This window comes from Camarhynchus parvulus, chromosome 21 (genome assembly GCF_901933205.1).
Source record: "Camarhynchus parvulus chromosome 21, STF_HiC, whole genome shotgun sequence".
Taxonomy (NCBI): Eukaryota; Metazoa; Chordata; class Aves; order Passeriformes; family Thraupidae; genus Camarhynchus; species Camarhynchus parvulus.
In genome coordinates this window covers 1,969,466-2,040,990 of record NC_044591.1, presented here as the reverse complement: position 1 = coordinate 2,040,990, position 71,525 = coordinate 1,969,466, and the positions used below count along the sequence as shown (strand labels likewise).

The 71,525-nt window shown below is 47.9% G+C and overlaps 1 protein-coding gene and 1 non-coding gene across 2 annotated transcripts; one reads left to right on the top strand and one right to left on the bottom strand.

The window, feature by feature from the left end:
* Positions 1–22,908: 22,908 nt before the first annotated feature.
* LACTBL1 (lactamase beta like 1) lies at positions 22,909–36,827 on the top strand. Its single transcript, XM_030963970.1, has 7 exons — positions 22,909–22,965; positions 24,106–24,132; positions 24,776–24,868; positions 27,813–27,970; positions 29,745–29,992; positions 33,040–33,145; positions 35,849–36,827. Exons 1-7 carry the CDS (start codon positions 22,927–22,929, stop codon positions 36,825–36,827), a joined length of 1,650 nt encoding a protein of 549 aa, XP_030819830.1. The 5' UTR covers positions 22,909–22,926.
* Positions 29,233–29,306, bottom strand: TRNAN-GUU. The gene has a single exon. It is a non-coding gene; the product is annotated as a tRNA-Asn (tRNA).
* Positions 36,828–71,525: the final 34,698 nt, after the last annotated feature.

Below are 71,525 nucleotides of genomic sequence, written 5' to 3'. Positions count from 1 at the left end.
TGCTTTGCTGACACACTAAAGCAGGCAGAGGAACACAATTTTCCTTTAAAGAGGACATGCTGGGTTCTCTGTCTTACGTGCCATAACCAGTAATGAAAGTCGAGCACATCCCCTGCACACTCCCAGGCTTGTTTAACCCTTCTTGCTGCACTGCCTGCTGCGAGGTGCACAAGGCAAGGCAGCAAACTGCTGCAAACCTGAGCAAATCTGCAGGTGAAATGAGAAAAAGAAGGCCAAATCCAAAAAAGTCTGATTCCAGAGAAGCAGGAGGAATGCCTTTTGAGGGGTGAGTAGGGCTTTTCTTCTTGGCTGGAGATCATATTTACAGTTTGCCCTCCTAGAGTTTTAAAAACAGCAGAGTAAATTGCTAATTAAAAGATACAGCTCGACAAACTAACTCTAAACGTCAGTTATCTATTGTTTGTAGCTAAAACTTGAGTATTTAACAATAGCATCAGTAGATAACTGATCCATCAGGATCATCCCCACTCCACCCTCAGCTTCTTCAAGAGCCTGAGCTCCCCTTGCTCAGAACTCCCCTGGCTCAGAAGGAAATCCTGGCTCAGAGGGCCTCACCTCTTTCTGCTGGCATTTATTTACATGCCAAGGTTGGAGCAATCTTCAGGTTTTCCTCAGGAGTTTGATTACACAACTCGGGTACTTGATTAGATTGGTGGTTTACAGTTAATAGTGAGCACAGCTACAAATAATGAAATATTTCACCTTACTTTAAAAAAAAAAACAAAACAAAAAAAACAACATCTCCTGACATGGCAATAATGTTCTGTAAGGGGGGGAAATGAGAGAACATCCCCATCTCTGTCCCACTGACTCCAAACAGTCCTGTCCTGGTCGCTGGAGGAGATTTTCCCTCTCATGGGTTGTCATGAACAAGCTGTGTCCAGGTGCTTGGAAAGGCTCCTGCCTTTTCCCTGCTGCCCATCCATCAGTGTAAGGACATCCTGCCCTGCACTGAGATGGCAAACTGCAAGAGCCCAAATGAGGGATGCAGGACTCCAGGTGGCTCCCCAAAATGTAGTTTATTGTATCCAAGATGTTGCAGCAGTCCAGGGTTGTGTGTGACAGAGCTGTGCCCACAGCTGGCAGCTCCAGCTGCAGGCAGGCCTGGAGACCCTTTGGTTCAGGTTACAATGCATTCTAGACTTTTCTTTGCTGAGCATCTTAGTACAGTAGAACCAATCTATACCTTAACTTTTATCTATAGCCTATCATAACTACTATAATTACCATATGCATGTTACTGTTCTCCAATCACTAAAAGTCAGTACATTACAGTTTAAGCCAGAAGTTGTTTTTCAGTTTTCTTTCAGTGGAAAATTCTGAGACCTTTTTCTACTTGCCACATTTGCTGACTTGTTTGCCTGTGCAATCTTCCTGCTTGGTAAAAACATCTTCTTTTTTGAGGTGCGTTTATCCTTTTCTCTAAGTCATAAAAACCCCTTCTAACTAACACACCCTTTGCCTCCTTGGTTATCCAGTAAGACTGGCTCAGCAATTCTTTTTTTCCATATCAAAACTTGCTTCCATCTCTATTCCTTCATCAGACTCTACTTTCAAAAATCTTTCTGCTAAGCACAGAGAGACTTTCTTGTCAAACTTTCATCCTTCCCAACAGCAAACAACGGGGATAATGCCTCACCAGAGAGAGCAGATCCACATGGGAGTGCATTCCAGCTTCCCAAACCCTGGCCAGGCACGGCTGGGCAAAGCCCATCCCCCAGACCTGGGTCACTCTGGAGGGAAGGGCTGGGGGTGCCTGGCAGACCCATCTCCTGCCAGGACAAGCAATCCCAAGGGCAGAGAGCCCAGAGCCACAGGCCATGTTCCAGTGCTCCCAGGAGGGGAAGAGTCAGACTCCAGCCAGGAAGGGCATCCAGCAGGTGGGGACTCAGTTAAGTGGAAGGGAAGCAGTGGAATGGAAGGAACTGGAGTAACTTGAAGGTGGTAGAACAGAAGACTAATGTGAGGAGAGACATGGAATCATGGAATATATAATAATGGAATATCCTGAGCTGGAAAGGACCCACAAGGACCATCCAGTCCAACCCCTGGCTGTGCACAGACATCCCAACAATCCCACCCTGGGCATCCCTGGGAGCTCTGTCCCAGTGCTCCTGGAGCTCTGGTAGGCTCGGGGCTGTGCCCATTCCCTGGGGAGCCTGGGCAGTGCCTGCACCCTCTGGGAAAGAACCTTTCCCTGATCTCCAGCCTAAACCCCCCTGACACAACCTGGACACCACTGAGTTAAAAATCTTGGGTTAAAGACTGTGCCATGGACAATCCCTAAGGAAGGGCAGTGGGCACAGTCAGACTGGAGTTTGATTAACCTCAGGGGACAATCTGAGCACCCCAGGCCTGGCAGCGCCCTGGGCGAGTTCAGTAACTCCATGGGCTCTCTGGGTGACAATTCAGGTGCAGCCTCATTATGGTTGTAGCAATACCAGAGATGAGGAAGCAGCTGGCACAGGAATGGCAGAACTCTAGCCCAGAAGAACCTCAACAAACTTCAGATCTGGGCCAAGGGGAACCTCTCAAACTACCCCGGGCCAGGGCAGGGTAACCCTGGTCAGCAGTGCAGCCTGAGAGGGAATGGATCAGCCTGCTGGGAAGGACCAGGAGGACAGATGGAACATGAGTCAACAGTGCACTCTCATGGCAAATCAGGGAAACCACAAACTGGGCTTCACGAGGACTGGGACCAGAAGGGAGGAGTTCCAGTTCCTCTCCTCAGTGCTGGGATCCCCTGTTCTTGTCCATCCTCCAAGCCCCCTTCTCCACCCAGAACAAGAGGGTGTGACAGGAACACACAGGAGATGTGGCAGGGGATGGCTGAGCTGCCAGGGGATGGCTGAGCTGCCAGGGGATGGCTGAGCTGCCAGGGCTCTGACTCGTGGCCCTGCACAGATGGAAGGAGTTGGTTTGTGCTGTCACACAAAGCTGATGCTGAGGTGCTGGAGATCACAGACCACGAACTGTTGGAGGGCACTTACAGAATGACACCAAGGAGACAACAAGGTGGGATATGAGGGAAAAATGCCAACAAAGCATTAGCTCCCACTCCATCAGGTCCTAGAGTGAAATGAGAAAAAGAAGGCCAAATCCAAAAAAGTATGATTCCAGAGAAGAAGGAGGAATGCCTTTTGAGGAGTCAGTAGGGCTTTTTTTCTTGGCTGGAGATCACATTTACAGTTTGCCCTCCTAGAGTTTTAAAAACAGCAGAGTAAATTGCTAATTAAAAGATACAGGCACAGGAATGGCAGAACTCTAGCCCAGAAGAACCTCAACAAACTTCAGATCTGGGCCAAGGGGAACCTCTCAAACGTTTCCCAAAATATCTGCTGTTCCCCAGAGTCCCAGCGCTCCCTGCAGAATGACAATTCCCAGACCATGGTCTTCCATCCAACTCCCTCATCTGCACAGCAAAGAGCTATCAGGATAATTGTCCCTCAACATTTAATTGTGTGGAATTCTGTTTACCTAAAACTTCTCACCAAGCAGATGTCACTATTGAGACCTGTTCCTCCAGGAAAGGAAATGAAAAGTGGAGCATATTAAGATCAGTCTGTGAACCATCAGTGTTGTGCAAATAGGACAGTTAAAGCTACAGTTTGGGATATTGCCTGCTTTGTGCACAACTGAGGGAACAATTTATGACAACAATTTTCATATAATGTAAAAAAAGAATAATAGGTCACTATAGTAGCTGAGGGTGGAAGGGAGGTGGGAAAAGCAATAGAAATGGAAGAAAATGAATTAACCAGTAGCTGATTTTTTTCACATTTGTGTATCTGCAAAAAAGAAAACTAAAGTAGAAAATTTGACTCATTCAGAGCAGACAATGTTTTGCTTGTTCTTAAAGGCATCTCAGGGAATGAATGCAAACTGAGAGGGAGATGTATGCAAATTCATGCAAATTCATCTGCAAATCAGCACATACCATCAGTCTCTTGGCACATTCCCAGCTCTCTGTGCTGGAGCCGGAGGGACTGAGGAGGGACTGAGGAGGGACTGAGGAGGATGAGGGGCAGTGGAAGTGTTGTGGTCCCTCCCAGCAGGACCCAGAGCCCTGGGATGGGCTTGGCTGCACTGGGGCTGTTTTCCTGCTGCCCTCTTCTCCCTCCTGCACTATCAGCACCTCCTCCCTCTGTCCAGGGACACAGGGGAAAGCTGGGGCACAGGAACAAGGCAGGGACTGACACCTGCAGTTCAATTTGCTGGCCATCATCTTTCTTCCTCCATTAATTTTACCTCTGAGTGAACAGAAATCTTCTGTATTTTGGCTTCTCCAAGCCCTGCTCAGAAGTGTCTGTGTTTTTATTCTCACACTCATGTTTCCTTGTACTTTAGACTTCTCTGCATTTAAGGATTCACCTCTTCTGTTTGCCAGCATCATTCCTCCCACCCACGCAAAGAAATGCTCATAGTTGTTTATTCTTTGCTTTTCTTTCCAGATCACTTTTTAAAAAATATTCTGTCAGAATGAAACATTTATGAGTGTTCTTCATTATGGGCTTCATCCTTATCTCCTGAGACCAGTGGTCCTTACTGACATCCAAACAGTAGGACTAAATTATTTCGCTTTCTTCCAAAGGAAAATAGCAATTTATTGTGAGCTTTTGGGGTATTTTGTAGGGGATTTTTTTTCTTCCTTCTGCTTTGTTGAAACAGCTTTGTATAAATTGTTCTGGGAAAGTAAAGTATTAAAATGTATTAAGTTACTCATCATTTCCCAATACATCAAATCCACCAAGACACATGTTTTGGGCAGTGTCTGTCAGTACCAACACCAGCTTTGAAGACTGTCTGAACATCTTCCCAATCCTTTCTACCATCCCACCCTTACCTGTGGTGCTCCTCACCTGCAGAATTTTGTCTATTAGGACAGGAAAAGGGACTGGAAGTAGCACAGGGCAGAAACCAAGATTTATAGTTGCAGTCAAATGTTGGACTTGACAATCTTGGAGGTCTTTTCAAACCTTAATAATTCTGTGGTTCTATAAAATAATAAGAACATTTTTAGGGCTATATTTTTATATAGCCCCATATACCTATATTTTATATGTGTATTTTATATTTTTAGGACTATATTTTTAATAAATAGGCTGTCATGCATTTAGGAGCTCCACAAACAAAGGAATAACTGCAGCTGGGTTTATGTGTAGAATCAAATGTCAGAAGAGTTTGTCCAGAGAGACTGTGGAGTCTCTGTCCTTGGAGGTTTTGAGGCAGAACAGGAAAAGGCCCTGAGAAGTCCTTTCTGACTTCACATCTGACTCTGCTTTGAGCAGGAGGTTGGAGCAGAGACATCCTCAAGTCCCTCCAACAAATTACCCCATAAATTTGTGAATAGGATTTCCCCAGGCAAGCTGTACTCGAGCTTATGGAACGTGTGATTTGAAGGTGAATTCCCCACGGCTCAAAGCTTTAGTCCAACACTGTTCCTCTGCCACAAACCAATGGACAATCACCCTCAAAAATCCCAGTGGGCCCAAAAATCCCAATCCAGCCCAATGTTGTTAGGGAGACTTTGTTCTTTGGATAGCACAGCTTGAACCCCAGTCCTGTGTCCCCTGGCACACGAGGCTGCCCAGGGATGCCAAGGGAAGGTGCCAGCCAGGCTCTCCTGGTGGCTCACATGTGGCTTGGACCAAATTATTTTTAAGTCTGCTCCATCTTTGGAAATGCCTCTGAGCTCCCAAATCAAGAGCCAAATCCTCCCCATTCCTGCCCCATCCTGAGATATCGATACAGCCTGGAAGTGCATGGAAGGAGAGTCCAGATCCAACCCCCTGCATTGTGTGTCGTAGAGTCACAGACTGCTCTGGGCTGGAAAGAGCCCTGCTTCCAACCTGCATGGGCTGGGATGCCAACCACTGCATCAGGTCACCCAGATTTATGATCCAGGTACAGCTATTTCTGGATGATGGAGGGTCACAAATGTATCAGCAATTTTTAAATTAAAGGGTCCTATTCCTTCTCCTCCCCTTCTCCTGTACTGGTTTTGTTCAGAACTGCACAGCTTCCATTTAAACCTGCTGTTCAGCTTCTTTCATCTGGTAGTTTCTGGGATATTATTTCCAAACCCTGGAAGTGTCCAAGGCCAGGTTGGATGGGGCTTGGCACAGCCTGGTCTAGTGGAAATTGTCCTTGCCCTGGGCAGGGTGTGGATCCCTTTAGGATCCCTCCCAGCCCAAACAACTCTGATTTTAGGATTTGATGATATTTGAAGTTATCTCCCAACCCAGGCTGTGATTCAATGACCCCCAGTCAGGCTCTGTGGAAGCCCCAGCTCAAAGTGCTGCAGACAGCTGGGAAGGTCTGTCCTCCATGGCTGAGGATTAGCCTGTGACTGGGCTCCTCTTTATTCTGCACCCAGCTTCCTGCATTTCTGATATTTTTAACATGTGCAAACAATAAACAGCTTGGCATGGACAGGCTGGAGTTACACTTCCCCTGTTAGACAGGTGAAGCACAAGGAATCAGTAGGAGGCTCACAAACACTCCATATGCTGTTTCTGAGGGTTTGGACATGGTATCAACACCTTTACTGCCTTAGGAGAGAAAGGATAACCCTGCTGAGGCTGTGAGTTCCAGGACAGCCCAGTGTGGTCAGTGGCACCTTGTGACAGGCTGCAGAGGAGCCCAGCACTGCTCTAGGACCTCAGGAGTTGATCTTCACATCTCAGCACTCCAGCCACCCGGAGTTCATGGCTTGTTTCCTTCCCATATGCCGCAAGCAGAGCAAACTCAAGAGAAATGATAAAAAAAGAAATCAGTATGACCATATTTACCATAGATGAGAGAAAATGCAAGAGAAATTATTAAAAAAAATTGAGAGGGCCATATTTACCATAAATCAAGACAATTTCATTAGTCATAGAATTCCAGCATGGTTTGGGTTAGAAGGAATCTTAAAGCTCCTCTTGTTCCACCCCGCTTCCACTAGGGCAGGTTGCTCCACGCTCTCTCCAGCCTCACCTCAGAAACTTATGAATAGTGAAAGTTACTCTGAAGCTTAGGGAACAGCTCAAACAGAGCCAAGGCTGGCTCATAAGTGCTGGCTATTCCTGGCTATATTTTGGGAGCTGTGGGAAGCATCCCAGGGTCTCAGTCATGCTGCTTGACCAGCCTGCAGTGGAGCTGCTGCTCAGAGTTTTTCCCCATTTTTGTGTTTGTGCCCCCTCATCAGCAGCACGGGGATCTCTGGGCACCCAGCCTGCTCCTGCCCTGGCCCATGGGAAGCCTGTGTGCAGGCCTGTCCATGTCACTGTGCCCCATCTGTGCCACAGGGGAGCAGGGAGCCCTTCTCTCCTCCCTGCCTCAGTTTCACCCGTGTCCAGCAGGATGGACATGGAAAAGTGGTGTTCCCCCTCTTCCTGGCCTGGGAGGCAGGAACGCCTCTGCTTGCATGCAGGCCACCACCTGGACAGGACACTAAGATTTTCAGTCATGTCCCTGAAGGCCAGACCAATGGGACACAGAGGTCATTGGCTCTCTCATTCAGGAATCCATCTTCCTAAGGAACCTTCCAAAGAGCCAAAGTGACACAGCACAGTTCATTGAGTCATAGAATGTCCTGAGTTGGAAGAGATCCACAAGGATCATTGAGTCCCACTCCTGCCCTACAGGACAATCCCAGGAATCTCCCCATGCTGGCAGAAGAGCAGAAGACTTTGTGGGTTTCCAAGACCTTGCAGGAAAGAGCCTTAGGTAGCCTGCTGTGACCTCAGAGCAGACACTTGTCTGAGTTGTAGGTTGGACTAAATCACTTCCTGACCTCAGGACATCCTTCCACTCTGAAGGACATCCTAAGAAAAAAATAAATGAAAAATCCCAGACACAGCCCATGGAGGTGCAGTGTCTCCCCCAAGCTGTTCCAGGACATGAGTAAGTTCATTCCACCTTTTGAAGCAAAAGGAATTTTCTTCTCTGGACTTAAAAGACCATTCCTTTACTAATCTGACATCTGCAGCATTTGTCCAGAGCTACAGCTGTAAATCTGCTGTGACAGCTCAGCACAAGGGGGAGGTCTTGTCTTACCTTCCACTGCTCCAGAGGTGCTCAGCACACACCTCAGAGGTGCTGGGATTTCCTAGAGTGGGTCTGGTAGCTGAAACCCCTTGCAGAAAGGTGGACAGGCACAGGAGATACTGGGGGAACTGGGACTAGGGCCAAGGAAGAGTGTGGAAGGTGGGAAGACAAACAAGAGGAGGGGATGCCTCCCCTTGGTGGTGGCAGGAGCTGCTCCACTGCCTGAACTGCCCTTGTTTCATCTTCTTTCCTCTCTGCTTTGTGGGTTAACTCTTGGGATCTGGAGTGTGCCAGCTCCAGAGACAGTGGATCCCCCCAGCTGCACTGCTGGTCTGTTCTGGCCCTGGGACCCCCCAAACACCATCACTCCTCTGGCCCTGGGACCCCCCCAAACACCATCACTCCTCTGGTCCTGGGACCCCCCAAACACCATCACTCCTCTGGTCCTGGGACCCCCCCAAACACCATCACTCCTCTGGCCCTGCTTCCAGTACAAACTGGGCTGCTCTGCACTGTCCCCACACAGTCACTGGGGACCTTGTTTGTTCTCAACAGCAGACTTGAAAAAGCAGCTGCCTGTGCCAGCCCTGCTTCTCCAAAGGGCCTGCTGGAGACTGGGGGAAAGAGCAGCTGGATTGACCATCAGAACTCGGGGGATAAAGGCAAGTCGGCCTCTGTCAGTCACACTGAGAGGTTTCACTGTCCTGCCCCATGCAGCTCACTGAGCACCTGGCACCACAAGCCAGCTCCAGCTCTGGGCTCGTTCTGAGCCCTCAGCCTGCTTTTTTCCCCAGTGGGACAGCCCTGCCCTCATGTTCACCCATGATCTGCCATTGTTTTCTCCACTGCTCAATCCCCACCCTGGCCTCCCCTGCTGTCCTGTTGTGTCCCGTGTCCATACCCTAAAGTCATGTCCTTTACCCTCTGACAAAAAAAAGTCCAACTGCACACAGTGACACATGAAGAGCTGTGTTGTTCTCTGTTTACCTCCAGAAATGGAGAGATTTAGATCCCTGGGCTTAACTGGCACGTTGCTGTCGCAGAGCTCCCCCCACAGCTGCTGGGCTCTTTGCTGACCCAGGGGAGCACAGGGAGAGGCTTTGGGCTTTGCACCAAGCCCCAGAGCTGGGTTTGCACCCCTGTGGCCCACAGTAGTGTCTGGGATGTGTCCCTGTGTGCGTTTAGAGCAGTGACACCATCCTCCCAACCCGGCTGGTGCTGCCTCGTGGCGAGGCCCCCAGCACGTGAGGAGTTAATGAAAACTGCTGGATTAAAATCATTACATTGTCACTGGCAATCCCTGCTGTTAGCCACGGGAAGGGCCTCGTCTGCAGCTCCCTCACAATAAAATGAAGGGTAATTTCATCCAGTCACCTGCTGCTGACCTATTTAAAGTACCCGGAGCAGGGCAGAGCAGGTCGCTGCTGCTTCAGCCCTTGGCAGCCGGGTCACACTGCTGGTGACACGTCCTGGGGCCACCTCTGTGGGGGCACAGGGCACCCACAGCACCCTCTCAGTGTGGGCAGGGTGGTGCTGCTGGCATGGGCCCGGGCAGGCTCTGTGCTGGGGGCCAGAGGTGCCTGGGCAGGGAAGGGGCTGCACAAACACAGCTGAACCCGGCCCAGGGGCCACAGAGCCCATCCTGTGCACACAGGGCTGCCTGTGCCTGCCTCCTCTGACACTGCCCAAATCCCCCCAGCCCCTGGGGGCTGAGGGAGAGGAACCTTCCCTGTACTCATTGCCACTGGAGCTGCAGCTTTCCAAACAGGGCTTTTAAGACTCAAATTAACTCTTCTTTCTTGGTTGTGCAAATCAAATCTCTGCAGTAATGACCTGCACACTGGTGTATCTCTGGTTTGGAGGTCAGGCTGGGAGGCCCCCACACAGCAGCTCCAGCACCCTGGATGTGCCAGAGGATAGAGCTCTGCTGAGAAGAAGCACAGCTGTGCTGAGCCCCTACCTGGGGTCACGCTGGTCCCTAGCAGGGATTGCCTGCCTGGGCTGGGTGACTTCAGGGAGACACAGAGCTCAAGCCTTCAATCCACCCTATAGAGCATGTACAATTATATTATAAGGTTATCACATCTCTTATTCAGTCTTTTCCAGCTCTTGGAGTCCGTTGGTGACAATGGGAGAAGTGCTGCTTTCATTGAAAAAATTCAGAAAGCTCTTGCAGCCCCACTGGCACAGAAAAAAGCAGTGGATGTGATCCCAAGGGCTCCAAAAGGCAGCTGCAGGGACAAACATTCCTACAACCTTCATGGCCCTAAGCCAGTCATGGGCAGGCCTGAATCCACCAGTACCTTCTCTGCTGGTTGCCCTCAGCCCTCTCCAGAGTTTCTCTTATCCATGCACACCTTTCCCTCAGGCCCCCATCTCCCTCCCACCCTGGAGCCTCTCTCACCATTTTCTCTCCACCCAAGCAAACTGATATTCCCCTTTTCCCCACAGGCCACTCCATGGCTCCAAACTCTTCTGGTGTCACTGGAGACAGGGTGGGGGAAGGCAGCACAGGGGAGGCAGGAAAAAGGACTAATGGGGTGGGTGACACTGGGCATGTGCAGGGTGATGCCACCACCCATCACAGGGACATCTGGGACCACTTCCACTCTTAACTCATCCTGGCTGGAGATAGTCAGGGTCTTACCCTGATCATGTACAAAGCTCCAAGAAACCCACTGCTGGCCATGACAGGGGTGATGGAGCTGCTGGGTGGGTAGAAATCATGGACTTAATCAATTAAATAATTAATAATCCCAGTCATTAAGGTTGGGAAAGCTCTCTAAGATCTCCACGCTCAACCAGCGCTGCCAGGTCTGCTCCTAAACCACGTCCCCAAATGCCACATTGACAAGGTTTTGAACCCTTGCAGGGATGGCGACTCCACCTCTGCCCTGGGCAGCCTGTGCCAGTGCCTGAACACCCTTTCCATGAGGAATCTTACCTCCCATCCAACCTAAAGCTCCCATGGCACAACTTGAGGCCGTGTCCACTATTCCTGTCACTTGTTACCTGAGAGCAGAGCCCAACCCCCAGCTGGCTCCTCCCTCCTTAATGCATAAAAGGGCCTTTGTAGTGGCAAGCTGTGTATTCTCTTAAATTGATGGAGAAGGAAATGGTGAGAGCCAGTGGCACAAAGATCATGGGGACAGGGCTGAGTGGAGCTGCACCAGGGCTCCCTGATGGATCCAGGGGAACTCACTGGGATGGGTAGAGCTGGAGAACTGTACCCATGAGGGGAGAACCCACCACGCCTTCCACTGCCTGCAGGGCTGGAGAGAGGATGGAGCCAGATTTGGGTGTGCAGAGAAGAGACACTGGCAATGGGAAAAGGTTACCCAGAGCAGCTGTGGCTGCCCCTGGATCCCTGGCAGCCCAAGGCCAGGCTGGACAGGGCTTGGAGCAATGTAGGACAGTGGAAAGTACACCTGCCCACGGCAGGGAAAGATGAAATGAGCTTAAAGTCCCTTACAACCCAAACCAGTCTGGGATTTAGGGGTTCTGTATTACTGTACAATGGGACACACAGAAAACCTTCTTTGTCTTGGAAGTGGACAAGCACAAGCACAGATTGCCAAAAGTCTCTGCTGCAGACCATGTGAAGTGAGTCCTGTCCTTGAAAACAGGTTTTCCTTTTTTTCTTGTGAGGAATATTAATAACTTTCAATTTTTAAAACACATAAAGGTTTGTTGTAAAGGTTTCACATGGCTCCATGAAAAAGAATTTTTTTTTAAAAATTTACATATTCAAATATCAAATATTTAAATATTTTATATATGTATATAAAAATATATATAGTTAATATTTAAATTATCAAATATTTAAATATTTCAAATATTTTAAAACTCCCGTATTTTGAAACATTAAAAACTACTCTACTGGGCCAGGTCATGTCATTTTAACACTTTTGTGATTGTGTGTGTTTTCCTGCCCTACCTGCAAAGGGAAATCATCATTTCCAAGGGCCTTTGCTGGAGGCACAAGGTGGATTACCAGACCTGTGTCCTTCGTTTAGGAATAATAGCCATTAAACTCCTTGTTGCTATGGGGCTGCAATTTCCAGAGGCGATCCCCATTATCGGAGAGCTGGCTGCTGGCGAGCAGTTAATGAGAGAGCTTTGAAATGGCTCAGTGCAAGCCCAGCTCCCTGCAGGCTTCAGAGCAGCAATGAAAGAGGAGAGGGAGCCCAGGCTGGGCCCAGCTGTGAGAGCCCCGCTTGGGCTGGGGAGGCCTCGCTGCTGCTGCACAGACTGGAGCCAGCACAGGGGATTTGCCGCAGAGATTGATCATAGAATCATAGAATTCCGGAATGGTTTGGGTTGGAAGGCACCTTAAAGCTCATTCAGTGCGCCCCTGCCACGGCAGGGACACCTTCCACTGTCCCAGGCTGCTCCAGCCCCATCCAACCTGGCCTTGGGCCCTGCCAGGGATCCAGGGGCAGCCACAGCTGCTCTGGGCACCCTGTGCCAGGGCCTCAGCGCCTCACAGCCAGGAATTCCTTCCCAATACCCCATCTAACCCTGCCCTCTGGCAATAGGAAGCCATCCCCCCTTGTCCTGGCATTCCAGCCTTTGTCCCAAATCCTTCTCCACCCCTTGGAGACACTTTGGGCCCTGGAAGGGGCTCTGAGGCCTCCCTGGATCCCTCTCAGGTGAGCCCCCAGCTCTCCCAGCCCTCAGAGCTGCTCCGTGCTCCCAGTGCCCTGAGGCAGCCTGGGGTTTTTCAGTGGCACAAAGACTGAACTTTCTCCTGTGTGTAACAGGGATAATTAGGGAGGTTGTGCCTTCCAGGACAGGTCCATTTGCTGGAAGGGCTCTGAGGCCTCCCTGGATCCCTCTCCATGTGAGCGCCGCCAGCTCTCCCAGCCCTAGAGCAGCTCTGCACTCCCAGTGCCCTGAGGCAGCCTGGAATTTTTCAGTGGCACAAAGACTGAACTTTCTCCTGTGTGTAACAACCTGTGGATAATTAGGGAGGTTGTGGCATCCAGGTGCAGGTCCAGGAGCAGGGAGAATTTTTGTCTCAACATGTGGGCAAATTGAGAAAGATAAAAAATATGTGTTTTGTGTAAATGCATGAAATAAATGAAATGTATAGAAAGAAAATGTATGTAATGAAATGTATATAATGAAATGTATTCTTGTCAAGGAGCCAGAGGGCTCCATGCTTCCCGAGGGACCACGAGCTGGGAGCCAGGGATGGTGCTGTGGCCAGAGAGTCAGGGATTGCCCCAGCCCCATGGCACCTGAGCAGGGGAGCAGAGCAGCACCAGCCCCATGGGGAGGGGAAACCCAGAGCCTCCTTCATCAGGGGGGCTGGGGATGGTGAGGCAGATCCAGCATCAATTCACACACCAGGGTCAGGATCAGTGGAACCTACAGCCAAGGAATGGGCACGGCTGCACTGGGGGCCAGCAGAGTCACAGCAAATCCCAGGTGAGGATCAAAGGCTCAGGCTGGGGGTTAAACACAGCCCTTGGGCCAACAGGCAGGGAGGGGAGGGGGGGCTCCAGGTGAGGCTGGCCCGGGCCATTGGCACTCCCAAGGCCTTGGCAAATCCTCCTGGAAATGAAGCATATCCAATCCTTAGCTGGGAGCAGTGTTCCTTGTTTAGTTTGATTTTATCACCAATCTGTTTTCAAAAAAAAAACCCAAATCCCTAGGTCTTGGGGTCATGGCATATGAAAAAAAAAAGAGTAAAACCATTGTGCCTCTGTGTTACTTTGAAGAAACCTTTGAAAACATGTCCTGACTGCCTCCAATATGGAATATTTCCTCCCAGGCTTGTGACTCTTGTTTCTTGACTCCCTGAGCTGGGCAATGGCAGCACATGGCACTGCTGGCCACCCCTCCACTGCCATCTGAGCCACCCCACTGCCACTAATCCTGGACACAGGAATGTGCAGCTGGAGCCCCTCTGCAACTCCGCTCCATCTTTTGACTTTGAAAGCTCACTTCAACTACATAAAACCATCAATAAAATGAACCAGCTGGTACCAAGACACAAAGGCTGACAATGGTGCCTGCTAGGACACAAAGGACACCCAGTGGGACAACAAAGTCCTGGCTGGGCTCTGCAATGTGGGGCCGTGGGAGGGGGAGAGCCCCCCTCACCCCCGTCCTGGTTCAAAGGGCAGCGAGGAGAGAAGGGCAATTAGAGCTGGCAATTGCCTTCCCCCAGCACCCCCCGTGTCACTGAGACTGACAGCCCAGGGAGGAGGGGACAGTGCAGCCAGCCCTGTCCCTGGGACATGTCACTGCTCTCCTAGCATCCATCAGTGCCTGCACCCCTGAGAGCCTCCCTTGTTCATTTCCCAGTTTCTTTAACTGCTCAAGCATCTGGACCTGATTCATCTGCCCAGTCTGTTTCATTTGAGGTGCTTTTTATTCCTGCCAATAAAAAAATCTGACCACAAAATATCCCCCTCAGTCCCCTCTAGCCAGCAAAACCAGACCTTGCCATGTTCCCTGTGTGGGGACCTGCTCTGAGCCAGGGGCTGGGCAGCAGCTGGGGCCTTCCTGAAGAGCTGTAGGTGCCTCTTCTGGCAGGAAAATGGCAGGAATTCTTCAAGGCAGAGATACTGGAGAACAGGACTGGGGGAAAGCCAAAAGGGAGAGCTTTTCCTTATGTGATCATGGAATCACAGAATCCCAGGACAGTTTGGGGTAGAAAGGACCTTAAAGATCATCTCATTTCAACCCCTGCCATGGTTGTGGTGATGAGAGAACCTTGGGTGAGCAGAACTGCCACCCAGCTGCTCACTTCCCCAAAAATTGGAGGAAAAAGGGGGCAAGAAAACTCACAGGCTGGGATAAGATGGGGAATTCACCAATTACTGTCACAGGTTTAAACAGACACAATTTGGGGAAAAGTAATTTAATTTATTACCTTAAAATCTGGGTGGTGGGAAAGATCAAACCAGCATGTTTTCTCCTCAATCCTCAGTCCTTTCTCAGATTCAGTTTTTCTTCTTTGCTTCTCCAAACTCCCCTAATCAGCCCACTCCAAAAAAAGTGGTGCAAGGGACATTGAGGGCAGCAGGTCAAGGTCAGCACAGAGTGGTTTCTTCCTCTTGCTCCTTCCTCCTCACCTTTTCTGTGCTCCAGCCCAGGAACCCCACAGGCTGCAGCCCTTCAGGAAAACCTCCTGCAGTGTGGTCCCTCATGGGCTGTGTTTTCCTCAGGAACATCCATTTTCCCTGGAGTGGTTCCCCAAGGGATGCTGTGTGAGTGTCTGCCATGGCATGGTCCCATCCACAGCTGCAGGGAACATCTGCCCTGGTCTGAGTCCTTCTTGGGCTGCAGGGAAAATCTACAGCACCATGGAGCCCCTCCTGCTCCTCCTTGCTGCTCCTCTTTCACTTCTCACTGTGCTCTTTCCTTCCTCCCATCTGGCATCTCCTTCCCCTTCTGAAATGTTTCCACAGAGGCACCATCAGCTTCACTGGTGGCTCTGCCTTGGTGATGGAGCTGACTGGGACCAACCCCCTGAGGGGGCTCAGCTGGCTGGGACCCCCCCACTGCACACCTCAACCCCCCAAATCCTTCCTGTGAAAGCCCCTGTGGGATGGCTGCACCCCCAAATTCAGCCAGGGAAATGGGATGGGAGAGGAACTCAAGGAGAAGGAGGAGTTTCTGGAAAGCAGGAGAGGTGTGGGGGGGCCAGCAGGTGCTGCGGGAGGGAAGGGGCTCTGTGGGGAGGGAATTTCCCACACTGCTGATTTCCAAAGTCTCTGCATCAGTCACCTTAGTGCCAAAGGTTGTTTCTGGGCAGGGATGGAAAAATAATTCAGCTGGAGGGAGCCTGATGGGCATTGTGGCTCTCTGCTGCAGGACAAGCTATGTAAAACACCTGAGAATGCAGCTTTCCTTGGCTGGCAGTGGAGACAGATGCAGCCAGACCTGGAAGCTCAGGACCTGGGCAGATCTTTGTGTTGATCTGCAGCTGAGTGGGGGGAGAGGCCTGAACAGCCCCCAGCCAGCTGTTTGTTTGGGTCATTCCCCATCCCACGGACTCCTGCTCAGAGCTGTTCCACAGACTGACCTTTGCAGCCCTTTGGTGTTATGAAACACAAAATCCTTTGGCTGCAGTGCCTGCCTGATGTTCCCTCCTGGCTGTGGCTCCCTGGGTCACAGGGATGCCCTGGGAGCAGGAGGGAGAGGCTGCCCTGGAAACCACAACATCTTCTTACGCCCCTTCTGAGGTTTCTCTAAGCTGGGACCCAGTGGAAAACCATTTAGTGGAGGCCACTCTCAGGCCCCCCAAGGATGGGTTGAGAAATATCTGTTGTTTGGCTTAATAAGTAAGTTTTAAATCAGAATAGGTCACTTAGAGCTATAACATTGTGTGGTTTAGCTGCTTGCTTAGCTTTCCTTTCTTGGTCTGAGTAGCTGGATTTGCAGAAGCCTCAAGTCACAAGCTCTGAACTCTCACCCAGATGTGCTTTTGGGTGGAATAGAGTTCATTTTACCAGTAATTTTCCTTGTAGCTGGTACAGAGCTGTGTCTTGAATGCAGTAGGAGGATAATGCTGCTAACACACTGATGTTTGAGCTGTTGCTGGGCAATGCTTTCCCTAAATCAGGAAGGGTTTGGGCTCCCAAGCTCTGCTGGCTCAGCGAGTACCCAGGAAGCTCAGAGCAGGAGATAAGGAGGCTCCGGCCACCAGTGGAAGCTGCAACTCCACAAGATAAGAGAAGTCAATGGCCAGTGTGTGTGGAGACAGAAAAAGTCCAGTAAGGTGTCAGAAGACCCAGACCAAAAATCACCACTGGAGGCATGAAGAGGGTGTGCACAAACTGCAAGGGTAGAAAAGCCCAGGGATCTCTTTTTTCAGGGTCCCTCTGCAGAGACACCCAGCTCAAGCTGCTCCCATTCCTGTAGCAGTCAATTTTTTTTTTTTTTTTTTTTTTCTGGGATAGGATGTCTGAGAGTGTGCTGCAGGGAGCCAAGGGCAATGAAACTTTTTTAATAGTTTGACATCTCAGGTGGGACCCAAGACCACAATCTGGGATCCTTTCATCTCCAAAGATCCCATACCAGCAATGTGTGAGCTCCCCTGGGACCTTTGGCGTGGGAGGCTGTTTAGGAATGGAATTCTCCAGTTTAGTGCTCCCATGCTGCCTCTTGCTTCCCTCTCACCCTCCACCTGTGGGTGGCTGAAAAGGACAATTGGAGGCATGAAAGATAAAGATGGTGGGTTGAGATAAGAACAATTTACTGGAAACCATGAGATGAGAAAATGAACAGTAACAGCAACAATACTAAAGACAAAAGGTGTAAGAAACTATTCACTGGGAGAAAATAACACCCAATAATTGACAATACCCGACCACTTCCTCAACTGAAAGGAATACCTTTCCCCCTTCTCCCAGAAGAGTCCCTTTCCCTGCTCCCAGCGATTCACAAGGTGGTACAGAGCAACCTTCAGGTCCTGGTCATGCCCCTTCCAAGCTACTGCAAAAACTAACACTGTCCTGGTCAGAACCAGGACCCAGGCTCCAAAGGATGAGTGTTAAAATTCCATCAGTAGATTTGATGAAAATACTGGAGTTTCTCTATACTGGGGGCTGGGAGTTGAACCCCTCTCATGCTGCTTCCTCAGGCACAGCCTGGTCAGCACAAGGCAAACACAGAAAAGGATTTTAATCCCTCTTAATTCCTGAAAATTATGGGAAAGTAGACTCAGCACTGACGAAGGAATGCCCTTAACAGAGGTGCTACAAAACTGTGGAGAGAATCTTTGGCACAGTAGGTCTCTCAGAAAAGCACACAGATATTTCATATGGAGGAGACAGGCCATTTATAACCAGAGATGGAGCCCCACACTGCAGTGGCCACCACAAGGGACCTTTGACAGCACAGACTCACATTTCTGAGGCATTGACTGGGGTCCCAGGACAAAGGGATTGTTGGTAGTGTGGGATAACTGGCTATGAGGCCACCATAAAGAACGTTGGTAGCAGGGACAGAAGAACACCAGAGTTCCCATAAATGGGGAATGACAAAACCATGAGGAGCCTGATCTACTCTAATCAGCGAGGAGGTCATTGGCAGCTCCATTCACCAAAATCTGGGCACAGCTCTGGGGTACAGGCACAGGTTCCACTGGATATTTTGGGCACTGTCAGATTCTGGGCTGCCATTGGAGATACTGGAAGGAAGGGATGGTACTGGGGAGAAAGCCCCTACCTGTGAAGATCTGAAGAAGGAATAGGCTGGCAGGATCTCCTAAGGTGCACAATCCCCTGGATCTGGAATGTGACTGAGTGCACAACCATGCCCTCCTCCTTAGAGAGCATTTATGATGTACTTTATAAATTATATTATATAAATTATATATGATATGATATGATATGATATGATATGATATGATATGATATGATATGATATGATATGACATGATATGATATGATATGATATGACATGACATGACATGACATGACATGACACTATATGATATGATATATATTATGTAATATAATATATTATATAATATTATAAAGTGCTATGTTATATTAATAATATATATTATATTAATAATATTATATTATATTAATATAATAGCAGTCCATTATCAACATTTCCAGTCCATGGCATGTTATGGATACCCACACACCACAGCTCCCCATTTTCCACTCTGCAGTACCACTGGAGCCAGGAAATCACCAACAATCCTCCCTCTGGCTGCATGGCTGGACAGATGCTGTGCTGCTTGTGGAGGGGTGAGGCCTGGCCCATTAATCTGTACTCAGAGAGGCTGGCAGCTGGATTAGTGCTTCAGATGCTCTTAACATCTGCAGCTGCAGGACAGCCCCCAGTTCCTCAGCTGGAAGCCGGAGGTAGCAGCAAGGCTGGTAAGAGCTCTTTTTGGGGGGTTGGGGATTGAATTGCTGCTGCCAGATAGATGGATGAGGGAGATTTTATGGCAGATTTTGTGGGAAAGGTGGTGGTGGTGCTATTATCCTGGCACTTCCCATCATGACATGCAGTCCCTTGGCTGTGGGTGGGATTCCCAAGGGTAAGGGGTGTTGTTTGCTGTGTAGAGGGAACAGGGCAAAGGAGCCTTGCAGGGGGGCTGGAAGGACCCTGTGGAGGAGCCACAGGGAAAATGTGTCATCCCTGAAGGTCTCAAAGCTTCAGTTTGTTGTGTTTGGAGGTGAGGATGGCCAAGAGAAATGGGAGGTCCCAGAGCTTAGGGCTAAACACAAGATGCTACCAGACCAGAGGCAGAGAGAGGGGAAGTCCTGCTGAGAACTTTTGTGGCTACTGTGTTTTATCTCATAGAATGGTTTGGGTTGGAAGGGATGTTTAGGACCACCTCATTCCAACCCCCATGTCCCCCCATGTCCCCCATGACCCCAAAGCCAGTCTTGTCCCTGCAGCTCTTCTCACTTGAGCTGGGCTTTGTTATCTCTTTGCTCTGACTGCTTTTTTCTGCACCAACTCTGTTCTCTCCATCACAGGGGTTTATAAGCCCTTTATTTGTGGGGACCAGCAGCACAGGGGATGAGAAGAGCCTCCTGAGCAGCCATGGAGGGGTTACAGCTGCGGGTAAGGACGCCCTCATGCACCTCCCACTATCCTTCAGAGTGCCTGGCAGAGAAGGAGGATGAAATCCCAGCTCCATCTCTGTCCTGTGAGCCTGGGAGCTGGGAATGACTCCCTTGTCTGTCACTGTGGGAGAACTCCAGGAGGCTGTTCAGGATTAAGCCCAGAGAGTGCCTGAGCTCCCGGCTTAGCTCTCCGTGTGCCCTCCCCGTGAGCAGCTCCCCAGGCTGGCTGCAGGCACTCAGGGACTGGCCCTCTCCTGCTTAATCGCCTCCTGTTCAGATGTCAGGAGGAGATGAAGCTGCTATAAATAGATGGTGAAGCCCTCCTGGTTTCAGCTGTGATTCACACACATGGCACAGAAGCATTAGGAAGAATTAACATCCAATCTCTCAGGCACTTTCCTGTGCAAATGCCATGCTGTCCCTGTCACTTAAGCTCCTTTCCCAGGGGAGATCAGCAGCACTCTCTGGAGGGTCTGGATGGGCCAAATGGATGGGGAAAGCCAGAGCAGGACTCCTGGCAAGATAAATCTGGAGCAGGACCCGTGGGGAGAGAAAGGGGGCTGCTGCAGCCGGTGCCTGAGCAGCGCCTGCCCCTGAGGCAGAGCTGCCTTTGGGAGATGCCCAGGGCTCCTGCTGCGCCCTGCCCGGGCTGAGGCTGGCCAGGATGGGGCTGTTCAAGTGCCCACACGCCTGGAGGAAGGACAGCAGCCTTTGGGACTGAGGCAGCTCCTGGAGGTGGTACGTGAGGGGCTGGGGGTGTTTCTGGCTCTCCCTAATCCCTGCTGAGCTGTGCCTTGGCCGAGCAACCCTGGTGGGGCAGGACTGTGACCTGGGTGGTCCGATGGGAATCCCCAGATTTTCTCCCCATTCTAATTTTGAAAAACTCGGGGGGTGGGAAATGTATCCTACTGCTAGGCTGTCCCCATGGGAAGCTGTGTGCACTCATTCCTGCAAGTGTTTGCATTCATTTGCATGTGTTTAAGTGCTCGGTGTCCCCCTTCCCCTGCCTTGCTGTGTCTGTGCTGTGAGCTGTGACAGTCACAGAGACACGGAGTCAGGGGGAAACCAGAGGAAGGTGAGACCAGACAGGTCCTGGAGTGGGAATTGGGAGGAGGGTTTATAGGGATCTATCCATCTGCTTGCCTGACAGTCTCCCAGGTGCAGGGGAAAAAGTGATATTTTCCCTGGAAAGTAGTTTGGAGGGTAGAGCATCTCCCCGGTGGAGGAATATTTTTCACACGTTCGGGTATCTGATGTCCCATCAATAAGGGAGATCCATATCTCTAATCCATGGTATTGCCAGGGTTTCTTGGTTTCTTTGCATTCTCACCAGATCACAGGGTAGAGAAGGAAAAAAACCCTTTCAGAGCACTCATGATCAACATGAAGTAAAGGGCAGTTTGGACAGAAGGATAAGTTTGACTAAAAGATGAGCTCAAAGTTGGTATCTTTGTGTCTTCACTTAATGTCCCAGGGAGTCTGGAGTCCATGAGATGGGGAATACACCAGAAAATAGTATTCTCACCTTGTTCTCTGGCACTCAGGAAGCAGGGCTTCTCAGTGAAGCAAGGAAAGAGGCAGAAAAATGGTCAGAGGAACTGAAAATTGGTGGAGGAATCTATGTTATTAAGATGGGACTAAATCCAAGGAAGTCACCCATGAACACTCCAGGGCAGAGGGCCCTGTCCCACTCCTTGCTGCATGAGAACAGCTCTGGGTGACATCCCTGAACACACACTGAGCCACAGTGTGAGGGGATTAAAGAGATCTCAGCACAGGCTTTTCCTTGGGTGATGGAATCTCCTGCCTGCAAAAGCCCTGAAGGAGCTTGGTATATACAAACAAGAATGGAATTGGTGTCAGGATGGAATTCCCCTATTTAGAAACAAGTCACAGGCTGGAATAGGGACCTGGAGCGCTCAGGCAGGCTCAGGTGTGACTGGGTCTGCAGACATCTGCACAGTCTTAAGCCATCCTTGAATTTTAATTGTTATGGAAGAGCCTGACATAAGCTGCTTTCAGAAATTCCTATAGGAATGCCTGACCAGGCTGAAGGTTTTCAGGAAAAATTATATTTCTGTTATTATGCAGAAAGTGGAACTGCAACTCAGAGTTCCAGTGAAGGCTGGAAAACCCAGCTGGATCCACAGAACCGTGTGCGGGTCTGGGAGAGGCTCTGCAGATTCCCTGGCTGTGAGTGACAAGGCTCAGTTGGTTTGCAGAAGCTTTTGCATGAGCTATCCTGTATCTCCAAAACAGGGAGGGGGGAAAAGGCTGTGTGGAAATCTAAAGGGAATATTTCAATCTGTCTATCCTACAAGTGAGTCCAGACAACCTGAAACAGCATAGGAATGTGGAGCATATTGGATGCAAATGGCAGGCCATATGTTTTATAACATTAATTGCCAAACTTTCAAAAGCACCCTCCTGACCTCCTGCAGGCAGTGAAGGAGCACAGCTCAGGCTCAGGCACCTCCTCATTTGTCATCTGTTCCTTGTTTTTCTTCAACATTGATCTGGTTCTCTCACCAACCTGGATGGTCTCCAGTGTTGTGAGAGCTGCACACACTCAAATATCAGGCAGTTTTCCAAAACATGGCATCTGTAAATGCCAAGCTTACAGATGGTACGTGATAGAATGGGATTTACAGGCACAACAGAGAAGGGTAAGGGCAGCACGGAGTGAAAAATTCCATCATTCATCTAGAAAAGCTGGATCTGCTCAGATGGTCTGGCTGGTGGCTGCCATGAACAGATGCTGGACTCTGGAAAAAGGGGCTGGAAAGATATCCAGGAATAAGTCATGGTGATTGAGAAGGGAGGAAGTGAGAGCTGTAACTGAGACTCCTGCCAGGCTGGGATGATGAGCTTCACCTGCAGGGAGGGGAGAAGGCAAAAGGAGTAGTTGGTGTTCCACAAGAACCAGCAAGGGGAGGCTCACAGAGCTCACTGAAAGCCAGGAGGTAATTTCTGGTTCCAGTACCCCAATAGGGGCTGGTCTGCCCTGCCCTGGTTCAGCAATGTCACTGAAATTATTCCAGAATAGTTTGGGTGGAAGAGACCTTAAAGCTCATCCCATTCCACCCCCTGCCATGGGCAGGGACAGTTCCAGCAGACCAGGTGAGTCCTGTCCCTGCAGCAGCTTTGTTCTGCAGCACAGGGGCCTCTCTCCCAGCTGACACAGCAGGTGTTTTCTCTCTCCTAGCCCATTCCTTCTCCATTCCAGCAGGCACCCTGCAGCCGGAGCTTCCTCAAGCTCACTGCCATGGAGCTGAAGTGGATCCACGTCTTGGTCGTGTTCCTCCTCCTGCTGTCCGTGGCCATGACCGGCTGCTTCCTGTGGCAGTACAGCCTCCCCAAGGTGGAGCCCAGTGAGTAGGGGGTTTAACCTTGGTCATGCTGTGCCACAGAGATTTGGAAGACTAATAAAAGCTTTCTTCCCAAAGAGCACTTCCCCGAACAGAGATTTCCCCAGAGAACAATAAGGCAAGGCCACAGAGGAGGTGAAGGCTGGGTAGATGGAGGCACCACATCACTCTGCTGCTGTCCAAAGAAGCTCCATCACTCCTGGCCTAGGTTTGGATAGGATGGGGCTGTTGAAGTTCTAAAGGGGCATTTTATTTTAGATTTTTTATCTTTTATTTTTCCTGTTGTTACTCCAGTTTAGAAACAGATTTTTTTATACCTTACCATCTGCTTCAGGGTTTGCTCTCTTTCCTGTTCCCCAATCTTTGCCCTGGCTTAAGCCCTCTGGTTCACACTAGAATTCATGGAATCACAGAATCATAGAAAGGTTTGTGCTGGACGGACCTTAAAGCCCATTCTGTTCCACCCCTGCCCTGACAGGGACACTGTCCCAGGGTGCTCCAAACCCCATCCAGCCTGGCCTTGGACACCGCCAGGGATCCAGGGGCAGCCACAGCTGCTCTAAGCACCCTGTACCAGGGCCTCAGCATCCCCCCTCACAGCCAGGAATTCCTTCCCAATATCCCATCCATCCCTGCCCTCTGGCAGTGGGAAGCCATTCCCCCTTGTCCTGTCACTCCATCCCTTGTCCCAGGTCCCTCTCCTGGAGCCCCTTTAGGGCCTGGGAGGGACTCTAAAGTCTCCCTGGATCCTTCTCTTCTCCAGGAGAGCACCCCCAGCTCTCCCAGCCTAGCTCCAGAGGGGCTCCAGCCCATGGAACATCCCCATGGCTTCCTCTGTTGATTATAGGAAACTCAACTGATCCACTCAAGGCACTGCATGCACAAGGATTAAATATACACAATGTCAATGGATCAGAGTTTTAAGTAGCTGAAAGGTGACATGAAATTCATGATGGAGGTGCTAGAAGTATTTCAGAAACCGAGCGTTGAAAAGGTTTCAAACCACACATTTTTATCTCAGAGTACCAGACTGCCTGTAGGCTGTGTGTATCCATCCCTGTCCATCTCCAAGATTTCCTAGTGCTATTTCTCTCCTCATCCCAATTTCTGATGCTTCACGTTCACCTGGTAAGCAAGAAGATGGCACTTTGTCCCCAGCTGTCAGAGCAGGGTAGCTGTATTTATGAACACCTTGGGATCAGCTGGGAGAATAGTGCCTCCAAGAAAGGGAGTTCCCATCTCTCTCAAAGTTTAAAGATCTTTGCCGGCCACAAAAATTTAAGCTGTCTGTGGCATATGGAGGATGCAGCTCATTCAGGAGACAGCTCTTGGAGTGGGTGTGGGGCTTTGTGTGTAGTACTGGATTTCAGGTGGCCCTCACAGGCCACTCCTGGCCCCATTTCTGAGGTTATGATACAGGGATGACTCTTTGCCACTGCTGTCCTGAACCCCAGCTCACACTTTCCTTTAGACATGGGCAGGCCCTCCCAGGGGGCTAAACCCACTGCCAGGCACTCCAGAGTCTTCTGCAGCCCCAGTTCTTTACTGTCCCAGGTTGCACAGTTAGTTGAAGTCCATCCTGTGTCCATCCCACGTTGGAATAAGCACAGTGCCCCTGCCAGCCCTGTTTTACATCAGACAGAAACAATTCAGCATTGTCCCTTCCCTGTGCAGAAATATCCCTTAGGCCAATGCGAGCAAGAAAGCTCAAGGGGGCTGCTGGGTGAGGTTCAAGCTTGCCCTTGTGTCTGCTGAGGTCACCTGTGTCACCTGAACTGTTTTCCAGATCCATCTGTGATGGAGGTGAGGTCAGAAGCTGTGCAGATGTGTCCCCGCTACCCTGAGCCAGTGCCACTGGACCACCCCCTCCCCATCCTGAAGGAAGCACTGGAGAAGGTCTGTGGGGAGGAGGGAGCAGAGGGACACACAGCTCTGGGCTGCTCTTCTCCAGGGGACATGGTGGAATTTGCCATGCTGGGGAAGGAGGTGGGGAATTGAGGAAGGGAGGACATGCAAACCTAGAGATGGGTGTGTGAACTCCTCCAGGGAGCAGCTCTCTTGCCCAGAGGGTGAGCTGGGGTGGACAAACATCATCACTTGTCCATCAGAAGGTATGGTGAGCTTCCACCAGCAAAAAATAATGGCTCTTTGCATCTGGTCCACTATTAGGCAGCCCTCATGTCTTGGAGAGTACCTGGCTCAGGTGCTCTCTGGTTCCAATTCATCACCCAGGACCAAATTTTCTTTCTTTGCTGGCTTTCCCCGCAGCCCTGTTTAAAAATTAAAAAGATGCTTATACATAAGCATCCACTCCAGGGAAGGGAGTGGAGAGGAAAGGAAGGAGGAAGGGGAAGGAGGAAGGGGAAGGAGGAAGGGAAAGGGAAAGGGAAAGGGAAAGGGAAAGGGAAAGGGAAAGGGAAAGGGAAAGGGAAAGGGAAAGGGAAAGGGAAAGGGAAAGGGAAAGAAGGTCTGCATCTGTCTGGAAGAGGGTGTGATACATTGTCATGATATTCTCAGTATGAGATGGATCTGACATTTTAGCACTGCCTGAACCTCTGGCAGGCTCCATGAGCTCTGAGGAAATACTGCAGCATTGCTCTGTCTGGACCATAAGAATAATCATGCTCTGACAGGACATTCCCTATTTTTACCCCCTCTCACGTGCTCTCTCACTTGTCTCCTTCTCACAAGTAGAGGGCAATCAGCACTGTAAACAGTATTCAACATGCAAGTGAATCAGGGATTTATACAGTGAAAAAAATATGTTTTCTGTTGTATTTTATGTTACTTTAATAATCTCTCTTATTTTATTTGCCTTTTTGTCTCCCTTAAGGCACTGAGCAAATGTTTCCATAGGAACATCCACCACAGCCCTGAGGTCCTGCTGCTGAGAGCTCAGGACCAGGTTTGGGCAGTTTCCCTGCACACACATGGCTTTATCCACACTGAATTTCAATTCCCATCACTTCACATCCACTTTTATGAAGTCTCTGCCTGTCTGCAGGTCCAGGCGAGTCTAAAGGTCAGAGTCTGAGAAAAGGAGGACCATGATTGTTGACATGAATCTTAGACTGACATGGGTTGGAAGAGACCTCACCCAGTGCCCCCCCTGCCATGGGCAGGCACATCTCCCACTGTCCCAGGTTGCTCCAAGCCCCATCCAGCCTGGCCTTGGGCACTGCCAGGGATCCAGGGCAGCCACAGCTTCTCCGGGCACCCTGTGCCAGGGCCTCCCCACCCTCACAGGGAGGAATTTTTTCCCAAAATCCCATCCATCCCTGCCCTCTGGCAGTGGGAAGCCATTCCCTCTTGTCCTGGACTCCATCCCTTGTCCAAAGTCCCTTTTCATGGTTTCCATGAGAGCAGAATCTTCTCAGGAGGTGCTGGGGTACCAGATGAACACATCTGCAGATGTACCAGATAGGCCACTGATCCATGAGGAGGGAGGGCAAAGGACCCTGACAGAAGGGCTGGACACAAGCTGCATGTTTCCACTTGCTGCTCTCAGTGCACTTCCCCTGGCCATTCAGTGAAGAGATCCCAAGGACATGACTCAGTCTGGCTTTTCTTACCTCAGATTCTGGGTCTGGAAGTGCATTTCTTATGTCTTAACCATGGTGTGCAAAACAAAACGTGTGCCTGAAAATGCAAATGATATGTGCAAGATGATGACATAGCTTTGAAAAAGTCCCCAAAGGGCAAGATCGATGCATTCTGCTTGCAGGAGGTGGGTGCAGAGCTGATGAGGAGTTCTGTACAGCCCAGTGAAGAGTTCTGCATGGCTCTGGTACAACAGGGAGCCAGCAGCAATCAGAGCCCTTCAGCTTCTCAGAGCTGTTTCTCAGGTTGTGGTTTAAACAGAGGCCTGTGGGAAATAGTAAAGGAAAAAAGGTTTCTAGAAAACTGGGAAAGTAGACTTCAGAAACAGAAAGAACAGAAAACTTAAGAGTTAAATTGCAGCAGTCAAGTCTGAAAGCAGAAAAAGTTAAAATTGTATAGCAAGCAAGGATATTAAACAATAGCTTGAATCTTAGGTTTGGTTAAGATAGACCTCAACACTGTAGGAAAATATGTTTAGCAAGACAGTAGAAGGTTTTAAGCTTAGTAATGGAGTGTTGTGATGTTAATAGAAAGAAGACAACCAAGCATTGTGTGAAGTAGTGTATGTATACTTTTAGTAATTGGCTGAAACAATTGTCTGTAAGCTTTAGCAATATGCTATTGGCTAGAAAGTTTTTGAAATGTTCTATAACAAAGAAATCTTTGGTTGTTGCTGGCTGTATGAGAGCTTTGCCATCTTTGTATTGTCTCAGCCATGCAATGAGGCTGATGCTGCAAATAAAGCTCAAGGAATGTATCCCAGCAGTCCTGTCCCATTCGTGAATGAAAGAGAAAAAATAAGAGCCCAAGCTCCAGAGTGTTTCATGGCATGGGAAGTGTCATGGGATATCTGAAAAGCCTTTTTCTCATATGTCTTTGACCCTAAAATACCAGTTCAAAGAACAGATGTGCAGAATGCAAATTAAAAAAGAAGAAATTGCAATTATTACTTGTTGATATTTGGTTTTAATCATAAATATTACAAGCATAAGCATCACATTCATCTACACAGTGGATATGTAGACTGAAAAAGGACATGGGATAATTCAACAGAAGCAATTCTAGAAGAAACAGATAAACAGTTAAAATACTTTTTTTTTCCAGAACACCGTTCATAGGATCACTCTCAAGTGCTTGAGAGTGATGAGGGTGGGTGATCTGAGCCTTCTATTGCTTTGTACAGACTGGATGCATTGTAAGACTCTTGTTTTGGGAGCTCATGGTTTCCCTTTCTCCCCAGGTGGACCAGATGCTGCGGCAGAAGATGCACAGCTCCGGGCTCCCGGCCATGTCAGCCATCGCCATCTACAACGACACCGTGCTCTGGACGGGCAACTTCGGCAAGAGGAACGCCTCCGACCCTGCCTCGGGGGCGCCCAATGAGTACACCATCTACAGGTGGGGCACCTGGCACAGTGTGAGAGCCAGGAAAGGGCAACACACCTACAGAGAGCTGGTACCTCTTGTATTTACAGGGACTCCCATGGCAGGGAGGAATGATGCATCTGACTCCATGTTCTCAGAAAGCTAATTTATTATTTTTTTATGATACTATATTATATAAAAGAATACTAAACTAAACTATAATCACCTATACTAAAGAATATAGAAAGGATACTTACAGAAGGCTAAAAGATAAGGAAACTCATGACTCTTTCTCCAGAGTCTGACACAGCTTGGCCATAATTGGCCAATAAGTCAAAATAATTCACAGCGGAAACCAATGAAACAATCACCTGTTGGATAAACAATCTCCAACCACATTCCAAAGCAGCAAAACACAGGGGAAGCAAATGAGATAATATTGTTTTCCTTTCTCTCTGAGGCTTCTTCCCAGGAGAAGAATCCTTGGCAAGGAGATTTTCCAGAAAATATGATGGTGACAGGTACCTGCAATAGAGACGCCATCACAAACTGCAGATCCATGCAGGAAACTCTGCTGGCTTATGCTGGAACTTTGTGGGACAAAGAGAATTCCCAGATTGTTATATGCTGGTGGCTTACTGAGCTACTTTGTATTTATTTATGTATTTTTTCATTTAACTCTGACAATATTTTAAATTGGAATGGCAGTGACCCTAAAGAGCCTGAAAACATACTGTTCCTTACATGGGAATGGCTTCATGTCCAGAGCACAAACTTGAAGACCAAGAGCTGGCACAGATTTGGAGAGCAGAGAGGAGACAGTGCCACAGGATTAAAGAAAATAAGAATAAATGTTGGTTAAGGAAAAACTGATGTTTGGGATGAATATCTGCGGAACACATAACGCAGACCCATAAGTTTATTTACTGTTCCAGTGAAGTCAATTTCATATTGGCTGTTATTTTTTAGGTTAAGACAGAATAAAGCTCTTAATGTGTGCTAAAAACCAAAAACCAAGATGAAAGAAATGCTTCTTTCCTCTAAAGATCCATTTTCAGTGAATTGTTACTGTGTTATCTAAGAAACATAGGCTGTGCTCTGACTATAAAATTATGTCCTCGGAATGAACAATTTTGGACAGTTTCAGAAGCTGTGATTATCTGTCTCTTCCCCAACTGTATAATGGAGAAATGACCTTGAGCTATTTTTCCTCCAGAACCATTGAATGATTTGGGTTGGAAGGGACAACCGAAGTCCGGTTCCAATCCCCTGCCACAGGGCAGGAGTCAGGGCCACGTCCCTGGGTGGGCTCGAACCACCAACCTTTCGGTTAACAGCCGAACGCGCTGACCGATTGCGCCACAGGGACAGCCTGGATGGAGCCAAAAACTGTGGGAATCTGGCATTTAGGGACAGTTTGATAGTGCTGGGTAAATGGTCCAACTCAATGATCTGAAAGGTCTTTTCCAACCTAAATGATTCTGTGATTTTAACCTTAAAATTCCAGTAAACTATGTGAGAGTTGTTATGGTATTTACTAACCAGTAATTTACAATTTATGTCTTTTTGTGAATGCCAAGTGAATAGGAAGAGATCAGCAGCCCACTGCACTGGACATTCAGAGGTTATATTGCAGTCCATAAAGATTCACATTTAAGGATAGTAATTCAAACCTCCTACCTGTGTTTTAGCTATTCCCTCTGGAATGAGAAAAAATGTAACACGTAAAATCATGGTGATCTCTTCTTTCCTCTTGATTCATGGGCTTCTTAATGCTAAATTTCTCCAAATGTCTCTTCCCTAACAGAATTGCCAGTGTCTCCAAGATCTTCCCCACCATTATGTTGTACAAGATGTGGGAGGAAGGAAAAGTCACATCCCTTGATGACCCCTTGGAGCGTTATGCCCAGAACTTTGTTATCAAGAACCCTCTGGGGAGGCTCAAAGACTCAGAGCAGAGATACACAGCAGATGGCCTGGTGTTTTTGGAAAAAGGCTCGATGCCCCTGAAGCCATCCCTGGTCACCCTGCGCAGAATGGCCAGTCAGCTCTCAGGTGAGGCAGCTCCCTGAGTGTCCCTGGGCCTCTCTGCCCTGGAAAGACGCCTCAGAGAGAGCAGACCATATTCCAGGAATAAAAAAAAAGCTTCTGGGAGGCTGTTTCCCAGTCTGGACCCTGCACTGTGCATTTCCCAGGGATCAGGCAGGGCTCTGGGAAGCAGGGTGTCAGCAATGTCATGGAGTGCTCCAAGGGAACTCTTGTCCAGGACACCTGCCAGGAAAGGGCTCAGATGAGGAGGGTTTTTCCCCTGCAAGGTGAACACAGATTCCTTTCAGGTGAACACAGATTCCTTTCTCCTCACTACCATGACCTGAATCAGGTTCCAATTGCACAACAGTATTTTGTACTCCAGACCTCATTTTTCTGAGATGTAGAGTTGAGGGTCAAATCTCTTTGCTTTGAATAGAAAGACCTTGATTGCTGAGCTAAATTTAGCTGTCAGTGTGGTTCCTGATCCGGGATTCCTGAGCTATTTATAGCTTGGCATTTGCTGTCAGAGAAGTGTTAATCTGCTGCTACCTTTAGAATTGGGGAACATCAAGGGAGAAGGAGCTCACAGGACTAAGAACTTTACCCTTTCTCTGAAACAAAGCTGTTAACACTTGACTGAGGGATTACAAAATGTAATGGCCAAAGAGACTGTGCTGATATCACATGTGGTATTTTGGTCAATCTCTGTAACACTTGCATTTTTCCTGATTGGAATAAATGCCCTAAAATTAGGACCTAAAATCAAATAGCATGGCTGCAACTTGCAGGGACCTCAGGATGGGGTACAGCATCATCTGAAGAAAGCCAATAGGAAAATGAGGGCTCCCCAAAATGGAATGACTCTGAAACCTGGAAAGAAGCAGATGAACAACCCAAAGTGGCCAGTGACCACATCCCTGCCCAGCCCCTCTCCCTGCAGACAAGGTGTGGCTCCATCCAGCCTGATGTTGTCTTCAGGGGCACCAATTCTGCCCGGTCCCCTCTGACTATCCTGAGCACCTGAAGCTGCTCTGACTGCTCCTGTCACCCAGGGAGGTGTGACATGCACCCAGAAATGTTGTAAGGAGCATTAGTCAAGAGAGTACCTGGTCGTGGCATAATTGCTTGTACTGCACAGCCCTTCCATTGCTTCCATCACTGTGTTAGATTTGTGCCCCTGCTCAGCTCCTTTTATGCTCCTGTGTATTTCTGGATTTTAGAATGTGGCCCAAATTTCCCAGAGCACCCCCAGAGGACACACCAACCCTTGGACTCTGACAATTCAACAGAAGGAGGTGTACAGTTTCAAAATCCCAACTGCAAATCAAAGGAATGTTCTGGTTCCACCTTCCATTTGCTGTGTGTCAAACCCCAAAAAGGAATAAGTTCTGCTTAGCACTGGGATCAAAGCCCCTGCATGACACATTCTAAAGTGGGTTTCATCTAAATTCATTCAGTGAAACTGATCTGTAATAGATCCTCATTATCTGGTCTCTCCATTGCATATTACAGAAGTAACTCCAAAGGTTTTTCTCCTCAGCACCCGACGGGCCCATTGCTGGAGGGAAGCTCCAGCTTGTTAAAACTGTGATTTTCCAGTCCACACGAATGACAGGATGGGATGTGATTGTAAATTATTAACAACGTGCTTGTCACTTCAATTAGCAGCCCATGAGGTAGAAATCAATGACTCTGGATTATATTATGCTCTGGTTTATCATTTCCAATGAACCTCAAGGAAACACTGCACTGCTGTCACAGAGCTGGTGAACTCTCCCACTGCTCCAACATTTTCTTTGCTGCCACTGGGACAAGTACATAATGAAGGAGCCCATTGTCCACTGGAAGATGTCTGCATCTCTTATCTGGTCGTGCAGCTGCACAAATAACCCCAGAGCAGGGGGCAAAACAGTCCTCTCACTCCAGCTCAAATGCCAAGTTCAGGCAAGATAAGAAAAATAAGTGTTGCTGCCAAAAAAGAATGGGGCTTCATTCAGTCTCGCCAGGATGCAGGACAAGAGGAAAAGGCCTCAAGTTGCATCAAGGGATGCTTAGATCACATATTAGGAAACAAATTTTCAGACGAAGGGTTGTAAAGCATTGGCAAAGATGCTCAGGGAGGTGGTGGAGTCACCATTCTGGGAGGCATTCAAAAAATGTGAGAAGTGGCACTTGGGGACATGAGTGGAGAGGACAGTGCTGGGTTAATGGTTGAGTTCCATGATCCTGGAGGGCTTTTCCAACCTTAGTGAATCCATGATTAAGATATGGTCACTGAGCACACGATTGTGAGTCATTTTTCTGTCAAAAACATAAATTCCCAATTTCCTCCCAAACATCCACATTGAAGCCCGTTGCAAATGGCAGCAAGGATTCCATTTCAAAAGTGATCCAAGTTCTGGCCTAGGCAAGCCATAGATCCTGTGCAGAGAAGCTGGGGTGATTAAAAAAGTACTGACCAAAAAATTGTAGGGAATCTGTGTTCAGTGAGGAATGAAAAGTGAAAAGAACTTGATATTTTATGCATTTAGAAACCCTGAATAATTAAAAATGGAAAGAACCTTGGTTTTTTCTATATTCAGAAACCCTGAATAAATGTTGCTAAGGATGAGGGGGAAGATAAAAATACTTTAGGCCAAGCCTGGAGTTTTCCAGAGAAGCTTAGGCCTTCTGTGGTGAAGTGTAAAGAATGAAATCCTGTTAAAAGGAGCTGTTACACACATTTGTAGTCCAGGGTATGCAGTCACATGGAAATAGAGGGATTTCCCAATACCCCATTTGCTCCTGTCTTCCAAACCACACTTGGGGATCCAGGATAATTTCCATTATTCCTCAAGGCGTTTTCACTGAGATGCAGCAGCCCAGAGTTGATGTTGGCTGGACCTACGTAAGGCAGAGTCGGGAGTCCATGACTTCATGCCATGTCCTGCAGCCCAGCAGGAGCAGCTCCTTGCTGTGTTTCCAGAGCTCTCATGTCCACCACGGGTGCTTCCATTTTGCCATTGAATCTTGCCTTTGTTCTGTGTTCACCAGAGGCGTCATTTCCATGATTTCTCTCTTTCTGTGGACAGGTCTGCCCAGGCGGCTGCGATCCACCAGCCTGCTCTGGAAGGGCAGCACTCAGGACGCCCTCGCGCTGCTCAAAGACGACGTCCTGGTGGCAGACCCAGGAACAAGGTCAGACACATTCCTTTAGGAGCTTTTGGTCTGGATGTGTTCTCCACCCTCAGCCCCATCCCCAGCCTCCATGGCTGGTGGATAAAGGCAGCTGTTCCCAAAGGGAGATTCAGCCATCTCTGTCACTATTGGACACGAAAGAATGCAAGCTGTTCTTCAGGTGAAGGAAGGAAGAGGAAGTTTATTTCCCTGACTCCAACATTTATAGCTTTCCAAAAGTGACAGCGGATTGGAGGGTGATAGGGACACCTCTCCAGTGACAGTGGTCAAACCAACAGTCCATCAACTTTCTCCTCCTCCATAAAAGAAGATAAAATAATCAGTTATTTACAGAAAGTGTCTGAAAAAGTTCACCACAAGAATGTCCATATCAGAAGGCCTAGAAAATCTTAAAAAACCAGGGTGACACATCTCCCCACACTCCTGGCAGAGGCTGGGAAAAAAGACGGTTGGACATGTCAGGGTTGGGTTTGGTGTTTTAAGCCTAGATGAGCCAAATTAAACTGCTGTAGTTCACTTTATGAGCCTTAAATGATGCGGGTTTTCAAAAGTGGAAAAGTACTTTAATTTAAACAGTTTAAATCATCACAGGTTTCAGTTAAAATCATATCTGTGGTAAGCAGTGTGTCTCTAAATTATCTAAAAGGTCTACGAATGTTTGTTTCAATTCCTGTAGTCTGTTACCTGGATTACAAACACTCAAAAATATCATGGATTCATAGAATCCCAGACTGATTTGGGTTGGAAGGGACCTTGAAGATCATTTTTCTCTAGCCCTCTGCCATGGGCAGGGACACCTTCCACTATCCCAGGTTGCTCCAAGCCCTGTCCAACCCAGCCTTGGACACTTCCCCACAGACTTCAACAGGATCCAGTGGACAGCAGATGAAGGAAAGAATTCAAACTAACTAGGAAGAAACTTTCTAAGACTGCAAAATTGTTTGGTAATTAATTACAGCCTGAAATAATTTACCCAGGATAGCTGAGGATCTACCACTCACTTGTCCTAGTTATGTCCCACATCATGTAGGAGGCTACAACAGATATTCCTTAAAGGATTTTAGCATTTTAGTACCATCATCTTCTTTGGTATTTTTATCTTTATTGTAATTTATCTCCATTGGTATCTTTATTTTATGATCCCCATGAAGATAAATAAGGACATCCCCTCACAGTCTCTCTATACCTTATTAATTGATATGTTGGTAGTTTTCACTCTCTCTCCTTTTTCCTGGTTATGCTTCCCAGCTAACAGATCATTCTTCCCAAAGGAAGTTCACATTCACTGATACAGATATTTTAACGTATTTTTCTCTGTTGTAATTCAGCTCCGTTTCAGATACAAGGTTTTACATACAGAATGTGTTTGTTCTTAGGGTGAGAATATATATGCTCACCATGCTTTTATTCAACTAAATGGGCTGGAAAATGTTGAAGTGGTACCAAATTTATGATCTAAATAGGTCTCAATGAGATGTGTGGCTTCACACAATTAAAAAAACCAACAGGGTTGAAAATTTAATGAATTTTGAAAATGTATTTTTTAAAAATGCCCCTTCATGTTTTCATGCCATTAAACTTCATTCAATTCTGAAGACATAAATCACTTGATGGTTATTAAAGACTGGCGTACTCAAGTTTCTTTAATGATTCCACATTGCTGGATGCTGCTTTGTGGGCTTTTAAGTGCTCTTTAAATGCTTTTACCATCTTAAGGTAGCTTAGGTATCTAAGTGATTATCCCATGGCAAATCCCCAAAGAGGTTTACCCAGGATTTTGAGACCTTTAAGGTGAGCACCTGGAACTCCCCACGCTGCTCTTAAAAAGAATGGATGGTGAACAATTATAAACAGCAAGTCAGGTTATGCAAATATAGAGTTGTTTGTTTTCCATCTCCAGCTCTCTCTGTACATCAGGGTTAAACAGCTCTGCTGATGTTCCTGTAAAATATTTCTCTTTCTTGATTTAACAACAAATCATGGCAACAACATGCAGCTTTTCTTGTGGGAATCCATAAAATCAGAGGGTTTTGGGAAAGCTGCAAAAGGCAGGCTTCAGAGACAGCAGAACTGTGATTAGAGCTAAGCAGTAGCCATGAGATAGGTCAGCAGAAAAATTATGTAAAAAGTAGAAAAGCAAGGCCAAATAGAACAATGGTCTGTGTATTAACGCTTGTCTAGAAAAACTCCCTAAGCTGCAGAAAAGTATATCTAGCGAGATATTAGGAAATTTTAAGCTTAATAATGAAGCTCTGTGCATTGTGTTTTAAGGCTTACAAGCAGGTATTGTATTTGAAATAAGCAAGCATTGTTTTAACCAAAGGTACCTGTGCTTATAGTGGTTGGATGGAACTACTGTCAATATGCTTTTGGCTTTGTGTGGTTGGTCAAAAAACTTTTAAAGTAAGTTGTAACATTAGGTTCTTGGTCTGCTGCCTGGGATGTGAGCTGATGGCATCTTCCCATTGTCATCACCATGTAATGAGACTGATGCTGGAAAATAAAACAGATCAAGGCACATTCCACAGCAGTCCTGTACCATTTGTGATTTGTACATAGCCCCCAGCCAGCGATATTTCTCTGTCTCCCCTTCATCTGCCATTCCATAAAATGGGAATTTTTCCCTAAAGAAGAGAGACCCAGCCACTGATTTTGCATATCACTGATGAACAGCTGATCCCAATATATTCTTCTTCCTTCCAGATGCCACTACAGCAACCTGGCCTTCTCTCTGATGGCCCACGTGCTGGCTGAGCACGCAGCCGACGGGCAGTACCAGCGCTGGATCTCGGAGAACATCCTGGAGCGCCTGGGCATGGAGGACACGGGCTTCGACATCACGGCGCCCGTCCGCTCCCAGATGGCCGTGGGCTTCTACGGCAGCCAGCAGCCAGCCCCGCTCTACGACCTGGGCTGGTACCGGCCCTCTGGCCAGATGTACTCCACAGCTGCTGACCTGGCCAAGCTGGCCATGGTCTTCCTGGGCACCTACCACCGCCGGCTGCTCGAGCCCGACACGGTGAAGACGATGCTGACACCCCTGCTCAAGTGCTCCGGGGAATACTTTGCTAACAAGACAGGCACACCCTGGGAGATTAATGAGCAGTTGGGATATGATGTCATCAGGAAGGATGGAGACCTTGATGGTTACTCAGCAACCTTCTCTCTCATCCCCAAGCTCCGCCTGAGCTTCATTGTGCTGATGGCAGGGCCCAGACCGCAGGGTGGGGACATTGTGACTCAGACATACGAGCATCTCATCCCTGCTATGGAGACAGCGTTCAGAGAGGCCGACAAAAGCTTGGTTCCTCCTCCAAACCCAATCCCCTATGTTGGCTACTACACCTATTCCAACCTGACTTTCTATGAGATCAAAGTTGGAATTGGTGGGGTGCTCCTCATGCAGCAGTTTGGGCCTCATGTGGAAGAGCTGATCCCTGAAAAGTATCGGACAATCAAGCTCCACCACCTGGAAGATCGCGTTTTCCAAGTCGTTTTTGACAAGGAGTTCCCATGTGTTCTGCACCTGGGCTCTGCCTCCATCTCACTGGAGACACAGAATGGGCAGCTCTTTAATTTCTACCCCTTTGACCGCAAGGGTTTGTCCCCTGGCTTTGACGCCCCGGGGCTGAACACCTACAATGTAGTGCGTGTGCTGCGCAAGCCCGTGTTCTACAGCTAAACATTCCATGCTCTTCCCTCCACTCCTGGGAGCTGGCTCCAAATCTGTGTCTTACCAGACTCTCCTGCCTCTGTGACATTGTGGATGCCATTCAAAAGGGAATGATGGAGGCAAATGACTCTTTTGCCAAACAATCCTTCCCACTTTTAAGACAACTTTAATGACTTGTTGTTGGCCCCCAGGCCAGCTAGCACCTGGACACACCTGCAGGAAAAAGAAGTGTGAATGTGCTGGATGGATATGTTTGGATGCCATAAAAAAATGCCAGGCACTAAAGTTTCCACTCTAATATTGTCTGTTTGATGACTACTGTGGTGATCAACTACTATTGTCAAAGGGCTGAGAATTCCCTGGATCTCTCAGAAAATGTCTCTTTGTCAGTCCAAGGATTTTTCCAGGGCTTTTCAAGAGCCTGTCTATCACAAACAAGGTCCCTTACGTGGGTTTGCCAAAAGCATTACGTGCTAAAAAATGGCACCAGTCTGACACCAGGCCCTGCTTGGGATCCCTGGGGAGTGAGGGCCTGTTTCTTTCCTGGATCATAAACTTTGAAAAGTGCAGAGCAATGTGGTTCTGTCTTGGCTCCTTGGCTGGTCCTTCAACGGATGTGGGAGTAGTGTAGAAGCTGAAGCTCACTGCTGGCTGTAGGGGCACAGGAACATAAGGTGGGATGTTCCAGCTGGACTCAGCTCTGTAATGGTTTCAGTATCCAGGAAAGTGTGTGAGCATGGTGTGAAATTCAGGAATCATGGGAACCTTTCTGTATGTTTTGGGCAGGATGTCTGGCTGCAAACATACCCACTGGGTTTCTGCAGCTGGGGGTGAAGATCTGAGGGAAAGTGCATCAGCCTGGGGAGCACCACCTTGGCGACGGTGCCCTTGCACCTGCAGAGTCACTAGTGCATTTCGTTATCCCTCTCTGTGCCCACACCATGCCAAGGCAGGCAGGACAGGGAAATGGGTCACACCAACCCCAGGCAGAGCTCCAGGTGTGGGCAGAGTGCCTGGACTCCTGCCCAGGAGGAAAAGGCCCTGGATGTGCTGGTGACAGTGGCTGAACAGGAGCGCAGGTGTGCCCAGGCGGCCAAGAAAACCACAGCACCTGGCCTGTCCCAGCCATGGTGTGACCACAGGACCAGGGCAGTGATTGTCCCCCTGTGCTGGGCACTGGTGAGGCCCCACCTCAAATCCTGGGTCAGTTCTGGGCTCCTCATGACAGGAAAGACACTGAGGGGCTGGAGCGTGTCCAGAGAAGGGAACAGAGCTGGAAAAGGGTCTGGAGCCCCAGGAGCAGCTGAGGGAGCTGGAAAGGGGCTCAGCTTGGAGAAAAGGAGGCTCAGGGGGGACCTTGTGGCTCTGCACCACTCCTGACAGGGAGCAGCCAGAGGGGTCAGGCTTTGCTCCCAGGGAACAGGGACAGGACAAGAGGAAGCACCCTCAAGTTGCACCAACAGAAGTGTAGGTTGGATATTTGGAAATGTTTTTCTCAGAAAGTTTTGGAATTGGAATGGGGCAGTGGTAGAGCCACCATCTCTGGAGGTGTTCAAAAGATGTGTGAATGTGGCACCTGGGGTCATGTTTAGTGGCGGCCCTGGCAGTGCTGGAGGAACAATTGGACCTTGAAGGTCTGTTCCAACCTCAGTAAATCAATGATTTTGTGCTGTCAATGGCCAACACCACATCTCTGTGATGAGGACAATGTCAGACACAAGGGCAGACAGGACCATCACAACTTCACAGTCCTGGCTCCTCAATGCCTCTCCAAAATTAGGGGATATTGTGGTTTCAGCCCTGGGTGGAGCTGAAATAAAAGCAAGCAGAGGGGGAGGGCAGGATAGTTCTGACCCTGAAGTGAATATCCAAACTGCAGGGCATAGCAGAGGCTGCACAGCGTGGAAATCCAGAGAGAAGTGTGACAGGGGCACTGCACAAGGTCTTATAGAAATGTGCACAATCAAAGACCCTTCCAAGTGCATGTTCTGGTATGAGGTGTATCCTCTTGCAGAGCAATATCCTGCTGCTGCTGGTCCACACAGACTCTTGGATGTGGACATGTCTCAGAGAGGATGAGAAAAAAACCCCTCTCTGATCCCTTCTCTCTGGTTCTCCCAGTGCTTTCACTCTGTGGGCTGTTCTTCAGCTTCAGTTTTGAATAAAGACACCATCACTGAAGGCTCAGAAATTCCCTGCCTTTTCTCAGATAATCTCAGTTCCCTGATCAGCACCTGGAACCATGCAAACCTTGCCTTGCAGAGCTGCTGCTGTGTTGGTTTCCTCTGGACTTTGTAGGAGATCACATCCCATACCTTGTGCAACACCGTGTGTCCAATATTTAGTCTGGGCTATAGCAACAGCAATAAATCCTGTGGAAATGCCACTGTCCTGTGTGGTCACACCCAGAGGGATGAGTGCAGGCACATTTGGTGCTGATTTCCTGAGGACAATATCACTGCCATGACACTCCTGACACAGCCAAGCCCATGGGATGGGATGTCTGATTGCAAGATCCTGGAGTGGTCTAATTCTGGTCCTTTTGAGTGAGGGCTATGAGCCAGCGAGGGGCTGTCTTTTTTGCTTTGAAACAAAAGAAGTGATTGTTGACCCACAAAAGCTTCCAAGAAAGATTAGGATTTACATCCCATGTCACCCACTGGCCAGGAGGAAGCACCACACCAGACAACCTCCATCTGTGTGATGGAAAGCTGGAGTTGTTTTAGCTTTCCATCAGAAATGCAGACACAAAGTCTTTTCTAGTGAATCACCCTCACACCTCTTCACCAACTTTTGGGGGTTCTAATTCATTCTCATTTACAGCAAATCATGTTCTTTGCCACTCCTGAGTCAAACTCATTACCTGAGCTGCAGCAAAGCTTATCTCACCAAAGCCTGGCTGACCCTGGGAAGGTGAACAGGAGCTCAGTGTGGGCAGGAGAACCCTTCCCTGGCACAGAGGGGGGAAAGGGGACCTGGAAAGATCTGTACAGAGGATTTGGGAGAGGCTGTGCATGGCAGACAGGAAAAGGTGGAGTTCTGGGGTAGCCCACTCAGTCATGGAGAGCAGCCAGTCACAATCTCAGTCCAAACTCCTTTTTGTAACTTGGTGCCAGAGCAGCATCCTGAGAAGAGCAGAACCTGCTCTGCCACTGGGAGGGAGGGGGGTGACAGGGGTGACCTGACTCAATCAGCAGGTGTTTTACACCAGCTCTGACAGCCCTGTGTGAATTTGCCCTTTTTTTTTACTTGAACTTTTACAGAATCTAAGTTACCACTATGAATAATGTTTAAGGTTTTGTGTATGCTTGCTGCTGAATTTAAAAATATCCCACTGTTATTTCACCCGTGTCAGAGACTGGCTCCACAATCCATACAACAAACATGCAAACTCTGCCCATCTGCTCACATTTCACTGAATCTGTGCTTTAAGAAGTGACTCAATGTGTTTGCAACAGCCTATAGAAACACAGGGCTTAAAAATGTTTTCAGAATTACTCATCGGGGAACCAAACAAATAGAAAATGCTTCATTAACATTCCCAGCATCAAAACCAGACAAAAACAAAATTCACTTTATTGGTTTAAGAGACCAAATTCTGCCCTAAGGAGCAGTAATGAAACCACATAATATTGTAACAGTGTCCCTTAAACTGTAGTTACTCTACAAGTTAAAAGACTCTGGACCACTAAGAATAGAATAATCTGGCAAAATATAAACACCTACATCTCAGAACTTCGAACCCTTTGAACTCCTTTCTCAGTGAGTTTTAATGACTCCAGTCAGCAGAGTGGATTCCTCTCACATCAAAAGGTAAAATTGGGATAAATTGATGAATCAAATCACACTCTACAAATCCCCAGCCCCCAGCTGGCTGGGATGGACCCAGGCCCATCTGTCATGAGCACCTCTTCAGCTGGAAAGGAAACTCTTCCAGAACCTGCTCTCAGGTAAGGACAAGTTCTCAACTTGCTCACCACCATTGCCCTGAAGACATGAGGGTCACAAATCAACAGCTCAAAACAAAACGAGGTGGTGCTTGTGGTCCCATTCTAACCTGACATTGGTTATGATTCTTCCCCTTTGCAAGGACTCTGCCTTCAGCAGTATCAGCTCAGGTGAGGATCATTCTGATATCTGATATGCAAAAAGGAATGGCTGTGCTCCCATTCTCTCTTGCAGCTACACCTCATTTATAAGGACTTTGCTCCCATTCTCTTTGCAGTTGTGTCCCACTTACCCCCAGCCCTCACTGCTCCAAGCTCCCTGTCCCTCCAGCCCATGGACCCCTCACCTTTCATCCCTTTCCTCTCAGAGCCTGAAGTGGAAATTCACATTATATCCCCCAAATTCACATTATCCACATTATCCACTCATTGTCCTGAAAAGTGCTTTTTCCTCAACATGCAGTGCTCTGGCACATCCACCCCTGCCCCTCAAGGCTAATGAGCAAACTTGGTTTTAATGGTCCAGGTAGAATTATTGCACAGGCAGAGCTGAAATGCAGTTATATTACAGTCCCCAGCACTAGCCAAGCTGACAAAAAATTATGAAAAAACAATAAAAGTAAATGGATGTTTCATGCCCAGAAACACTCAAAGACATAAAAACTAAAAGAAAAAAAAAATCTTTTTCCCCTGGCCAGGATTCCAGGCCCTTTCGCAGATACAAACAGGAATTGAGGAAATACAGCATAGTTGAAGTATAGTCACAAGCTATCACTGAGATGGTGTGGGCAACCTGTAATTAAGGGTCTAATTATTTACCATGGACACTTGGGAGTCTCCCAGACCTGCCCATTGCACACACCAAGTTCCTGGCTTCATGGCATTTTGAGGGCTCTGGGCATTCACACCAAGCAAGACACAAAGATTATCACAAACACTTACACATCAGAACAGTCCTGCTAATCCTCCAAAATTCTTGGAAGGAATTTGGGTGGAGCTTGGAAGTCTGAAGTGACCTGTGCCATGCACCCTCTCCCAGGGGTGTCAGTGCCGTGCTCTGGGTGACAAGGTGGTGTCAGGTCATGGGTTGGACTCAATGATCGCAAAGGTCTTTTCCAAACTAACTGATTCTGGGATTCTGGCATCCTTGGAGTGTCTGTCTCTCACACTTCTCTGTCATTCCCACTCTGCTCTCTTCAGCCCAGGACCTGCCCAGTGCCACAGCACAGGGTAAGAATCTTCTCCCCCTCCTTCCCACTCGTGGTCTGGCTGTAACTGCTCTGGGCAGGTGCTGAGCCTCCCCTGGCAGCCATTCCCGATGCAAACCCAATTATCAGGATTGTGGGTTGGTGCCAACTCTGCCTGGCAGCAGCTCCTGTTTAGTTCCCAATTTATTCCTCCAAGGAGTGATATTTCTGCTAGGGATGGGCAGGCACATTTCATTTAATTTCAGCTCCACCTGAGCACCGTGGGTGAGATGTGAGAGCATCCTGCTGGCAAAAGGTTGTGGAAAAACATGGGAAGAGAGGAGTCAGCAGGAGGATGGAATGAGCACAAGAGGGAGCCGAATATAAAAATGTCCAGCCACAATTTCCAATCACTTTCAGCTAATTATCAGATATACTGATGAAGATGTAAGAAAAGCAGTTGGTTAAATCAAAAATCTGAAAGATGGGACCAAAGTGCTCCCAAACAGGCAATTGGAAAATATTTTGCCCTGCAGCCCTCAAACTGGGAGAAACAAGCTCTGCTGGGAAGAGTAGGTCAATTCCATGGTGAAAAATAGGCTGTTTCCCACAACTTGTGGAAGAAAGCTGCCACAGCTCCACATGGGGAGCTGGTAAAACTGGGGAAATATTCACTATCCCAGTATCAGTTCTCTTGGCCAGAGTGTTTAGTTGCTGTTGGTTTGGGTTCAGCCCCATCACTCCCAAAAATCTGCTGACACTGCTTATTGCAAGAGATGAAGCCACTCAGGGGTGTCACTCTGGGTCCCCTCCTGCCATTGCACCTCAGTGCCCCTTCCTTGTGAGGATGCAGAAAAGCCTCTGATCACTTAACACCATGCAGGTTCTGGGACAAATCTGGGACAAAGTGGGACATAAAATGTCTCTGGAACACCTCACACACTGATGGGAGTTGCTGGCTGGAGGGTGGGACACACTGTGGGACACAGGGGAAGAGCATTTGAGGACTACACAAGTCTACAAACACTTATCTGGGGGAGGTGGGGAAAAGACAAATCAAGGGGCTTTGGAGAGCAACAAAGATGAAAAAATAGAGAGATAAGGAAATAAAAGGAGCCTCCAGCTTCCCTTTAATTCGTCCAAGCTTGAAGATGTCAGATCGCAGTCTGAGCCTTCCTTGTGCCATGTGATGCCACATGAAGTCCTGTATCTGCTGAGATGTCCTGACTGACTTGTGAGAGTCAGGAGGGGCTGGACTTCATCAGGGTAACGGCCACTGTTTGCCATGACAGCAAATTTAAAAATGGGAAGTGTCCCCAGAAAGGATGTGCACAGATTTTGGGATGGCTCCCAGGATGGCAACATCCTTCCTGGATGTTCACAGCCAACACTGGCTGATCTAGAGAATCACAGCACATGGAATAGTTTTGGTGGGAAAGGACCTTAGAGCTCATCCAGTGCCACCCCCTGCCACAGCCAGGGACACCTCCCACTATCCCAGGCTGCTCCAAGCCCCATCCAACCTGGCCTTGGACACTTCCAGGGATGGGGCAGCCACAGCTGCTCTGGGCACCCTGCGCAGGGCCTGCCCACCCTCACAGCCAGGAATTCCTTCCCAGTGTCCCACCTAACCCTGCCCTCTGGCAGTGGGAAACCATTCCCCCTTGTCCTATACATGGCAGAGGATTTAATTCATCCAGGAGTCAGTGGTTTCAGCATCAGGATTATTGTCTTTATCCTTTTCTTGCATGTGCTTGAAGAAGCTCAGGTAACACCCATCTCTCCTGACACCCCACTCATGTGTGAAACAAAGAGGGAGTGAGGCTCCTGTGAGGTGGTTGGGGTGTCCTCAGAGTGATGCCCTGCCCTGGGAGCTGTGCTGCTGCTGGCAGAGAGCAGGAGCTCGTGTGGGGTGTGAGCTCGGGGCTCCCAGAGCAGGCGCAGGTTCAGAGAGTGCAGAAGCCCCTGAGGAGCTGGGAAGAGAAGGAATCTGAGCCAAGCCTACAGTGGAGATGCACAGGCACAGGGGGAGAGGGCACCACGGAGTGCTCCTGCCCAAGTGCAGCTGGGATTTAATCTGCTGCTCCAATAGCCTGGAACATGAGCAGGATGGAAGCAAGCCAGGCCACGCTGCACGTCCTGGAAGCCGCCCAGGGCTCCCTGGTGCAGAAAACAAATGCTCAAAACAGTCATGGGTGCAATCAGCAGTTCCCCCTCACGCAAGGGCAGGGCGCATCAGACAATTCCTGTGATGGGATTGAGTCACTGCGTGCTGAGGTGTTGCTGTGACACTGTGACCATCTGCAAGGATGGCCCTGGAGCCCTCTCAGAGTAAGGGAATGCTCAGAACAACAAAGTAATCCAATAAAAACTGGGGGTTCCATCAATGGAGGGTGAAAGGGAGGAGGAAAAAGAAAAAAGAGAGGAATATTTGAGCACAAGGTGTGGGAGAGGGGCTGGCAGTGCCAGCAGGCCTGAGAGGAGCAGGGGCTGAGTGGTGAGCACAGAGCTGCCAGTAAGGGCAGCAACCACCCTGGAGACCCTCACAGGAAGACTCAGGGTGTGCAAAGTGCTCTCAGCCACACCAGGGCTCCTCTGTGACACTGCTGGTGCTCTGCTCAAGGGGCTTTTGTTAGCAAAAAATATAAAATTAGCAGTATAGTTATATGTGGAGGGAGCTCACAGGGGATGTTCTTTTGAGATGCCAGTGTTTCTGTTGGTCCCTCAGCACACTCAGAATTTGAGTGGTGACCTCAGGAGTCAACAGCAAACTTTGAAATTCCTCGATTCCTGTGCAACACAGTCCCTGGGCCAAGTCTCCACTCAGCCCCACAGACTCTCTTCACCCAATAAGATATTGAAGACTGAATTTTTATCAGACTCTTTCTTATTTCCATCTTGTCCTAGAAAATTGTCCAGCAATATATTACCTCCCTAGGATGTATTTTTTGAGGCAAGAAACCACAGGAAGTCCTGACCTGCTGCTTGTTGGAAGGATTTCTCTGCCCAGCTTTGGTGCAGACATTGAAGTCATCTGGACAGACACAATGCAGCAGTTGAAGGCTGGGCTGGAGATTTCAGCCTTTCACAGCTGTCTGCAGTTTCTCCCTAAGAAATTCCTTCCTATTCCAGTTGTTTTGAAGAAATCCTCACACCTCACAATGCTCTGTTTGAGCATTGATTGATTATTTTGTAATCTCTGCATATCAGCACTGAAGTGCTACATCAGGGACTCCACTGGGCCCAGTAGTTATAATTTTACAAAGTCCTTTTCCCGACAAATAATGTAACTCAGAATCCCAGGAAACCACTACGCAAATTAAAATCCGATGCACAATAAACAATTCAGCTTTAAAAAATACACAGCACAATAAATGAACCAGAACTGGCCCCGTTCCCATCCACAAAGGAAGATTAGTGGGAGCAGTGTGACCTCTGCAAAGCATCAAAACATCCAGGAGTGCAGTATAAAAATGTCCACCCCCTTTAATTGCTGCTTTGCCTTGATTGAAAAATATCAGATATTTTCTGAAAGGGACCATAAACCTCCCATAAATTTTGCTCCAGAGAAATGCAAATCCCTTTCTGTCAGTAAGCCAGCACCCAAAGTGTGCCCAGTGCAGAGCAGCTGAGCCCCTGTGGAGAGGAGATCAAGGCCCCAGGATCTGAGCTGGATTCATCCTCCTGGTCAGGACTGAGAGGCACCTGGGCCAAGTGTTCCAGGGGGTGGAACTGGATGGGCTTAAGGGTCCCTTCCAACCAAAATCATTCTGGAATTCTGTACAATTCTGTTTATTTTCCCTATTATTCATCATGGATCCAGGACAAACATTAACATTTCTGGCAAAGGCATGCATTTCCCTAAAAGTTCTTAATTTAAAAAGTGAGCAGGAAAAATACAGGATTCCTGAGTAACAAAATAGATTTGTTATCACTCCCTGTACCCAAAATACTGGCAAAGCAATTCCTGCAGCTCCAATTTCTGTCCAAGGGACTGTGCTGTCCCCATGGGCAAAGCAGCTCTGGGGGTTTCCCAGCCCACTTTGGGACATGATGGTTTGGGAGCTGTGTCCATGGTCACAGAGCCCCAACACCTCCCACTGCCATTGTCTTGCATAATGATTTTTTTTTTTTGCAGTTTTGACTCACGTCTTTCAGAAGATTTATAACAGCTCAGCACCTGGGGAGGGATTCCCAATTGGCTTTTTATTTTTTTATAACCTGACAACCCTTAACAAATTCACTTTTGCATCTGTTCTAGAGGTGTCCATGGGCAGGGACACCTTCCACTATCCCAGGTTGCTCCAAGGTCCAGGACTCTTCCAGGGATGGGGCAGCCACAGCTCCCCTGGTCCTCAGAGAGACAATTTGCATGGTGGAACCCCAAACAAATTACAGGAGGTGGGTTAATTGTGAGGAGTCCTTTGATTGTGTGTCCTGCAAGGCTGGATTTTCCTCTTTTGCACATGGAAAAATCTACCACAGAAGTGTTTACAGTGATGTCTTTTCTCCTGATTTATCACAATGAAAATTCAGGAGCCATCTGTGCCTATTTTTTTTTTTTTAATATTAGAAAAGAAAAGGTACTGAGGCAACAGAGCCAAGCTTACTAAAATAGGAAATTTCAATTGTGTTGCATAAGGATGTATTTTCCTTGGTTTGTTTAGGCTGTATTTTGCTTATGCTTATTTTATTTGAACAACTGGAAAGTATTTTCTGATCCTTATTTTTCATTTGGAAGCTGAGAACAAACTCGATTTTTTACCTACACCATGAGATACTGTAGTAAATATATTTTTTAAATCTTTTGTTTGTGGAGATAAATATGTATAAAAACTGTAAATTCATGTAAATGTATGCAAATATAGTATCTTGAAGACAAAGAAAATGCTGTTTCAGGTGTTTGGGTGGTTTGGATGAATATGGCATAAGCATCTCTTTGTTGTTGTTTATGTGGTTCACCACAGAGATAAAACAACAGCAGGTTGTGGCAGAAATTCCCACAATTTCCCACTTGTGATTTCACTTTGGTCTCACAATCACAATTTCTGAAATCTTTATGAACCATGGCAAATACTCCTCTGGCTGTGTGGTATTTTCAGGGTCACTCATCAAAGGGAGGAAATGATGGATCTGACTCCATGTTCTTAGAAGGCTGATATGATATGATGATATGATATGATATGATATGATATGATATGATATGATATGATATGATATGATATGATATGATATGATATGATCGATACGATACGATATGATATGATACGATATGATAGAATGCTATACTAAAACTATACTAAAGAATAGAGAAAGGATACAGACAGAAGGCTAAAAGATAATAATGAAAAACTTGTGACTCTTTCCAGAGCCTTGACACAGCTGGCTGTGTTTGGTCATTAAGTCAAAACAATTCACATGAAACCAATAAAACAATGACCAGTTGGTAAACAATGTCCAAACCACATTTCAAAGCAGCAAAACACAGGAGAAGCAAATCAGATAATTATTGTTTTCATTTTTCTCTGAGGCTTCTCAGCTTCCCAGGAGAAGAATCCTAGGCAAAGAGATTTTTCAGAAAATATGACAGTGACAGTGGCTGCAGGTAGGCAGAGATGATCTGGGGATACCACCCAGACATCCCCCAGAGGGTACAGGCACTGCCCAGGCTCCCCAGGGATGGGCACAGCCCCGAGGCTGCCAGAGCTCCAGGAGGGTTTGGGCAGCACTACAGGCACAGGGGGATTGTTGGGGTGTCTGTGCAGGGCCAGGAGCTGCACTGGAGGGTCCTGGTGGGTCCCTTCCAGCTCGGGACATTCTGCGGTTCCATGCGGAAGGTGCTGATGTCCCTGGGGGCAGGTGGTGGGAATGAGATGATCTTTAAGGTCCTTTCTCACCAAACCCTTCTGTGATCCTCTGGTTCCTCCTTTGGGGTGGCCCAGCCCTGCTCTGCGCTGAGGCTGTGACAGCCCCAGGGCTCTGCAGGTGACCCCCCTTCCCCCAGAGGTCACTTTCTGGTCTTTTGTACCTCACCACAACAGAGGCACGAACCCTCATGGGACCTGTCCCTCACATTCCTCCTGGCCTCAAAAAGGGAGGAACGCTTCTCCTGAACACCATTCCTCATGTCAGGAAAATTAATCTACAAACACCAGAGGTTTACGTCCAAAAAGGAGACAGAGGAGTCCTTTTACTTTATTCGAATAAAGGGAGAGGCCATGGGGCATTCCCCTGGGCTCTCTCAAATTTTTGGAGGATTCAGCCTCCTTTTTATCCCAATTTCCCTTCTCTCTTTCCCCATTTCTGAGGTACTTGAGAGTTACAGACTTCCCAAAACGCCTGATACCAAAGATTTCCCTCTAATGTATAACCCTCCCTTTTAATTTTTAATTCTTATGGAATTTAGGGGTTTCCCCATTGTTTCTTTGATCTTTCAATATCCAGTTTCATTTATCAGCAAACCTAAAGTTTATTTGTAAAAGCAAATCTCTTTTTCAATTCATCAATCAGTGGAATCCTCCCCATTGTTTCTTTTATCTCTCAGTGCTAGTTTTATCTACCAGGAGACCCACAGCTTGTTTGTAAAGACAAATCTGCTATTCCTCTCACTTATGTAGCCTCACAAAGGATTAAATTAGAATTTCAACCCAGCCCTCACAGAGGAAGAGCTTTGCAGACTCTGCACCTGAAGCAGATCATGGTGGCCATATCTTACAGGGATTTGGGTGGGGGGAACAATAACAAAATCAAAGTTCAAAGCCCAAAACTGCTGAGTGCTATTCCACCTTGGAGGGTGACACAAGGGAGCATTGAAGGCTAAGTAAAGGAATTTCGGATGCTGGGATTAGGATTTGTGGGAGGGGGATGTGTGTCTCTCTGAGGACTGTATTTACATCAGAACATTCGTGGCTCCAGATTTCTCTGGGAATTAGCAGAGCAGCAGCTTCCCACAGGGTGACAGAAGGTGACACCAATCACTGGGTGGAGCTGGATTTGGAGCTCTGTCCCCGTTAATCCCAGGGATTTTCACAGACAACCCCAGTACAAGCCCTGTGCTTACCCTGGGAGCAGGGCTGTGTACTCAGGTGGATCTGTGGGGAACAGCAAAGAGCACAGAGAAGAGAATCCAGGAATCTTCCTCCTTTCATTTCAGGTTTGTGGCAAGTGCCATCTGCTGCTGGGTCAATATTATTTATAATTTTGAGGACACAAGTAGTGGTCCCCAGAATACAAGATGCTTTTTTGTGCTTTGAACGAAGGTCTGAATCTTTCTGTTCAATAGGAGCTATTTGAGTAAATTCTCCAAATATTCCTGCAAGCAATTGCCATGAAGTCTGGGGAGCTGTATAACTTTTGTGCTATAAATCTGCCAGAGGGTGGGGTTAGATGGGATTTTGGGAGGAAATCCTCCCTGTGAGGGTGGGCAGCCCCTGGCACAGGGTGCCCAGAGCAGCTGTGGCTGCCCCTGGGTCCCTGGCAGTGCCCAAGGCCAGGCTGGACAGGGCTGGGAGGCAACCTGGGATAGTGGGACCTGTCCCTGCCCATTTCTTTTCTCAATTTCACATCCCACATCAAAATGTAATCCATGATAATCCCCAGGTTTTTGCAAAGCTGCTCCACTTCTGCTGAACTCCTGCTGGATTACCTGGCATGTACCTGCTCGTATTTATTCCTTTAAAAATACAGGACTGCACCTCCAGGCTCCAGAACAGACTCTTCCTCTGAAACATCTCCCTGTACAAATCCTCTCTCACAGCCTGGTTTCATCTGCAAATGTCAGCAAAGTCTGTTCAATACAAGGTGTTAAATGGAAATATTGGATCCTGCTGGCTCACACAGATTCCTGAAGAATCACACTTGATGCAACACCCTGGTTTGATAGGGAACAATTCCTAACTCCTCTCTGAACATGGCTTTCTCCAATCAGCTTTACAAGGATGTTGTGATTGCTCTGTGATGAGATAATTTTCTCAAAACAAGCACAATAAACTCAAATTATTCAGTTAAGGTTACACTTGAAAGACATTCAAATATGGATAAGTGGGAAGTACGCAATCCACACAGCCAGATCTGGCTTTTTTCACAGCTGAGTTACTTTTTTAGGCTCAAAATATTGCAGAACATGTGGGTTTGTTTTTAAAGATAGCACAAGTTGGCAGCAGAGCCACAAAAACACTTCTCATCACTTTTGGTACGATTTAGGGCAATCTGAAGAGCTTGAACATCTTTTCCTCCCTAACTATGAGTGGATTATTTTGATGTGTAGTATTCCCTTGGAATTTCTTGACTTTATCACACACAACAATATCCCTGTGGTGGTTTTTAACCCTCCCCAACTGGTCTTTTCCTTCAGCCTGAACTCTGCTTTAATACAATCTTTTGTAAGAGCTGCTCATTCTTTCTCTCAGTGAGCAGATTTCAGATTTTAATTATTGAAGATTCCCCTTTCAGAAAGGCTCATGGCCCCGGGAGAAGTTGTGGAAGCAGGTGCTTGAAGCCTGAGCCTGGAATGGCTGCTTTCCCTTCCCATCTCCATCTTTTGTCACCCTTCTTCACAAAAAAATTCAACTTCCCTTTCCTATCTCCATTTTATGCCACCCTTCTTCAAAACAAAAAATGCACTTTTCGTCTCCTCTTTCTACTCTTTCATAGCCCCATGCTTAAACGACCCCACCACAGAGATGTAAATAAAAAGATTCTCACCTGGAACAATTTTCCACAAGCCCCACCACAGGCCTAAGCCAAGGCTCCCTGGGATGCTCTTCCCAATTTCCCTTCAATTTTCTACCTTTAGTGAAATAAAAAGAATGAAAACAGCTACATCTCCAATATTTGTTGGCCTGTTAAATTATTTTTTTTTATACAAGGTCTTTGTCTTTCAGGAGGTCATCTCAGGGACCTGGTGAGGAGACATAATGATATTCATTATCTCAGTAGACAGAAGCACAGGTGAAATCTCAGTTAGGAATTTTAATAGAAAAATAAAACCACAGCCTTGATGATAAGCAGGTCCTGGTTTGTTTTTCCCAGCCTGGATGGTCTTGCCAAGACAAAGACATGGAGGGCATGGTCAGCAGTGAGCACTGATGAGCTATTCTGGAATAAATCTCCATTGGGAGTAATAGAATTGGCAGTGCCCATCACCTGGAGGAGGGGGAAAGGAGAGGGTGGAGAAGACAAACCCCCAAACCAGGTGTCATCTTCATTTGCAGTCAAGAGTCACACGTGCTAAAAGGGGCTGATGGTGCCCCTTGATTTTCCACATATTTGTTTTGCAAACCTGCTGATCCCATTGTGAGTGACTCACAGACACGTGGGACAAAGGCAGTGCCAGGTTCTGCCTTCTGGAAGGGGCTCAGTTGGATCCAATATTCTGGTTACCTTTGTAAAAACGGGACCCAGAATTCCTCAACTCACCCCCTGCCCCCAACAGCTAGGCCAAGGAGGAGCTGGTCTGTGTGAGGGCTAAGCCAGTGAGCAGAGCACCTCAGAATCCCAGAATCAATTAGGATGGAAAAGACCTCTGAGGTCATTCAGTCCAACTTACGACCCAACACAATCATATCAACCAGACAATGGCACCAAGTGCCACATCCAGGCTCACTTTAAACCCCTCTGGGGACAGTGGCTCCACCACCTCGCTGGGCAGCCCCTTCCAGTGCCCAGTCACTCTTTCTGTGAAGAACTTCTCCCTAATGCCCAGCCTAAACCTCCCCTGCTGCAGCTTTAAGGCTTTGTCCTCTGGATTTCCAAGTGAGGATCCTCTGCTGCCCACAAAGACACAGATCTGGAGTCAGGGTGGGCTGGGCAGTGATGCAGAGTCAGCATCTCACCTCTCCACATCCTCTTGCTCCATGAATGGCTGGCTGGAGGCTCCCAGAGCACTCAGGGGTCTAAAAAGGAGCAGCAACTCCAAGTCTGTGTTGTCCAGGGTCTGCAAGGGATCAGCAGCTGAGACTGGGCAGCTTTCCACCAGAGAGCTGGGATGCAGCTGCACCTCAAATCCTGGAGCAGTTTTAGGGTCCTCAGGACAAGAAAGACATGGAGAATGTCCAGGGAAGGGAACGGAGCTGGGGAAGGGACTGGAGCCCCAGGAGAGGCTGGGGGAGCTGGGAAGGGGCTCAGCCTGGAGAAAAGGAGGCTCAGGGGGCCCTTGTGGCTCTGCACAGCTCCTGCCAGGAGGGGACAGCCGGGGGGGTCGGGCTCTGCTCCAGGGAACAGGGACAGGAGGAGAGGGAACGGCCTCAGGCTGGGCCAGGGCAGGCTCAGGGTGGACATCAGCTTCTCCAAAGCTTCTCCACAGAAAGGATTGGGCAGGCACTGGCACAGGCTGCCCAGGGCAGTGGTGGTGTCACCATCCCTGAAAGGGCTCAAAAACATCTGGGTGTGGCACCTGGGGACAGGGGTTAAGGGTGGACCTGGTACTGCTGAGCCAATGACTGCACCTGATGATCTTGGAGGTCTTTTCCAACCTCAGTGATTCCTTGATTCTATTTAGGCTGCACATGTGCAGGCCAAGGTCTTTTTTGGCAGCACATGACTGTTGAAGAGGATGAGTGAGATCCATGAGGAAAGGATTCCAGAACCCAGATCATGGGAGGGCCCATCTGCCCTTTGAGTTGGGTGGGTCGTTATTCCAGAGCTCCTGCAGGACACACCTGGAGATGGTTTTGTGATGTTCCCTTCCTTGATGAGGAGTGACCACGAAGTGCAGAAAGGTTTCTGTTCATTTGTTTTGCTTCCAGCAGGTGCCAGGATGCTTTTGGCAAAGGTCAGTAAAAAGCAGACGCATAATTCCATAACGGCATAAAGAGGCACTGCTTGTGTTTTGCATGATTTTGATTTTCAAAAAATCCACAGTGGAGCTAAAAATCTCATTTTCCCAAAGACAGAGCAAGAACAAAATGTCATGTTTTCAACACCGTTTCATTTTAAGTGGTCCCACTGAAAATTAAATATAGATTAGTTTTTCCCTTTAACAAAGTAATTTTCAACATTAGTGGGACAGGTAGAACAAATAATTCTGTTTTCACATGTCTGCCCATGATGTGAGTCTGGAGCTCCTCTCTGCTGTTTCAGGAAGCTGAAATTATTTTTTCTTACCCCATTTTCAGTTGCACTGCATTGCACAGGGGGTTGGATCTCATTTTGTCCTGGACAGTTTGAGAGTTTTCACATCAATTTCTTCCTGCTGATCCACCCACAACCACTCCACCTGTGACAAACACCTATAATTGTACTCCTGGGTATGGTACAAAACAAGCTCACATTCTTCGTGACATTTTTTCATTTATTTGAGAATCGCCCAATAAAAATAATAATTCCTTCAATAACCAATGAATAATCAATGGGTAACCAAAACTATCCAGTGAACCACATGGCATGTGTTTATACAGGTGCATTTATGTTTTGAATCCCCAAATATAAATTTATTTACTCCATCAAATCAAGTATGAAATTCCTGAAAATCACTTTCATGGTAGTGATGATGATAAGTATAAATTTCCTAGGATTTTGATCACTTGAAGAACAGTTTATATCCAGAGTGGGACCACTATGGCTAACCTGGTGTGCACACACACCCAGACACACAGGCACTGGGACAATTTTCACTCCATGGGTTTTTCACAATAACAGATTCCAAGTGAATTGGGACTTTAGTCATTCCAAGAAACAAACAACAAAACAAAGAGTGACACTGGAATTAAGGATTCTGCATTGTGACAAAAGGAGGGGGGTTAACACAGTGAGATAAATGAGCTGCTTGTCCAGGTGTTTCCCTCAGATGCCAGACCCGCTGTACCCCAGGTTCCTGCTGGGGGAGAAGGTCATTAACCTCAGCTCCAGCAGAGGCTGATTCCTGCTGAAGAGAGAACCAGTTCCTGCCAATTGTCCTGTCAGACCTTTTTTCTGACCTTTGTTCCACATATTCCCCTTCCACAGCACCATCAGCTGAGCTCAGACTCCTCCCAGAGCACACTTTATCTCCTCCTGAAGGGAGGATGCTCTTCCACACCAGAGCAATTACATGAAGCCTCGAAAAATCCCGTGGCACATCCCCCCACTGCACACAGCTTTGACCTCTTACTCCAAGAAAATTGGAAGAATTTTAAGCTTAAAAAAAGTCTCCAAATTAAATCTAGAAACTTATTTTTCTAAGCAGAAAATCCAAGTGACTGGTGACAGCAAGAGACAGAGATGGGCTCACAGGAGAAAAATTTGACAAAATACTTCGATTCTGGTTTCTGAACACCACTTTCTGCTCCCCGCTGAACTGTTTCCAGTGAAAGTCTCCCCTAACAGGGACAGCAGCCAGGAAAAAATAGCAAAAATTAATCAAAACATGTTTTAAAAGGGTCTATAAGCACATACAGAAAGGGGTTTTTCACTTCTAAGAGAAAACTATTATTTTTTATATATTAAGCAGTTTATATTTCAGTTGTCTTTGTTCCCCACTCAAAGATTCTCTTCACCGAGGTCTTTGGTTGATTGTTTCTCAGTAGGGATGCTGAGCCAGATGAACACAATTGTATTTTAAATTTCTTTACACTTAAGAACATTTTTAGCAGAGATTGATCCAGTTGTTGTTAAATTCTGTTAAATTCATGGTGCCTGTGGATGCTAATCATGTTCTGGAAGAAATATTCCAATGCAAAAGCCACACTCAATTGCACCTGAATCACGCAAATTGCAGCTTGAAAATACCAGAAATCTCTTTCTTCTCTTAGTTTTGGATGTTGCTTTGATCTGGGAAAGGGTTTGTGGAGGTAACTTCATGGCTTATTCACCCTCACAGGCAATTAATGTTGAATTCCTAAATGCTTGAAGAAATTCCTAGGCAGAGCTAATGGGTAACAACAAAAATCCTTCACTACAGCATTTCAGGGTCAGAGACAGATTAATGTCCTTTTAGTAGTAATTTGGTTTCCACGGTAATCTTGGAAACAGTTACATAGTTTAGATTCTTGATCTGGCAAGTGAGATTTTTTTCCACACATGATCTTTATTTGCAGTGGTGTTATACTTCTCTATGACAAATGAGATGGAAGGTCTTTGTTAAAATGAAAGGGCAGCTGTTTATATACCTTGAAAGAAAAGAAATATTTTTGTATCATTCAGTATGTGCCTTTTGCCTCTGATGTTATGGAAAACTCTTGAATTCGTTAAATTTAGGCTCCAAGCAGAGGAAGGTATGCAAAGACCTCAGGGATAAAACAAAAGAAACATTTTTTTTAAAATAATACAGCAGATAAGGTAACCTGGTTAAACCTTGACTTCTTTAAACAAAGAAACCACAGAGCAACTCCTGGGCGTGCAGGTTTTATAGTGTGGGATAAAGAAGGTTGGGTTGGCTCTTCCTCCATCACAGCCCCAGGGGAGGGCAGGGTTAAGGTCACTGGTGCCTGCTGAACTCTGCACTTGTCTAAAACATGCCCTTGGTGTGTAGGTTCCTTATTTTTGTTGGGGGTGTGTGAAATATCTGTAAGATCTGTAATATCAGTCCGAGCTCACTTTGGAAACTGCAGAAGACAATTAAGTTGTTCAGATTCAGTCTTTGCTCCACTGCACAAACCCCTTGAACAGCAGATCTAAGGCCTCTTACCACAAGCCTTTTCCTCTCCTGCCTCTTAAAGTTATTCAGCTTCCTATGAAGTAGTTAAATATTCATGGAGCTAAAGACTGCTCAGGCTGGTAGATCAGGAGCAACTTGCTGGGAAACAGCCTTGAAGTTGCAGAGTGTGTGTGAGCAGGAGGGGGGACAGCTGGCTGAGGACACAGAGGGAGTTGAATGAGTCTCTTGCAGCAGAAAAGCTGCAGAAAAACACCCCAGAAAAGGGGGATGTCCCTGCCCTTGGTGTTGGCCATATAAAACACCTTTGGGTTGTTGGCCATGTCACAGCCCCACAGGCTGGGCACGATGCTCTGCCACAGTTCCTTGGTGGATGAGAGAGGGCAGGGTTAGATGGGATTTGGGGAATGGATTCTTCCCTGTGAGGGTGGGCAGGCCCTGGCACAGGGTGCCCAGAGCAGCTGTGGCTGCCCCTGGATCCCTGGCAGTGCCCAAGGCCAGATGGACAGGGCCTGGAGCAGCCTGGGACAGTGGAAGGTGTCCCTGCCCATGGCAGGGGTGGCACTGGGTGAGCTTTAAGGTTCCTTCCAACCCAGACCATTCAGGCACTCCATGAGCAGGCAGCCTGATGGCTGCCAGGTACCTCCACGACACATTCCAGGGGTCAGTCCTGAGCTGGAGCAGCTCCAGCTCGCTCTCAGCCAGTCCAACACTCTGCCAGTGCTGCTGCCTGAAATCCCTGTGCTCTGCTCCACAGCCCCACTCCACACACAGCCAGGTGCAGGAGCTTTGTGGCTCCTTCCATCCCAGTTTCCACCCTCTCCCACCCGCAGACTTATAAAATGTGATCATGGTGATCTCATTTTGAGGAATTCAGTCCTCCAGTCCCAGTCCTAACCTCAAACCTGACACTGCCACCCCATCACTCCTGCCCAACATCTCCCCGACAGTTATTGCAGCCCTTTCCACCCTCCTCTGCTCCCAGATGATTTTTCCCTTTGCTTCAGCCACAGGGACATGTGACACGAAACCCAGCCCTGACACATCACTGTGTGCAGAGCAGGAGAATTTACAGACAGCAGGGAAGGCCTTGGCTATAAATCTGTAAGATTTTGATCATTTGGATCAGAGCTCAACAGCTCCCAGATTTTTCCCAGTGTTTAAACATCCATCATCCAGCAGTGCCTGTCCTTGGCCATTGTCGGGGCTCTTCTGCCATCTCCTGGGAGAGGTGGATTTTTACATCAGTAAACCCAGAGTCACAGAAGGGAATTTGAATGTTCATTTCTGCCCTTTTCTTAAAATAAATAAATAGTCCCACAAAACCACCATCAAAAAAACAGGCAATGTGCTCCTCAGTCTCTCTTCAAAGGGGTTCTAATACTTAAATAATTTATTTGTGCTTCTTGGGCTCAAGGAGTTTGTTAGGTTTTGTTACTTTTGAACACAAACTAATGCTCAGCTGTGCACCGAGTCCAGTCCAAACGTGTGAGCCACTCAGCAAGACAAAGAAAGTAAAATATGCTGGGAATTTTGTGGTTTTTTCTTTACCCCAAACCCATGGTAACAGCATGCCAGTCACTGGCATAGTGACTGCCATGTCTTTAAGAAAATGAGTGAATTTCTTACAAATGAGTGGATTTCTCACATTTGAATCAATCTGCACTGAGAGCACAGTGATTTTTTGGGCTCTCACCTCCAGGTTCCCAGCCTGGCATCTCCCAGCCTGCCCTGATGAGGAGGAAGGTTTGCAAAGCTATTAAACAGAAATAAGTGTTTGTTCCCAGGCAGTTCCTCCAGCTCTTGCTCAGGCACTGTGAGAAATTTGTTGCTGAGATGAAATTTCACACTTGTGCTGTAGAATCATATCAGAGAATTATAAAGTGGTTTGGGACGGGAGAGACCTTAAAGCTCAGCCAGTGCCACCCTGCCATGGCAGGGACACCTTCCACCGTCCCAGGCTGCTCCAAGCCCTGTCCAGCCTGGCCTTGGACACTGCCAAGCACAAACCCCTTCTTGCTTCTGCCTTTCTGGCCAATGCAGCACTGAGCAAACCCCACCTGCTGATCTTTAAGATCCCTTCCAACCCAAACAATTTGATGACTCCAAAAGTCATTGACACCTCTTTTCCTGGTCCTTCCTTAGCTCTGTGATGCTCCTGTAGGACCTGATGCCTCAGTTCCATCTCCTGCTTCAGGCTGATGAAACAGTGCCTGATCCAGCAAGCTAAAGGCAGGTCCTGCTTAGCCAGGCTATTCTCCAGGGATGACTCTGCATCCCCAGGACATCCTTGGCTTGGTGTCTATTTCATTGTTTTCCAAACAGGGAATACACATCCAATCACAGAATTCACAGAATTACAGAATTCACAGAATCCCCAGGTTGGAAGAGACCTTCAAGACCATCGAGTCCAACCCAGCCCCAACACCTCAATTCAACCCTGGCACCCAGTGCCACATCCAGGCTTTGTTAAACACACCCAGGGATGGTGACTGCACCACCTCCCCAGGCAGTCATTCCAGAACTTTATCACCCTTTCCATTAGAAACTTTCTCCTAATATCCAACCTACATTTTCCTTGGTGCAGCTTGAGGCTGAGTGCTCTGGTTCTGTCAGTACTGCCGGGAGAAAGAGACCAACCCCACCTGAGCACAGCCACCTTTCAGGGAGCTGTGCAGAGTGATAAGGTCACCTCTGAGTCTCCTTTTCTCCAGGCTGAACACCCCCAGCTCCCTCAGTGGTTCCTCACAGGCCTTGTATCTACAGTCCATAGGATAAAAATGTGGTGATCACAGCAGAGCAGCACTTGCAAACCAAGGATTTTGGGATGTGTTTCCATGTTTATAAACTGCAGAAGGGAAACAAAAAGGCTGATGGAAGCTGATTTAAGCCAAAGGGCTTTGATCAGAGATATCCCAGTCTAGGAGTTTATGAGCTCAGGGGCTGCTGCAGCAAAGCAAACTCCATCATACCCAGTCCCTAAACTTCAGACAGTGCCATAAGGAAAGAGATGTGCAAATATTCCTTAGACAGCAGGGACACACACAGGGAATGTCTGGGACATCCTGAGCACAGCACTGTTAATTTTTAACGGCTTTAAATTGTATTTGCTTTATTAATCTAACTGCCCATCTGTACCCTCACATCCATCTGAGTGACTGAGCTCTGTGTGGAACCCACAGATAAAAACCTGCCTGGTCATGGGTGTCATTGTCCAGAGGTGTTTCAACCAAAGGAGCATCTCCCTGGGAATTTCCAGCCCTGGCAAAGTCAGGGCTTTCCAGCAGGGACTGGACAATTTCACAGTTAATGCAGCAACTTGTAACTGCCTCGGTCAGTGCTTACCCAAAGGGTTTGAAGAGTTATGGAATTCAACATTTAACCCCCTTCCATTAGGCACAGGAAGAGATCATTAAAATGTCTAAATATCTCTTCCCATCTGCTTCTGCCTTTCTGTAGACTTTCTTCTGCAAAACCTATAATTAATGCGTGGAAAGGGAGTTTGTTCATGGGTTCACAGGCAGTGAAGCATCCTGTAGCACTCCCAGAGCTTCTCCAAGCTCCAGAAAATCTTCTGGAGCCCAGGACAGATGCAGCAGAGATGCTCCTTTCAGAGCACAGACAATTCCCTTGGGATGGAAGTGAAAGGAGGTGTGGGCTAGAGCTGCTGATGGGCAATGGATCCCCAAGGTCAACCTGCAGCTAATTCAGAGACCAACTCTGGATTCCCACTATTTGCTCCTGGCTCCAGCAATATCTTTGACTCCACAATAATTATCACATTCCACATTTTCACCAACCATCCTTTGATTCCAAACTGATTTAAAAATTAAGTGAAACCCAGCACAGCTATTTTAAGCCAGAACTTGGCAAGAAATTTGCAGTTTCTGGTTAAGACTCAAAGAAGATGGTGAATTTCCAAAGCATTTATCTTCTTTTTTCCAGTTTTATCAGTTGGTTTCATAAAATTACGTCACTCTGCAAATCTTCACTTGCTGGCATGGGAATAGAGAAAGTGTAAAACTTCTCAGGGTATATGATATTTTTCCAAGTTCCATTAATCATTAAACACCTTCTATATGATCCATTGGTAAATATTATTGAATGCCAGAGGGTCTCTGAAGGAATTCTGGGGTACTGAGCTTGCAGGAGAAGAGTCAGGTGTGAGCACCCATTTATGGAATCACAGATTCATGGAATATCCTGAGCTGAAGGGGCCCCCATGGATCGAGTTCCCTCCTGGATGCTACAGTTGCATTGAACAGGAGCAGGAAAATCGAGTCAAATTAGGGGGGGAGAGAAATGATTAATCCAGATCTCGAGGCAGCATCTGGGAAGCTCTGAACATGTCACAGGACCCCTTTCTGGCACATCCACAGGGCTGTCTGGGGAATGTTGTTAAAAATTGGCTAAAATAACATCTCAAGGGTTGTTTGGCATTCATTGGCTTTGTGATAGGAAATCTTTATCCTGATAAGAAGATATTTAATGGTTTATTAAATAACAACTCCCCAACTTCCTGACAGGCTCTGCTTCCAGGGAACAAGGAGGATGAGAGGAAACATCCTCAGGCTGTGCCTTGGGAGGTTTAGGTTGGGTATTGGGAAAATTTCATCACAGAACAGCTGGTCAGGCGCTGGCACAGGCTGCCCAGGGCAGTGGTGGAGTCACCATCCCTGGAAGTGTTCATAAAACAAGTGGATGTGGCACCTGGGGACAGGGGTTAGGGTGAACATGACAGTGCTGTGGGTGATGGTTGGACTTGATGATCTGAGAGGTTTCCCAGCCTAAATGATCCCATGATTCTGTGAGAAACACACTTCTGTGGACTAACCTGGCTGGTGTGAGGGTACAAACAATGCCAGGTGAATTCCTCACCCATCCCTGCCAGAGATGGAAACCCTGCCTGGCTCTGGCAGGGACCTGCTGCTGCCCCTTCTCCATGCCCAGGGCAGCCACATGGATCATCCCCTGCAGTCCCAGCCCAGCCTCCAGCTTTTGTTTGCCATATTCCCAGCATCTGGGAATATTCCCACCTGTCTGGGGGGTCACCTCTCCAGGCACAGCTCCACCCCAAAGTGCCACAGCTCCTCTCTCCCAACCTCAGCCATGGGTTTGCTCTTTCCCACCATCCTTCATCCCCAGGTAGGAAGGATGCCATCCTGTCCCTTCCCACTGCCCATGGCAGGGCTGCTCCACTGGAGAGGCTGCCCAGGGCATGCAGGACATGGCTGGAGAGAAAATGTTTGGCCAGGAAGGAAAAGGCCACTGCAGAAACTGAGAGAAGACAGGGAAGTGCCACAGCAGGGACCCCAAACCCAGTGAGGTAGTAACTGTAATTGTGCCCTGATGGGCTGCAGCAAAGGTCCCACCACTGCTGAGGGGGAGGGAAAGGTGTCTCCCCCCTTATTCCAAGGCTGCCAGAACTCCACAGGGTAAATAGAAGGCTCAAACCCCCTGTCAAGTGATTGCTGGAATGCAAAGGAGTTGATCCCAAATTTCAAAAAGGAATATAAAAAGCTGTGAATGTGATGCAGCAGCTTCTGAATGTGATCAGGCTGGAGAAGACCCAGGCAAGACTCACCTAAAGGTAAAAAAATAAAGCACAAATTCAGAAATCTTGGTAAATGTGAAAACTGACCCCAGTGATGAATAAAAGAGCTTTGTACAGATTTCAGCTGCCAAATCTGCAAGGTGCAGGGAGATCACCTCGAATGCACCTGCAGAACATTCTGATACTTCTGTAACCCTAACATTAACACAAAACAAACACCAACCCTAAACCTAATGTTGACCCTCACCAGAAAAAAACCCTAACATAATACTACCCATGAAACTCATCCTAACCCAAACATTAGGCCAGACCTCGGCAGAAGCACAACCCTAATACCAATCTACTCTTAACCATAACCTTAATTCCACTCCTAACCCTAACTTGTCATCCCAGAGGATGAGGGAGATGCCTGGGTTTAAGTTTGCTCAGTCCAAACCTCAAGTTGCACTGAATGTTTACAGAAATCCTTTGAGGGACACGTCAGCAAAAATCCACCGAGCTGCCCATTAACCTCAAAAGCCAGGGGAAAAAAGGATTATCCAGTCAGAATATTAAAATCTGCTGTAATGGCATGGATCACTGTGCTATGAACCCTAAAAAAAATGCTTCATCTCATGAAACATAAGGGAAAAAATTTAGAAATTTAACAATTGGAATAAGGCAAAGAAATTTAAGGTGTGGACTAGGTTAGACAGTCCCAGAGCAGGTTTTGGGATCACTGAGATGCAGTTGATGGGCTTTTTATAACAAGCACAAAATAAGGAATACTAATAATGACCTTGGGCTAAAATTATATTTCACTTTTATTTAGAAAGATGTTCCACTCTGGGCACATGAATAAATCAATGTGCAGCACATCTGCTTCACGTAAGTGTAACCTGACAGTTTGGAGTGGCAGCTCCCCCCAAATTAAGAGTTACTCCAAGCCCTGGTAATGGGTTCATCAACAGCCCATTGCCAGGTTGTGCATATTCAACCCACTGATTTTATGACAAACCATTTGTCAAGGTCTCCGAAGGTGAGAACAGATTCTGAGTTCTCAGCATTTCTGAAAATGTACACAGATGTCTTTTTTTTTATTTATTTAATAAGAAGAGTCTACTGGGGATGGTAACGATGTCACGGAAGTCAAAAAACAGTGAGCTGACAGGAGATGTTTAAAATTATTTTATCATGTGAATAACAACAAGCTCTGCCTCCAGAACGGGCAGTTGTGGACTGGGAAAGCAGAGCAGGCACCACTGTGCAGCTCCCCAACACCCCCAGGGTCCCCATGACAGCAGTGGCTGGGTGCAATGGGAACCTTCTCAGGAAGGACAAAAAGAGTAAAAATTAATTCATTATCTCTCTGTGCCCAGCTGTAGTAGGGTGACCCTGGCTGCATCCCAGGCACCCACCAAAGCCTCTCCATCACTGCCCTCCACAGCTGGACAGGGCAGAGAAAATAGGATGGAGGATTCCTGGGTTGAGATAAGGGCCAGGAGAGATCCCTCAACAAACACCCTCATGGGCAAAACAGGCTGGAATTAGGGACATTAACTGAATGTATTGCTAACAAAATCAGAGCAAGATCATGACAAGGAAAAGCTGACCTTAAAAACACCTTTCTTCCACCCCTACCTCCTTCCCAGTTCTGCCTCCTCCCTCAATCAGCACAGGGAATGGAGGTTATGTTCAGTTCATTGCATGTTCCTGCTGCTGCTCCACCACAAGGGCCCTCCCACAGGAGACAGTTCTCCATGGACTTCTCCAGACTGAGTCCATCCCAACAGCTCTCCACAAACTGCTGCAAAGTGTGTCACAGGCACGGGGTCGGTCCTTCAGGAGCTGCTCCACTCTGGGTCCCCTGTGGGGTCACAGAAACGCCGGCACCAGGTACCAGGACCACAGGTACTACCAGGACCCTGCTCCAGCATGGGCTGCCCTCTCTGTGGGTCCCTGCCAGGACCCAGCTCAGCACAGGTGTCCCAAGGGCTCACAGCCCCTCTCAGGCACCCCCTGCTCGGGCTCGGGCTCCTCCAGTGGCTGCAGGTGCATCTCTGCTCCCCACAAGCCCTCCATGGGCGGCAGGGGCACAGCTGGCTCCCCAAGGGCTTCCCCAGGGAATCCCAGAGCAACCTCTGCCTGGAGCAGCTCCTGCCCTCCTCCTGCCCTGCCCTGGTGTCTGCAGAGCTGTTCCCCTCCCATGGTCTCACCCTGCTCTTCTCTGGCCACAGTTCCAGCTGTGCAATAACCTGGGGGCTTTTTCTTCTCCACTCAGTTATCCCCAAGGTGTCCCCACCATTTGTGCTGGCCTCAGCCTTGGCCAGTGGTGGCTCTGCCCTGAACACAGCTGGAATTGGCTCTGCCAGGCACGGGGGAGCTTCTGGCAGCTGCTCACAGGAGCCACTTCTGCAACCCCCCGGGTCCAAAACCCAGCCAGGCCATCCCAACACCCCCTCACACGCAGATGGCTGCAGAGTGACAGCTGAAGGGGCATGGAAAAGCCCAGGTGACAACCAAGCACAACACACACATTCACTCACTCCTCTTCTCTCTCTGGGGAGATGGGGGAGAGAATCAGGAAAAAAGGGTACATCTCATGGGCTGAGACAAGAGCAGTTTAATATTTGGAAGAAATAATAATTATAACAACAACAGCAACAAGAGACAGATAAATAAGTCCCAAATTAGATGTAATTTCAGCCCAATAACATTGCTCACCACCCATTAACTGTTGCCCAGCTAATCCTCAAGCAACAATGGATTCAATGGATCAGTGGATTCCAGCCCACTCTTCCCAGTTTATGTACTGGACATGACGTTCTGTGGTCTGGAATATCCTTTGGCAGCTCAGGTCAGCTGTCCTGGCCAAGCCCCCTCCCAGCTTCTTGTGCAGAGCATGGGACCCTGAAAAATCCTTGAATTTAGGGAGCACAACTCAGCACCCACTGACACATCTGTGTGTGACCAACACTATTAGGGAGTCCCAGACTGGGCCTGAAGGAACCTTAAAGATCCCCTGGTCCAACCTGCTGCCAAATGCAGGGACACTGCTCCCAGTCCCAGAACACTGCCCTGTACCAGCTGCTCAGGAGAGGATTTAAACTCTACCCAGCTGAAATCAGGGCTGAGTGTGAGGAGAAGCTGGAACTCGGCTGCAGCGACCATCCTGTTCCCTTGCTGTGACAGCAAAATGTCCCCAGCTGAAGGATCTCAGGCAGCTCTTGTGGGACTCCTGGTGGAAAGGCAGCGACTGGAGCGAACCCAGTGGAGCTGGTGCAGCCCAGGTGGCCCCGACACGGCACAGGCAGAGCCCTGCCCTGCTGAAATGTGTCCTCTGCCTGCAGGGAAGGCAGCCTGGCACTCCGGGAGCATCATCTGAAGGGATTGGGAACTATTGATGACTTCAGAACACAACCGAAGGGTTTTTCCTATCAATTCAAGTTCCCTCCAAATGAAAGAAAGACAATGTGTTAAACAAACACCTGTCAGAGCAGCTGAGCATACAGGATGATTTTTACAACATTCCCTGCTCCCACAAGGGAAAATTCTGGTGGAGTTAAAACAACCTTAAGCATAAGGTTTGTGTTTCCCACCACCCACGGCAGCTTCTGCTCATCTTCCCACATCACTGTGCAGGGCCCTTGGGCTTGTACTGACTCAGCCACCCCCTGAACTGGAACAGGAACTGTTCCTAAGATATTCAGACATATAAAGAGACATTTTGGACACAAAGTGTTCTCCAGCATGGACAGAGCACTATGAGGCCCCACACTCACCACATACCTTTGCTCCTGAGGCTTCTTCCCTGGCTTGCCTGGAAAACTGTCAGGTATTTATGGGGGGGTGTTCTGTTCTTTGGCCTTTGCCCAGTTAAGACTAAAAGACTTTCAAAGTGTCCTACATGTATTACTATATTTTAAAAATCTAAATTCCACGTTTTTTTATTATGTAATATTACATATTTTAAATTAAGTTACGTATTTATATTTATAATTTAATTTTATTGTTGAATTTTAAATGTTTTCTCTACAACCTCAAGTTAAATGTAGTGGTTTTTTGAGAGTCTGTACCTTTCAGTATAGAAAGTCTAAAATTCTCAGTATCTAGGATTCTAACAGAACTGTTTTAAAAGATACTTCTTAGAAGTTGGTTCATCTGTGGCCCTTGTGTGTTTAGTTTATTCTGTGCAAAACTTCATTTAGTGGGAAAGTCTCCTGTTCTAGATCATTAGATGGTGATTTTCAGTTACCAGTTTAGTTCCCGGGGTTTTTTGCTTATGTGAGTGGGCTTTTAGTTTGAGGCTTCTGTCCTTTTTGCCCTTTTGGGTTTTTTGGGAGGTTGGAGCTTTTTCTTTTTGTTTTAGGGTCTGGATTTTGTTTTGTTGTTGTTGTTGTTGAAGGTTTTGTTTTGTGGAAAAGTGTTTTTTGTGCCAGAATCACTTATGGATCCAAAGCTTTTGCTTTCAGTGTACTCATATATACATTAAAAAATGCGTGTGTGTATGTGTGTATACCCACACACACATATTTATAAAGTTCTTATATGTGTATATATATATATATATACACACACACATATGTATATAAAGTTATATAATAAGTTGTTCCCTTGTAACTTCCTCTCAACCACTGCGCTAATGGGCAGAACCTCTCATCCTTGGGCCCTGCACTCTGCAGGATGTGCTGATTTTCTGATACTGCTTTTCTGTTCCCTATTCCCTGGCATCAGTCCCCATTCAGTGCCATTGGAATGGTGGTGGCTGACGTCTCAGCTGGCAGAAATACAGTTTGTGAGGGTCCAGCATGTTGGAAAACATTACTGAGGTGGAGCTGGGCTTAGTCAGGACATTTGGAAACCATCTGATGCATTAAGATAAAGAACAGTACAAATGTATGGAGTTGATCCTGTGATCATTCTGACCATGGAATGTGCATTTTTCTCAGTGGCCTTTCATGGACTGGTCTTCCATGAGCTTTTTCATTCCTTTTTTAAACCCCTATAAATATCTGCCATCTGACCCTGCATGTGACAGATCCACAGCTAATTATCATTTGTCGGAAGAGACAAATTCTTTGGTGTGTTCTGAACACAGAGATTTGTGTGGTGCTCTCCCATTCTTGTGTTAGAATTGAGACATCACATCCCATCAACCTTCCCCAAACTGATTTTCCTGCCTCTTTCCCAGACCCTTTGGCCTTCTCTGTTCCAGTGAGTTTGTGCCTGCCCAAAGCCCCACACAAAAATGCCATTTCAGCTGTCAATGTTTCATCTCCTGCTTGTTTTGTGATCCCTGTTCCTCTGTTCTCTCAGTGCTTCTGGGTTAATGGCTGGACTCGATGATCTGAGAGCTCTTTTCCAACCTCAGAGATTCCATGATTCCGTGCACAGCACAGTTACCTTGTGCTCAGGAGTCTAAGCAGCAAAATCCTTTCTAACCAGCTGTAGTTTTTTCCCCCTCTTCTACTGGTGTTTCTTTTTCTTATCCCACCAAAACGAGATCTAGATCTTAACCAATTTCCCACAAGTTCTGAAGGGACTCTGGATCAGGAGGGGTGGTTCCTCACTGAGCTGATTTTCCCTCTGGGACCAGAGATCTGGCAGAACATCTTTTTAAAAGCCTTGAGCTACATTCGGAGGACACAGCTCCTTCTTTCCCTGTGGGATTCCTCCTACAGAAAGAATAACACCCAACCCTGCCTCCCCTGCATGTGGGAGCTGAGCTCTCCTTGCTGCTCTAACGATTCAGTGAGGTAACAATATTTTTGTAGTGATATTAATTAGAGCCCCTCAAATGATATCAGTGCCCAGGGCTCACCGAACAGCAGTTTAAGCTGTGGGTGCTCAGAACCAGGTGCTCAAGGGCTCCTGGAGGTTTTACATCTGCAGGTGTTCAACATCAGCCCCTGAGCTGTTTCTTGAGCACTTTGATGGCCTTGGGAGCCTGTGCTGAGCTCCTGCTTTAGATCCCTGATATCATATTCCAGTTTCCTTCTTTATCCCAGCAGTTCTGCCTGTCTGAGCTGCTTTCTCAGCAGTGGCTGGGACTGGCACTTGACTGTCAATCTCCAGTGCAAGCAGACTTACTTCAGTCACAGAGCTCAACGTGGCACTGTTCAGTCTGGGCTGGAACAGGCCAAAAAACTCCTCCTGTGGGCACTGGATGCTGAGCAGGCACTGCCCAGGCTCCCCGGGGAATGGGCAAGGCCCCGAGGCTGCCAGAGCTCCAGGAGCATTCTGACAACGCTCCCAGGGATGCGCAGGGTGGGATTGTTGGGGTGTCAGTGCAGGGCCAGGAGCTGGGCTCTGATCCTTGTGGGTCCCTTCCAGCTCAGGATATTCCACGATTCTGATTCTTTTCCATGAGGGGAATTCTGCTGCTTTCCCACATTCACTGCACGTGGGGAGGAGAATGCACTGCCCAGTTCAGTGCTTATACCTGAAAAAGTTTGTCCAGCTGCTCCTCAGTGAGGTTTGTGGAATGAAGGAAGACACTGACCACATGAGCGGTATTTTCTTGCTGGTAATGGACCATTATGGGCTGCATTTGCTGTCACAGAGGCTGGAAAGTTTCATTTGTTAAAGGATTGTTCACCCCTTTCACTCCTGTGAACAAATCTGGTCCCAGGAAAGGATGTGCTGAAGAACAACACAAGTGCAGCACCTCATGGAATCATGGAATCATGGAACCATGGAATCATGGAATGGTTTGGGCTGGGAGGGACCTTAAAGCTCATCCAGTTCCACCCTGGGGACATCTTCCACTGGACCAAGTTGCTCCACCCTGGCCTTGGACACTTCCAGGGAAAACGCATTCTAAGGCTGCTCTAATAAAAGACAACCTAATTGACAGAGCAGGAGGCACTGAAAAATTCCTTTCTAAATCCAGCCCAGAAGTGAGGCTCCTTCATACTCAGATCCCAGCAGATTTAGGCTCCATTGGCACTTTCCTCTGGGTATGGAATCATTGTGCTGCATCATCCAGTGGCCTCTGGAAAGAAAATGAGCCTGTGTGTGAAACCACTTATTCCATAGTGTCAGAAGACATGAGGAGGGGTGAGGTGCTTCATTTTTCATGCCAAACACAGCTTTGCTGCTGAGCCTGCCCTGGAACACTCCTGGCAGGATCTGTGGGAGCACATCCCACAGCGGGGGCAGGCACAGCTGGGGATCTCTGGTGCCTGTGGGACACACAGCTCCATGGGATGGACACACAGCTCCATGGGATGGACACACAGCACCATGGGATGGGATGGGATGGGATGGACACACAGCTCCATAGGATGGACACACAGCTCCGATGGGATGGGATGGACACACAGCTCCATGGGATGGACACACAGCTCCATGGGACGAGATGGTATGGACACACAGCTCTGTGGGATGGGATGGGATGGGATGGGATGGGATGGGATGGGATGGGATGGGATGGGATGGGATGGGATGGGATGGGATGGGATGGGATGGGATGGGATGGGATGGGACGGGATGGACCCACAGCTCCGTGGAGTGAGATGGACACACAGAGCTCCATGGGATGGACATATAGCTCTGTGGGATGGACACACAGCTCCATGGGACAGGATGTGATGGGCACAGAGCTCCATGGGATGGACACACAGCTCTGTGGGATGGACACACAGCTCCATGGGACAACAAATGGGATGACACCAAGCTCCGGGGATGGGATGGACACACAGCTCCATGGGATGGACAAAGTCTTGAGGCTCCATGGGACAGGAGTGAGGAGAGCTCCATGGGATGGACACACAGCTCTGTGGGATGGACACACAGCTCCATGGGATGGACACCAAGCTCCGTGGGATGGGATGGACACACAGCTCCATGGGATAGACACACAGCTCCGTGGGATGGGACGGACACATCCCAAGGCACAGGGAGAACCAGTTGGAATCATTGCAGGAATCTTTTCTGTCGTTTCTGAAAGGTCACGGTGAAAAAGGAAGCTCCTGCAAAATAAACCTCAGCATCTCACCCATCTTCCAGAGGAAACTCAAGAGGAAGTTTGGGAACTGTGAACAAGTCAGCCTCACCTCAGTCCTTGGGAAAGTCCTGGAAAAAGATCCCCATGGAAGCATTTTGTAGCCATATACAGGAAAAGAAGGTGAGTGGGGCAGCCAGCAGGGCTTTGTTAAGGAAACATGCAAAGGGAAGTGAAAAAAAAAGCTTTTTTATTATTTTCCTTTCAATTTTGAGTTCTGCTCTGCCCTTAAATGCATCTTCAGTCCAAGAGGAATGTTTCTGATTGCACTCTCTGCTAGGAAATAGCTCTTGAGAGCCTCTTTAACCTTTGTCAGGGAATTTCAGCTCATTTCCCACAAATGACAGGATAAGATTGCCCTCGTGTGGCTTACAAGAAAAATAAAGGCAGGGAAAAAATAAAAAATAAAATAAAAAAATAAAATAAAATAAAATAAAATACTTATTCAATTAAATAAAATAGTTTGGCAAACTCCGGTTCCTGCTGTCCTTCTCACAGACATTACCCCTTCCATCATCTTATCCTTTTGTATTCATCGAGAGAGCTGCACCTCAGGAAGACATACAACAGCTGCTGTGATTCCAGAGAGGACAAGTGTCCCTAGAGGGACAGACAAATAAGAGAGGACCAAAAAAAAAATAAGCAGAAAATAGATATGATTGAGGTAAGGATGAAAACACTCCTTAGGTTGGTAGGGAGTTGATAGAAGATAACACAGCTGCCCCATCCCTGAGGGTGTCCAGGGCCCGGTTTGGATGGGGCTTGGAGCAGCCTGGGAGGTGTCTCTGCCCAAGACAGGGGTAGAACAAGATGGGCTTTAAGGTGTTCCTTTCTACCCACCCATTCTGGGATTCTATGAACTGCAGTAAAAGGTTGATTCAAAGAGAAAAGGTTTCAATAACAGACATGGTGAAGCTTTGGACATTTATGAGGGAATTGCAGAATTTCCCAGGTCTGTCAGGCTGAAGAACGAGTCAGACAAGCACCTCCCAGGAATTACCTGGAAAGAATTGCTTCTGCTTTTGTAGAAAATGTAAATCTGTAGTTCAATGTAAATCTGGGTGGATCAAAAGAGCACACAGACCTATCAATGGATGGACCTACCTATCCATAGATAGATCTGTAGATCACCACAAATCTGGATCAATAGATCTGCAGCTCACCAAATGTGAATCATTAGATCTTTATCTCACTATAAATCTGCTTGGGTCAATAGATTTGCAGCTCACTGTGGATCTCTCTGGATCAGATCTGTGGCCCAGCAGCCGTGTGAGCTGCTCTGGTTTCATAGGGACACATCTCCTGTGGCTCCTGGAGATATGTCCTTGTGAAACTCACACCCTCTGTTTCTGCCCTTCCACTCCCAATGCACTGAACCAAGAAAGCAAAACCCACCCACAGAGCTGCACATTCCAAATGTGAGTTCTGGAGTCAGAGCAGAGGATCCCAGTCCACAGCAGGGGCAGGAATGAGATGGTCTTTAAGGTCCCTTCCAACCCAAACCATTCCACAATTCTGTCTCTGTGTCCGGCGTACAAAGAATCACAGAACATCCCGAGCTGGAAGGGACCCACCAGGATCATCCAGTCCCACTCCTGGCCCTGCACAGTCACCCCAACAATCCCTTCTGTGCCTGACAGCACTGTCCAAAGGCTCCTGGAGCTCTGGCAGCCTCGGGGCCGTGCCCATTCCCTGGGGAGCCTGGGCAGTACCTGCACCCTCTGGGGGAAGAACCTCTCCCTGATCTCAGGCTGAGCTGCCCTGGCCCAGCTCCAGCCATTCCCTGGCTCCTGTCCGTGTCCCAGAGCAGAGATTGGAGCTGTCCCTCTGCACACTCCAATCTTTAATCTCACGGTACAAATCTCTTCCTTCACTTTCCTCTGCCTTAGGTGCCTCTGTCACCAGCCCAGGGATTTTCTCTCTTCCCAAGACTCCTTCTAGCTAGAGGCTCTTCTGATCCTCCCTTGACTTGTGTCCTGGAGAGATTTGTGACCCAGCTGAGGGCCATGCCCTCCCACAGCAGGGCCCCCGGAGGATCCCCACAGGGAGGGATGGTGTCCATGGGACTGCTGTGACCCACCTGGGGACAGCAGGCACAGCTTCTGTAGGCAGCTTCTGGAACACCCAGAGAGTATGTCACAGTCCTGTGCAGAGCTTTATCAGGCAATAAACATTAACAATCCCCAGCCCAACTGCCAGAGTGTTGCTGGAATGGATCTGTTATTTTTATGAAGGAGAAGATGAAAGGCTGGTGGGAGAGAAGGCCCCAATAACCTGGATACCACCTGACTGTACACCCATAAAACTTCACCGCAGAGTGTTTTGTACCTGGCCCTATGTTGGTTTTGAATGACACAGTCTCAGTAACCAGGAACTGCAATTGCCCCTATTTCACAGAGAACAAACATCATTCCTGCCATAAACTCTTTGAGGCAGGGCTCCTGTTTCATTTGCATTCATTTGCC

Excerpts from the sequence above, each read along its gene's own strand:
- LACTBL1 (XM_030963970.1), top strand. The coding sequence starts at position 22,927 with ATGACCGGCTGCTTCCTGTGGCAGTACAGCCTCCCCAAG. Across the intron at positions 24,133-24,775 it reads ATGGCACTTTGTCCCCAGCT|GTGAGGTCAGAAGCTGTGCA; the intron begins GTCAGAGCAGGG and ends TCTGTGATGGAG. Across the intron at positions 24,869-27,812 it reads TGAAGGAAGCACTGGAGAAG|GTGGACCAGATGCTGCGGCA; the intron begins GTCTGTGGGGAG and ends CTTTCTCCCCAG.